The 72,089-nt window shown below is 44.2% G+C and overlaps 1 protein-coding gene across 1 annotated transcript; it reads left to right on the forward strand.

Annotated features, from left to right (window-relative positions):
- Positions 1 to 14,769: 14,769 nt before the first annotated feature.
- On the forward strand, positions 14,770 to 54,103 carry APOB (apolipoprotein B). Its single transcript, XM_080684673.1, has 29 exons — positions 14,770 to 14,958; positions 15,332 to 15,370; positions 16,336 to 16,451; positions 17,883 to 18,028; positions 20,050 to 20,203; positions 21,269 to 21,424; positions 23,156 to 23,280; positions 23,952 to 24,037; positions 25,251 to 25,470; positions 26,228 to 26,455; positions 26,674 to 26,791; positions 26,896 to 27,042; positions 27,752 to 27,963; positions 28,232 to 28,469; positions 28,992 to 29,168; positions 30,562 to 30,753; positions 31,594 to 31,761; positions 32,212 to 32,426; positions 33,442 to 33,609; positions 34,947 to 35,077; positions 37,196 to 37,406; positions 37,986 to 38,161; positions 38,285 to 38,472; positions 38,947 to 39,080; positions 41,540 to 41,913; positions 42,644 to 50,200; positions 50,881 to 50,995; positions 51,097 to 51,277; positions 52,138 to 54,103. The coding sequence occupies exons 1-29, from the start codon at positions 14,892 to 14,894 to the stop codon at positions 53,788 to 53,790; spliced, it is 13,692 nt and encodes a 4,563-aa protein (XP_080540799.1). The 5' UTR covers positions 14,770 to 14,891; the 3' UTR covers positions 53,791 to 54,103.
- The last annotated feature ends 17,986 nt before the right edge of the window (positions 54,104 to 72,089 follow it).

Raw genomic sequence — 72,089 nt, forward strand, 5'->3', positions numbered from 1 at the left:
ATGGATTTCAGGGGCTTCACGACCTGAAGAGTGAAGTTCTGTGCAGAATTATTTGCTGGACATTTGTAGATTTTTATAGTAAGAGGATACTAGCTTTTATCAGATCATCAAAGGGCAGGGCTCTGTGGTCCCAACATTTCAGAAATGATGAGTTTTCTCAACTGTGATTTTTATATATTCTCATATTAAGAAGAGGAATAGCCCTATAATCCTGGATTTAAAAAAAAAAATGAGGGGAAGGCCTTTTAAGTAACAGAAGCTGGCTTCTCTCTGGTTGACTGCCCAGCATCTACTCAATAAGTGGTCAGTTAGCAAATTCTAGTGACCAGAGTATCATCTCCTCAGTGGGAATATGCTTCCTGTGTAGAGGGTCAATCAGAAGTGCTTTAACCAAAGCTAAGGGCTGACCCTCATTTCCTGAAAATATAGTCACTGCACTCTATAACACTTGTGCAAGTATTCCAGAGTCTGCCCTATTTAGTAACATGTTCACATCCAGTAACTCAATGGTAGTCAACTTGTGAAATGCAGCCATTCCCACTGTTTCTGTCACCAGGATGAGGAACAGGAATTGCCCCATGGTGGGTTCTGTCACCATGATTACTGTTGTCGACAATTTAGAGAGAAAGGACTGGGGTGGTTATAATATATCCAGTTGGGCCAGGATGTTTCTTTTTGAGTTGGCATAATGAAATTCAGAGTCCCAGTTAGCTAATTGTTATTTGATTGCATTGTGTGTATACATTCTGATTTCTAAAAATTAAATCTAAGCAAATCTAAAATGGGTAATTTCAAATGGGGTAATTTTTCTTTGCTATTGTTGTGGAAGAGATATTTTTTTTCTTTTTTAATATATATTGATTTATTTCAGAAAAGAAGGGAGAGGGAGAGAGAGAGAGAAACATCAATGATGAGAAAGAATCATTGATAAGCTGCCTCCTGCACACCCCCTACGGGGGACGGAGCCCACAACCTGGGCATGTGCTCTTGACTGGAATCAAAACAGGGACCCTTCAGTCCACAGGCCGATGCTCTATCCACTGAACCAAACCATCTAGGGCTCTTTTTTTCTTTATTGCTGAGGATCTGGGGGGAAAGTTTACCTGCAGAAATTGTCCTTTAAATTACTAAATAACTTTTACATAATTGTGTAATCTAAATTCGGGTGTTTTTATCAAAAGATTAACTGTGACCTAATTTCACAGCTTGTAGCTTTCCTTAGTTTAAAGAACATTCATTTCCCATGCTGTACGCCTGAAACTAATACAAAATAATGTTAAATGCAAACCATAAATGAAAAAAGTAAAAAATAAAACCATGATGAGATATCACCTCCTAATTAAAGAAAGACAAGAGATAAGTGCTAGCAAAGAGATGAAGAAAAGAGAACTGTTGAGTACTGTTGGTGGGAAAGCCACTGTGGAAAATAGTATGAAGTATTTCTTTCCTCAAGAAGTTAAAAATAGAACTCCCATATAATCCAGAAATTCCACTTCTGGGTACATATCCAAAGGAAATAAAATCAGTATCTCAAAGAGATACCTGCACTCCAGTGGCCATTGCAGCATCATTCACAATAACCAAGGAATGGAAACGACCTATGTGTCCATCAATGGAAAAATAGGTAAAGATGTGGCATACATATAATAAAATATCATTCAGCCTTAAATGGAAAGAAGTCCTGTCCCTTATGACAACATGGTTGAACTTGGATGGCATTGTATACTAAGTGAAATAAGCCAGACAAATTCTTCATAGGATCCCTTGTATGTGAAATATTTTCTTTAAAAAATTTTGAACTCATAGAAACAGACAGTAGAAAAGTAATTTCCATGGGATGGGGGATGAAGGAAGAGGTTAGTAAAGGGGAATAAACTTTCAGTTATAAGATGAATTATTTCTGAGGATCTAATGTATAACATGACTATAGTTGATGACGCTGTATTGTAATTTGCTAAGAACAGAGAATGTAAATGTGCTGACAAAAAAGAAAGGAAAACATATGAGGTGATGGGTATGTTAGTTAAATGCATACATATAGCAAATTTTCACATTGTACACTTTCAATATCTTAAATTTTATTTGTCAAGTATACCTCAATAAAGCTGAGGTGGAAAGGTTTATTCCAAACTTAAATTGAGATTGCTTCTTTCTCTTTGCATGAAAATACCTAATTTTTTAGAATAATAAGTTTCTTACAGAGACTTAATACTAGCAAAATTAATTCACTCACTCTTAAAAGCAGCAGTCTGACAACAAGTGAAAACGTTCTGATGCAGAAAATGTAGGTTATCCTCTATTCATTCTGTCCAATATTCTAAATCACAGCTGCGTAATTATTTTGATGAAATACTAAAGGGTAGGGAAAGTTCATAGTTAACCATACCATGTAACTTTAGTTATGTAATGTTGATTTTGGAGAGCTACATAGAATAAATTGTAAAGAATAACCTCTGGTTGGCTGCTAAGATAATAGAAAATAATATCAGAGAACTTTATGACCAGTAAAAATTTAATACAACAATTTAAAAATATCCATTTAGATTATGAGGCTGCATTTCAAATACATATTTAAGTGATAATGGGAAAGATTATTAGAATTGGCCCAGTAACATTTTTCAGGTAGTTGAGTTACAAGAAATATATTCTTCCCTTCATAGCTTTATGTTTCATTGGCATGAATTGATAGGTTCTTTGCTAAGGATGTGAGCTGGTGGTCCATGTACCAGAACATTTATACTTCCCAATTCTAAACTATTTTTCTAAATCCCAAAGAACTTGCCCTAGCTGGTTTGGCTCAGTGGATAGAGTGTTGACCTGTAGACTAAAAGGTCCTGAGTTCAATTCTGGTCAAGGGCTTGCAGGTTCAATCCCTGGCCCTGGGCCCTGATCTGGGCATGTGCAGGAGGCAACCAATCCATGTGTCTCTCTCACATCAATATTTCTCTCTGTCTCTCCCCATGCCTTCTACTCTCTCTAAAAACCAATGGGAAAATATCTTCAGGTGAGGAGTAACCAAGAAACAAACAATCATAGAAAGCCCAAAGAATTGTACCAGAGTGAAAAGCATATCTTATTACTGAATCATAAAAAGCAATTGAAACGACCCTGTGCTATTGCTCAGAGCAGAACAATGTCTTATGAAGTGGAGAGTCAAAAGGAATTTCTTATGACACAAAGGCCAGACAGACCATAGAAATCACTAATACACAGGCTACGTTAGCAGTCACTGTGGCATATTCCACATGGGTCTGAATCATGGCTCATAACTTAATTTAAAAATAAATCATTTCAATTTGGTACCAGAATGGTGGAGATGATAAAGAAAATGTGAAGGAAGAGAAGAATAGTATAGACAACCTTAACAGAGGAAGTGGAGATTAGGGCTGAGATTTGGTAACAAGAGCGAGAGTGAGGGGGAGAGAAGTGGTGGGAGAGACTGGGAGATGAAGAAAGTCCCACACACAATTCTGGAAGAATTTTAGGAAGGGAAGAATTTCCAGAGGGATGAACGAGGAGCAGCTGCTCTCTGCCCTAAAGACAGGGATCCACTCATCAGTGGGATGGGCGGAAGCTGCTGGAGTTATCTGAGTCTCCCACCGCTCCACCTCCCTCCTCTTGGGGAGGGTCTAGCTAGCTGCTCTGAGCACTGAGGGAGAATATAGCTTATCTGCCCTCTAACAAGGAGACACAGCTCTGTTATCAATGAAGTGAGAACCAGTAATTCTCTGGGCAATTCAAACATCCATCACCATTTTCAACTAACATGGTTAGGTAAAAAAGGTCTAAGAGTCAAGAAGAATAGATGGATCTAAATTAATTGCCTCAATTTACCATTTTATACTGGAGTTGTCCAAATTAAGTCACATAAATGGCCTTTAGCTGTGCATGGGGGTCAGCAGTGATGGAGAACGCTGCCGGCGAGTGTTCTGCCAAGGACTCTAGTCCCAAGACCTGGTCTGGAATGAGGGGACAGACATCATTTCACACTGACTCACTCCTGGAGGTATTTTCTGGGAGTGAGGCAGTGTGTCAATCCAGTAGGATTACCCATGCCAAGATCATGCTGTGCAGGATAAGAATGGAAAAATAACTGAGGTGTCTGAGCCAGCTTCTTGTTTACCTACTTGAAGAAAATGCATGCAGGCATTTGGAAGGGGAAAATAACAATGAACAGCATTTATGTTAAGACCTCATCCAAAGAGCAGCAAGCACAGGTGTCTCGGCACATCTGTGCTTTTTCCCTAATCACATTTCCTCAGAAGTCTGGATGTTAACAAAGGCATACCTCACCAAATGCCACTTAGCCACTAACCCCCTCCTCTGGCGGCAGTATTTCTATGGTATTTTCATTTTGTCTCTCTTAGTATCCTCTCTGAGAGCCAGCTCAGGCTCAGAACCCCAGGCCTTTTTTCTATAAAAAAAAAAAAAATGGGAAAAATAAGCCAGATTTAGAGATCTGGATTTCCTAATGCTCTCATTGAGATTCAGGTTGGTGGAGTATAAACCACGGAATGGCTGAGAATGAGCTCTAGCTCAGTTAGTTATGATGCCAGGTGATCCTGAAAGCCACTTAACTCCAGGAAGCCTCTGGTGTCTCACCTGTGATATATACCTTAAACTCACGGTATTATTAAAAGGATTAAAAGAAATAATGAATACCCAAGCCCTACCAAACCTTACAACAATGTGCAATGGCAGCTCTTGTTAATATAACACTGACTTATTTCCCCAGGTAGAGGGTAACCAGTGTGTGGATGCTCAGAATCACTGAGATGCAACCTGACGCGGTTTATTTGATCCTCTGACACACCCATAATCATCTTTTCTAGCTGCCTGTACTTGCATAATGAAGACATTAGAACTGGGTGAGTAATGCAGAATGCAGCCCTGGCTTCCTTATTGGTAGGAAATGGGCTTAAAATATCTATTTTGTAGGTTTTGTCTTTTGAATAGTAAATGAGACCATCTATGAAATTTAGTTATCACAATGATTGGTACATTTTTGGTGCTTAATAAAAAATGGGTTTTTAACAAATATTTGCAACGACATGACTGAGCAGAGGGATGACTGCTCACCCTCCCCAGCACCTGTCACACAGTTACCATGTGAAGTGTGAAGGCCCTATCTCATTTTGTTGTTGTTGTTTGTTTGTTTATCCCCCACCCTGACTCCACATCACTACTCCCAACTCCTGTTCTCCACTTCACCCCAAAGCAACCATTCTAAGATGTTTGATGTCACTTTATTTAATTATTACTAGTTTTGTATATATTTGCTTGTAAAACATAGTGAGCTGTTTTGGGTGCAGGGGAGCTTCATGTCTCAACCACTGCATACTCTCCAAAGGAAAAAAAAAGAATGGTCATCAGAGGACAATGCACTCCAAAAAGCAGACTCAGAGACCGAGAACACCCTTTTTGTCCTTCTGAAAAGACAAGGGCTCAGGGCCTGGCCCCTCAGTGACTGTGGCTCTCAGCTCTATGTGACTGGTCACTGGCTGGAAAGCACCCAGGAGGTGCAGTGCCCTGATAAGGGACTGACCCTGCTCATTGAGCAAGAGGACTGATGTCATCCTCACATGGGAAGAGGTCACACCCTGTTAGCAGGGAGGCAGAAGAGGTTACTTGTGGCTATGCGCAGGCTCATGGAACCTGGAAATGTCTAAAAACAAGGCTCAAAAGGAATCTTCCATTCACAAAAATTAATAGAGCATAGACATAAACATAAGGTCTAAAACTATAAACCTCCTGGAAGAAAATCTATATTAATAAAAGGGTAATATGCTAATTATACCGGATAGACCGGACATCTTCCGGTTGTCCGGTCCTTCTTCCGGACAAAGCCACAGTGGCCGGGGGTCAAGGCAGAGGTGGTTAGGGGTGATCAGGCCAGCAGGGGAGGGCTGTTAGGGGTGATCGGGCAGGCAGCAGAGGGATTAGGGGAGATCAGGCAGGCAGGCAGAGGTGGTTATAGGCAATCAGGCAGGCAGGCAGAGGGGTTAGGGACGATCAGGCAGGCAGGTGAGCAGTTAGGAGCCAGCAGTGCCAGATTGTGAGAAGGATGTCTGACTGCTGGTTTAGGGGTGATCAGGCCAGCAGGAGAGGGCAGTTAGGGGCAATCAGGGCAGTTAGGGGTGCAGGGATTGGGCCTAAACCAGCAGTCGAACATCCCCCAAGGGGTCCCAGATTGGAGAGGGTGCAGGCCGGGCTGAGGGACACCCCCCCCCCCGTGCACGAATTTCGTGCACCAAGCCTCTAGTATAGGAATAAATGTTCTTGACCTTGTTTTAGGCAATACGTTTAGATATGACATCAAAGAACAAGTAACAAAAGAAAATATAAGTAAAGTGGACTTCATCAAAATTAAAAACTTTTGTTCTTCAAAGAACACCATCAAGAAAGTGAAAAGAGCCAGGCTAGTGTGGCTCAGTGGTTGAGCATTGACCTATGAACCAGGAGGTCACAGTTTGATTCCCAGTCAGGCCTGGGTTGCGGGCTCAATCCCCCGTGGGGGCGCGTACAGAAGGCTGCTGATCAATGATTCTCTCTCATCATTGATGTTTCTATCTCTCCCTCTCCCTTCTCTCTGAAATCAATAAAAATATTTTTAAGTGAAAAGACAACACACAGAATGAAAGAAAATACTTGAAAATTATATATCTGATAAGAAACATATGTAGAATATATAAAGAACTCTTACAACTTAATAAAAAGTAAAAACAACTCAATTAAAAAGTTCAAAACTCAAAGGATTTGAATAGACATTTCCCCAAAAGAGATATACAAATTGCCAATAAGAACACAAAAAGATGCCCAACATCATTAGCCATCATGAGATATCACTTCACACCCACTAGGAAGACTATAATGAAAAAGACAAATAATAACAAGTGTTAGCAAGGATATGAAGAGATTGAAACCTTTAAACACTGGTGGTGAGAGTGTAAAATGGTACAGTCATTTTGGAAAACAGTCTGGCAGTTGCTCAAATAATTATACATAGAATTACCATATTACCTAGCAATTTCACTCTTAGGCATATAACCACAAGAAATGAAAACACATATCCATGCAAAAAACTGTACACAAATGTTCACAACAGCATCATTCAAAATAGCTATGAAATGGAAGCAACACAAATACCATCATTTATGAATAGATTACACTGTGCTATATCTATTCTATGGAATATTGATTGGCATTAAAGAGGAATGAAATGCTACAATATGGATGACTCTGGAAAACATTACGCTAAGTGAAAAAAGCCTATCACAAAAGGCTACACACTGTGTGATCCCATTTGTATAAAAGGTCTAGCATAGACAACTCTATAGAGACAGAGTGTATATCCGTGCTTTGATTTGGGGGAATGAGGGAGTTTAGGAAGTGATGTCTAATTGGTACAAGATTTCTTTTTGAGGTGATAAAAATGTTCCAAAATTAATTGTGATAATGGTTGTACAATCCTGTGAATATACTAAAAACCATTACATTTTTCACTTTAAAGGGGTACATTTTATGATATTAATTTTTTCTCAATAAAACTATTTTTAAAAGAAGTCCCTTTCCAGGGTTGACCATAGAACAACTAAAGGTGGCCATTATTTTTTAATGACTTTATTAAAAGCTAAATGTTGCCATTAAAAAAGAAAGAGAAGGAGCCCCTGGAACTAATTGGTACATGTTTCTACCCCCACTTCTGCTTTAGTAACCAAAGCTGACTGAGTTCTGGGGGTGGCCTGACTCCTTCCTCCTCCCCATGCTAATAACTTCTATTCCAAAGTAGATACCTTTCCCAGCTCTTCCTATAATGGATGGTCTGTGACCTGGATGGGGGACAGAAATAGAAGGAACCTGAGATATGACCACAAAGCATTGCTATTTATATACAAGACCCATCTGGCCATCTATATATTGATAAGCAAGTGAAGTTTCCCTTTTAGGAACTCTTAATTGCTATGCTCACTAGAGCATTACCTAATTTCACAAAATTCTACCAGTTAGGTAGCCTGCTAATGGGTGGCCAGGTACTCTCAGATTGATGGAACCCTTATATTGGGAGATGAGTTGGATTCAATGACATTAATGGCCCTTTGAGGCCCTGAGAATCTGTGATTCTACATAACCAGTTACATAGCAATATTTATTCTGAATACAAACCCACACAAAATCAATTAAGTTTTTCACTTTTAATGACTAGTAAATTACAAGGTGAGTCTGTGTCAAGGATTCATCATCTTCAGAAAGCAATCTCCAAGGAATTTTATGTCGTCAACGTAGATTTAGTGCTATTAAGGTAGAATGAATATTCTATATTTTAAACTAGAAGACCCAAGTTCTTGCCCTACCTCCATTTATTTTCATGGGGGGAAACCCGCAGGCTGTCAAGACCTCCATTTCTCTAATATCTAGAGTCAGTCTCTCAGGTCCTCTCCATGTCTGACACTGTCCCTCCTCCATTTCCCTTCACAGCTCTGGACCAAGAGGTTCAGCCCAATACCCATGGCCTTCTATACAATCTAGAGTTTTCATGCCATATGTGCTAAATATTATGCTGAATATATAAGATGCAGTTTATACAGTAACCCATAGTTAAACAAAGATGGAATTAGCCAAAAAGTCCTTTCCACAGCCCAGGCACAGTGAAGTATGCTCTCTCCCAGTCCTCATCCGAGTTTTCTTCACCTTCTCCATGTCCACGGACTCAGCTGACTGGCTGGGCTACAGGCTGTCAAACATGTCAAACACAGTCTCAGCTTCCCGCCATTGCTCTTCAGTGGTGCCACCCAACCCAATTTCGCAAATCCTGCCCATCAACCAAGATCCTGCTCACGTCTCACCTCCTCCAGAGCCCCTATGAGCACTTTAGACCAATGCGGTCTAGCTGTGTAGACCCCCCCCTTGGGTGCTTTATGGGCACTCATTCCTAGCTGAGATGCGTATTCATGCCCCTTTACTTTTTGGTAAGCTCTCAGAGGACAGAAGGCTCAGGGGCTCCTTAAATCCTTAAAGAGAATCAGTGGTCCTAGGAATGGCAAGGCTTGTTTATCCAGCCAGCCAGCCATTTATCATGAGCACTGGTCTCAGTCTTTTGAGGGTAGTTCTTTCTGGTTCTTCATCCTATGATAATATAAAGAAAACTAAAAACAAACAAACAAAACAACAACACACAAACAAACTAAAAAAAATACATACACACATACAAATGGATAAAGAGTAATTGACTACCCTGACCAGTGTTGCTCAGTGGTTAGAGTGTTCTATTTCTCAGGCAGTATGTCTTTGTAGAGGTGGATCACCTCCTGGAAAACCCATCCTGCTTAATGGTTCTGAATTCTCAGCCCCTAACTGCCCTGAGGCTTGAACCCCATATAATTTATGCCTTTTTTAAAATTACCACGTCCTCATAGAATCAAAGTAGTCAGTGTTACAATGGGTGTAAGAGGTCATCTAGTCCTGTCCACTCATCATACAGATGGAACCAACACTCAGAGTCTTAGAGTTTATGATCCTAGTTTATAAATGTTGCCCCCTCTCATACTGATTCAAATTCACCATACATCCTACATTAAGCTATAAACGTGTAAAGCAAACCTATCTCACAAGGACCATCCCACATTATAATTACAGGGTTTACTCCTTAGCTACTATCTGCCTAGCCTGGAAGAGGTGTTGGTGAGGGAGAGGGGAGAAGGATACAAAGGTGAAAACTGCATACCATTCTTGCTCTCCAAGCTTATCTCTCTGGTTGTCAAAGTACTATGTAAACAGGTGAAAAATTAAGTCATATTACTGGAGAAAAATGTAAGTTCAGGGCAACAATAGACAGTTTGTCTAAAGGCCCTCTGGGGTCCGTTGCCCTATATAGAAACTGATAGGAGATCAGGGTCAGAGGCCCGGAGGTCTAACTGGGCTGGACGAGTGAAAGGCTCCTCACAGTAGGTGGGGCTGGGTGGATGCGCTCTGCATCGTCAAGGAAGTGATACTTCATCCCACAGGAGTGCACATGGACAGTGCTGACTTCGGGCCTCTTTCCCCCAGAAGGAACTGCTGCTCAACATTCTGACCTTGGCTCTTGGATAGCAGAATGGCGGAGTAGGAAGGTTTCTTTTCCCCTCCTCACAGGAAGTACATCATCCATTTGGTTGACACTGGCCCATTCCACCATCTCTCACCTGTGCCATTCACATGAATGCCCTGTTTTTTCTTGACAGTTCTGGTGTGTGTGTGTGTGTGTGTGTGTGTGTGTGTGTGTGTGTGTGTGTGTGTGTGAGTGATTGGCATGTACAGGCCACACTGGGCATAGTTCCATCTACAATTCTTGAAGTAGATGAGATTTCCAGCTCCTGGGCATCATTTGCAATTACAATGCCATCATAAGCAGAAAAGAGATAGACTAATTAATCGTTGTCAATATTCGTCCCTATTTGCCAAATGAGTGTTCTGAGCAGCATAGCTGGAGGTACTTTGTATCAAATCGGTTACCCTTGTTTTATTTAGCATCATGGTCACTGTACATAAGTATCCTGGTAGCCATGGGGTATGTGAAAGGCATCAATTCATTGATTTGTATTCACCAAACTATGTACCAAGCACTTATTTCAGTATGAGAACAACACTGAACTCAGAAAGTGGGCTTCTGAGGGGCCTTTCATATAGCATCCACAGTTTCCTAGACTTGGCCAGGACCCTTCTGGTCATCTTCAGATAAACAGAATGCATAGTCTCCCTTCCAGAAGCCATCACTGCTTTAGTCCGCATTATCCAATTCCTTGAAATTCCACTGGCCAGGCTGCTTTCTAATGGGTACCCAGAGCTCTGTAATTACTCAGACTGATGGTTCACCCCATGGGACTTTGCATTCATGAGCTGATAAGCCATAGCCACTCACTGAGATTAGCTTTGTGACAGCAGAGTGTGTCTCTGCCGGAGTCACTAGTCTGTCTGCTAGAGCAAGACTTCCTTTCCCCACAAGAAAACAGTGATTTCAAATACCCAGAAATGTTAGGCATCAGCAGAGACAAATGGTGTCTCAAGTACAGCAGCAGCCACAGCTATCCATGGCCCTCCTGAATGCCCTATTTTGCTTCTGATCCCTTCCTTCAGCACTAATTTCCTATTTTTGTCCTATTAGCCTGTGTTCATATAAGTTGTGGTTAACTAGCTCCAATTGGTACCCTGAAATGCACTTCCTCTCTAACACACACATAATAAGAGGTAGCAGTTACCATTTATTGAGGATCTTTTATTTGCCAGGCATCATGCTACCAACGCAACTATTTACATAATTGTTTCATTTCATTCTCACAAAAAAATCCTATGGGGAAGGTAGATCTTTTTAATTCTGTTTTAGGGATGATGAAAAAGAGACCCAGGCTGGTGAAGTCACTTGCCCAAGGTTTTAGACCTCACAAGAAACCCAGCCAGGATTCAATTCCAGGTCTTCTTGACACTGGTTTCCTTTACATAAAGCTGACCTCTATGAACTAGTATTCTCTCTGTTCAATGAGTAACTTATACTGGAAGATTTTCTGACTCTTCATTCAATGTGAGGTCTCCATGAAAACTGGTCTATAGTCTTGAAACTTAAAACATTATTAGGAGAGGGAATTGAGAAATGTTCTACTTAAAGGGAAAGGATGAAGGGTGATATCTGTGGTCCCAAATAAAACTAAATTTTCAAATCGCTTTTGAAAAAGGATCCAGGTGGATTTTGTAATTTAAGAAAAATCTATGCACTAAGCCTTACCGTGTTTTTGTGAGTCTGCTCAAGTTCAACTCAACAATTCAACATGTGCTGTGGTGCCGGTGTACTTGAGAATGAGCATAGAGGCCCGGCACAGGGTGACTTCCAGAGGAAATCGGAGAAAGAAAGGGATCACCCCAGTCTCCAGGCTTTCTCCTTTAGAGATGACAGTCAACTCAGGGAGAGCCAGACATCCCACAAGTTTTCCCTGCACCCAAGTTACCAGATTCATTTTTTATTCCCAAATCATAAAAACCACGTTTGTCTGTTGATGCTGACTCTAGGACAGCGACTCCATCTGTTCCCAACAGAGAAAGCCTGGATTGTGCTGGTAAATTGGAGTTAGCCATCTCCATCTGGTTTCTCTGTGACGCACCCGTTCTCCTTAAAGAGACATTTCCTAAAATATAGCAGCTCCTTCTTTGGCAAGTCAGCCCACTTAAGTGTGTGGGGTGTTTTAATGCTCAGAGAATTCACCTGAGACTAATACAAAATAATATTGAGTGTAAGCTGTAAGTAAAAAGAAAAATTTTATTTAAAAAAATTTTTTTAATGCTCGGAGAAATGGCATTTTGGAGTGATTGGTTTCTCCAGCACCTTCACAGTTCAGTGGCGTAGGCCCTGCTCACAGCCTACCTCCATGGCTCACCAGCAGTTTCCTGTTTGCCCACCTTGTCTCCCCAACCAGATTGGAGGTGCCTTGTGGACACGGCCAGTCCTCAGCAATCTGTACTGAGCCTGATTCTCTGCAGCTAGAGAGAGGAGGGGCGCCTTGGGAAAGTCTCCTGTGGGAAAGGTCCTGCGGACAAGGTTCCCGGATGTTGGGGAGGAACATGGCATGTCCCGTCCACTACTTTGCTTCTCCTTTCCAATTTTCATATTGTAAAAGGGGGATATTGCTTGGGTTGAGACCTTCGTAATATCCCCCTTTCACAATATGGATATACCATGGATGCAAAGCAACTGACCATTGAAGGGAGCGTAGCTGCCCACAGGGGTTTGTGTTAAACACAACAATACGGTACATGAATGAGGAGAAGAGAGGAGCCCTGAGGCTGGGAATAAGGCCCACATCGTGGTCTTTGTACACTATTACTGTTTCAGAATATGACTCTTCTGGAATCATCGGTCCTGCCACCGGAAGATTTAAACAGCTTCACAATTACTGGTTACATCCGGATATGGCACAGAAACAACACATTTTAGCAAGTAGTGACTCTGTGATAGGTGCTTTGGGTATTCCTTAGTCCACACTCTCTCTTCATGGCCCCTCCACGCCCGCTCTGCCAGCAGGCATACCCACACCATTCTGCCCTGCTCACAGCCTACCTCCATGGCTCACCAGCAGTTTCCTGTTTACCCATCTTGTCTCCCCAACCACATTGGAGGTGCCTTGTGGACACGGCCAGTCCTCAGCAATCTGTACTGAGCCTGATTCTCTGCAGCTAGGGAGAGGAGGGGCGCCTTGGGAAAGTCTCCTGTGGGAAAGGTCCTGCGGACAAGGTTCCCGGATGTTGGGGAGGAACATGGCATGTCCCGTCCACTACTTTGCTTCTCCTTTCCAATTTTCATATTGTAAAAGGGGGATATTGCTTGGGTTGAGACCTTCGTAATATCCCCCTTTCACAATATGGATATACCATGGATGCAAAGCAACTGACCATTGAAGGGAGCGTAGCTGCCCACAGGGGTTTGTGTTAAACACAACAATACGGTACATGAATGAGGAGAAGAGAGGAGCCCTGAGGCTGGGAATAAGGCCCACATCGTGGTCTTTGTACACTATTACTGTTTCAGAATATGACTCTTCTGGAATCATCGGTCCTGCCACCGGAAGATTTAAACAGCTTCACAATTACTGGTTACATCCGGATATGGCACAGAAACAACACATTTTAGCAAGTAGTGACTCTGTGATAGGTGCTTTGGGTATTCCTTAGTCCACACTCTCTCTTCATGGCCCCTCCACGCCCGCTCTGCCAGCAGGCATACCCGCACCATTCTGCCCTGCTCACAGCCTACCTCCATGGCTCACCAGCAGTTTCCTGTTTACCCACCTTGTCTCCCCAACCACATTGGAGGTGCCTTGTGGACACGGCCAGTCCTCAGCAATCTGTACTGAGCCTGATGCTCTACAGCTAGGGAGAGGAGGGGCGCCTTGGGAAAGTCTCCTGTGGGAAAGGTCCTGCGGACAAGGTTCCCGGATGTTTGGGAGGAACATGGCATGTCCCGTCCACTACTCTACTTCTCCTTTCCAGACTCCCCATCTCTGGAAGAAACCCAGGCTCCTCCCCTCAATTTGCCCAGAAGACTCTGCCCAAGGGGTGGGCTCTGGAGGGTGTGGAATGGGGAGTGGGGAGACCCCCCCACACACTTCACGAGGGGTTCTGGACGATTTGGGCACCTGGCTCCTGCTGTGACTATGACTTCCTTGGTCCTCAGGGTGACTTCAGGCCCCTCAGGGTAACTTTGGGTCAGTTACTCGCCAGACCTCCCTCCTTCCCCTTTCTCTCTGCTGCCTTCCCATGATCTGAATCCTGAGCAGATAACCACAGCCACGGGTCCCTATCGGGATTAGGGGTGCCCTATCAACCCAAAATCCACCCCAATGGGAAAGAATGGAGAGGAAAATGTCTCCACCAAGAGGCGGTGAAGGGCTGCCTCCCCAGTGGGCTACAAAGTGGGACCAGGGAGCTGGGGTGGGCTGGCCCCAGGGCCTGGTCATCTGAAGGCCCTGCTGGGCCGGGAAGGCTTCTCAGATGCCAGCCCACTGTCCCCACGGCCTCACCCTCTGAGACCCCCCGGGGAGAGGACCAGCCCGCCGGAGGAAAGGCCGGTGTGGCTCTGTCTGGGTCCCAGCTGAGCCCCCTCGCCACAGGCCCCTCCTCAGGTTCTGAGAGGAGCCCTGGAAAAGCAAACAGGCCTGGAGGCTGCCCTTTGGACCTTTTGTAGTTCTCTGGGCGTTCCAAAAGCTGGGCGGGCGGCCTCATATAAATAGGGTGCCGACTCAGGGAGCGCATTCTCACCTGTTCACCTCAGCACGGAGATCTGCCTGCGTGGACCCCTGCGTGTGGAACCAGCGAGCGTCCTGAGGCCAGGCCCAGCCTGCGAGGTGCCGGGAGGTAGCAGGCCCAGGTCGGCCATGGGCCCATCAGGCCCCGCGCTGCTGGCGCTGCTGCTGCTGATGATCACAGCAGGTGCCCGGGCAGGTGAGTGCCGCGACCTCCAACCCACCCACCCTGCTGGGGCACAGCATCCAGGGTGTCCAAGAACCCAGCCAGAGGGGCAAAAAGCCACTGGCGGGAGGGGTGACTCAGACCTGCTGGAGCAGCTCAGACCTGGGTCAGATGGAGGGCAGTCACGTCCAGAGCCAGGGGGCCAGGGCCTGGTGGGTGGCTCCCCAGCCTCAGGATGGGGGGAGGCCTGGGGGCAGGGGACGGAGGGGCTGGGGAGATGGTTCTCCAGAACCTGCTTCCCCCTAAAAGAGAAAGGCGCTGTGCGTGCCGAGGTCCTCCCTATAAGACCCCAGGGCCCATCGGAAGACAGGAAAAACCCACAGTTGTCCTTCTCCATTTCTTACAGAAGATGAAGTGCTGGAAAATGTCAACCCGAGCTGTTCAAGTAAGGCACTTCCCCACTGGGCACGGAAGAGTACCCCCAAACCCATACCCACCTGCACATCACGATGCTGGGATGCTGGGATTAAAGTGCACTGCACTGAGCCCAAGGAGCCATTCCTTGGGCCTCTGCCCACCCCAAGGGGTCTCAGCTCCCTTCTACCTGATCTGTCTATCCATGGCCAGGGGTAGGGTGGGGAAAGGAATGTCATTCTGTTGGCCCCTGGACATTTTGAGACATCACCATCCTGTTTGTCAATGGCTAATCATTGATTCCAAGCACATGACTGTGAACAAATGCTGACTTTAACCTTTGTGCGGAGACCCAGACCCCCACCCCTTTGTATTTATCTGACCCCTAAGGGTCAAGGGAGCTGGCCTTGCAGTGGTAACCTGTGTTCTTCTGAGAGCAGGAGGCTGGCCTCTGATGGGGAAGCACTGCCATCTGGTGGGCATCTGCCATCACTGCGGCTGGGTGCCGGTCTCAAATGTCCTTTTTCTCAAATTGTTCAGAAAATTCCTCTCAAGCTCAGTGGCAACATTCAGATGTTTCTCCAATCAGCCAGACGCCCCTAATGCTTAATGAGCGTTGCCTCGGGTATTTAGGAGAACCAAGAAAGAGCCACAGGATTGTGCTATTTTCCAGCTCACAAGGCATTAGAGATCTCTGCTTTAGGTTGTCCTCTCAATTTTCCAGTCTCTCCTATAGATTTTCTGAGCCCCACCACTTGAAAATCACCTCCTTGTATCTCAAATGACATATTCAAGGAAATCTAGCTAATTGATACGTTAGTCTCAGCAAAACATGGTGCAGACATTAAATTGATAAAGGAAAATTCAGCATAATACAAAGTCAATTTAAAATAATTACCTTTTTTTATTATCTATGCCACTGCCCCTCTCTGCCCAGCACTGACTCTCAGGAGAGTTATTTCTGCTACGTGGCTGACTGATCTCTCCTCATTTTAGAAGGTACAACTCGATTCAAGCACCTCAGGAAGTACGTATACAACTATGAAGCAGAGAGTTCCAGTGGAGCCCCCACGTCTACTGATTCAAGGAGTGTCACCAAGATCAACTGCAAGGTAGGAAGGGGGGGGCACTGGAGGACCCGGAGCCCACAGCTGAGCAAACCCAGCTCACGCCAAGACGTTTGTGTTCTCAAAGGGCTGGGAGCTGGCCTTCAGTGTGAAAGCCACTTTGCTGAGAAGTTGTCTGCACACCCCCCCCAAAAAAAAATGCCAACCGGATTTATCTTCCCATCAGCTTCTAAGATGTCATTGTAATTGAACATGATGAGAGAAGTCCGGGGGGTGAGCAAGGGGAGTGGGCATCTCAGGAGAGCATTCTGAAAGGCAGTGTTTATCATCTCAAATAGCATCTTTCACTAAAAACAAATGAAGAAGGGGAAAAATGGAAGCATGCAGTTTGTTCTCAAGTCAGACTTTTCGTATTGAGGCTGGACACACTCATGCGTGTTCATATGGGACAAAGCTAAGAGCCACTATGGGGGTTCACGTGGGGAAACCAGGCCAAGAGCTGCCCTCTTCTTTCTAAGGCCCCATTGTCTGTGTGGTCACATAAGGTACCATTAGCCACGTGTGACTATTTCAATGGAATAAAAGTAAAACTTCTGTTTCTTAGTCCCACCAGCCACATTTCAAGGGCCCAAAAGCCATGCCCAGCTGGTGGCTCCCATGTTAGATAGTGCAAATAGGGATCCCTTCCACCATATGGCACATTTCTGAACAGTTCTGGGTAACAAGTAGGGAGCTGTTTAAACGCCAGCTATATGTGAAGGCTTGAATGGTTCCTAAGAGATATGAACGGGTTTGATTTTTCTGATTTTTTTTTTTTTTTTTTTTTTTTGGTGTGTGTGTGACTTAAGGACACCTTTGCTATTAAAACTAATGGTAGCCCTCCTCCCACTTCCTGTTTTTCTTTTTAACTCCCACTCCTAAGGCTGCATGTCTTCTAACCAGTCGTACCTCTTTATAACTGAAGTGAGCACATCGAGAACCAGTAAAAGACATCCTCCTTGACATGCATGAGGGCAAACTTAGAGACTTGGTACCCCAGAACAAAAGATCAAAAATAGGGCCTGGCAGGTATGGCTCAGTGGTTGAGCATCGACCTATAACCAGGAGGTCACAGTTCAATTCCTGGTCAGGGTACATGCCCGGGTTGCAGGCTCTATCTCCTGTAGCAGGTATATAGGAGGCAGCCGATCAATGACTCTGTCTCATCATTGATGTTTCCATCCCTCTCGCCCTCTCCCTTCCCCTCTGAAATGAATAAAAGCATATATTTAAAAGTAGGACTATGTCTAGGTTGATTCAGGAGAGCTCCTGAGGCCTGTTAAGGACACCTGCGGTGTTGGGGAGCAGATGCCGTGTTCCCCAACAACATTCCCCTTGGTGTCTGATTAGAGAGGAAGCCCTGGGCCGCGGGGGTGGGGCTGGGGGATCTCACATTCTTGATGGAGGGTCTTAATGTGCCGCTCCCCCGTCTTCTAGGTGGAGCTGGAGGTCCCCCAACTCTGCAGCTTCATCCTGAAGACAAGCCAGTGCACCCTGAGAGAGGTGTATGGCTTCAGCCCTGAGGGCCAGGCCTTGCTGAAGAAGTCCAAGAACTCTGAGGAGTTTTCGGCGGCCATGGCCAAGTAAGCGCGGGCCTGTGCATTCCAGCTCCTGAGCTTCCGGTGTTGTGTTGCGGGCTGTGTTGTGAGCGAGGGTGTGTGTGTGTGTGTGTGTGTGTGTGTGTGTGTGTCCACTGAGGTATGAATGTGTGTGTTCACAGTAGGCACATATATGAATGTATTTGTATTCGATTTCACCATGGATCAGGGAATTGCTGAGAGTTCACAACAATCTAATAGAGGAAAGCATTGTTTACCCTCCCCTAATGATGGTCCCCTAATTGTTATTTGAATGTGTTTCTAAAAGATCTCATGCTTAAACTCCTCGAGATAATAAAGCTGAGATGGTTTGTTCAAACACAGAGATTCTTGTTTAAGGAATTAAGCAAGAGTGGATGCATGGCGGTCTCCAGGGAGGGTCCCAGCAGGATGAGGTGCTGTGGCCTCGCCATGGCAGGGCAGGGGCTAGTCCTTGGGGGTCCGAGCCTGGCCTCAGGGAGTCCAGGGGGAGCGTAGGCCTGAGCCGCTGCCAAGGCACCCCACCGGTTCAGTCCTGTGGTCCACCACTGGCACCTCTTCTGACTGATCGTGGCCACTTGGTACCCGTTGCTAAATACTTTGAACGTCGCCCCTCCTCATCTTCCAGTCGCTATTTGTAAATTCCTACGAGTGTGGGAATACAGGCAGTCATAGATTCGTGGCTTTGGTAGCACTGGAAACTCCCTGCCCATCTTCCGGTCGGCAGAGAAGGCCTTGACGCTGCTGTCTCTCATCAATGCACCTTGTGTGATCTGAGACTTAGCTGCAGATGAGGGAGCAGGTACAGTGATGGAAGGGAGTGAGCAGTAGTTACGTGTTGGTCCTTACCCTCCTCCAAACAAAAGGGACTCCTACTCTTGACCACTTCAAGGCTTCGCAAGCCTGCCTTGCAGTGTCTGGAACTTTCTGCGGGCGTGAGAGCTGGGGAAGACGTGCCTGTGCTCCTTCTCCTCCTGACTGAACTAGAGCGGGTGTGGCAGGTGCTTTGAAATCCCCAAGAGAAAGCTCCCAAAGGGAAGTCCCTGAGAGTGAAGGCCTCAGACATGGCCTGAGACCATGTCAAAGAGTGACTGTCCAACAAGTGCATGAATAGGAGCTCAAATGGCCTAGCAGTCAGGAAATGCAACTGACGTCCTAGGATCTGTATCCCCTTATACCCACAAGATGACAGAAATGTGAAGCAGCTGTAGCACCTGTTGCTGGTAGGTCTGTGAGGAAAAGTGTACTTTCGTGCATTATTGATGGAATGAGAACCATAACTCAATATCTATTATAATTAAAAATACTATAGCCTTTGGCACAGCAGTTTTGCACTGCAGGACTCCAGTCCGTGAAAAGAAAAGCAGTAATGTGTGAAGATATAGACATAAGGGTGTTCATTTCAGTGTTGTTCATGTAGAAAAAAAAAATCCAGAAAGGGAGAAAGTGAATGCCATTAAATAGGTGAATGTCTGAATACTAATAATAATAATAATAATAATAATAATAACAACTCTATATAAGCATAGAATTCGGTGTTTTGCAGTTTCTTAGAAAGAATCTGTTAGGGCTCTACCAACCGACTCAGAAGGATTTTCATGGAGGAGAACTGAAGAAAGGGAGGTCGAGAAGAATGTGCAGAGTGCGATGCCATTTGCACAAAACAAACACTGAGGAACTTTCTGTGCAGATGTTTACACCCGCACGTCTATGTGGGACTGAGTGGGGAGGGATGGCAGCAGAGATGAGGGTGGAGCAGAGAGGGGACAGGTGATCCAGCATTAAAGGAAAAGAAATAAAAGAATGCCAATCACATACACATAGTTGTATATCTTTTTTAAAAAGGTAGGGATATATTTCTAAAGAAAAGATGTAAAAAGAAAAACAATAAGTAAAAAAATGTTAAAAAGGCTGCAAAGCCACCCAGCTTATGTCTGACAGGCTCCTGCTGGAGAAAGGACACTTCTGTGACCTCTCTCTCTCTCTCTCTCTCTCTCTCTCTCTCTCTCTCTCTCTCTCTCGGACAGGTTCGAGCTCAGGCTGGCCATTCCTGAAGGGAAACAGGTTTTACTTTACCCAGACAAGGAGGAGCCCAAACACATCCTGAACATCAAGAGAGGCATCATTTCCGCCCTCCTGGTTCCCCCAGAAACGGAAGAGGACAAGGAAGTGTTGTTCCTGGTGAGAATTTAGAAAGCTGATAAGAATGGCGCTTTCACCTCATCTCCCCATGTCTGAGCTGGGTCCCGCTGTCTACATGAAGTGGAGTGTTGACTTAGCTAGCTGCACAGGGGGCCCTACGTCCGTGTGGAACACCAGTACCCACGGCTTTCCTGTCCTCCAGGCTCACTGTCAGATGCTCCCGAGCAGATCCAATTTCACAGCAGTTCCTAGGGAGCCCTGGCCACCCTACTCCTTTGTTGGGTTATGTTCTAGTCCAGGCATCCTCAAACTACGGCCCGCGGGCCACATGCGGCCCGCCGAGGACATTTATCCGGCCCGCCGGGTGCCGCTGCCTGTCCTGCTTAGCAGCCGACGCGTCCCGGGCCCGCAGTGTGCATAGGAATTTGTTCATAGTTGTTTTTTTAAAAACTATAGTCCAGTCCTCCAACGGTCTGAGGGACAGTGAACTGGCCCCCTGTTTAAAAAGTTTGAGGACCCCTGTTAGTCCCACCAGGGGCAGCACGGTGAGGCCTATGTGTGTTGCCGACACGGGAAAATGATTGAACCGGTTGCCAGACTCGTTTAAGAATGCAAGGTTTCGATCTGAGAGAATTCCATTTCCTTCAGTCGCACGACCATTTCTGAGCCCTGGCTGGGTTCTGGGTTCTAGACTGCACCACGGTTGGAGAAATCAGAGCTGCATCCTGCGGAGACCTTTCCTCGAGGCCTTCCTGGGGCCCGGGGGGAGAACCAGAACAGTACAACCCAAGGCAGATTGGAACACATGTGGTTAATGAGCAGAGGAGAAAATGCCCTGGGAGCACAGAGCATCAAGTCGGAGTCGGCTGGGTCCTAGGCGGCCAGGCCACCGTGCCTGGAATCAAAACCCCCTTCCCCGTGTCCTCACCGCACCTCTGGCTGGCCAGGCGCCTGCCATGCCCACGCTCTGCCTGGGAGGGGGAAGGTCCCTCCAAATCCATGTCGCTCTTACCTTTTCTTCCGGCTCCTTTCCCAGCCCTTTCCAAAGCACCTAAGGATATTTTCCCACGTTGAATTTGCCTGTTGTATCTTCTGCTCCCATAGGATACCGTGTATGGAAACTGTTCCAGTGACTTTACCGTGAAAACGAGGAAGGGAAATGTGGCAACAGAAATATCCATCGAAAGAAACCTGGAGAAGTGTGACCACTTCAAGCCCGTTCGCACAGGAGTGAGCCCACTGGCTTTGATCAAAGGCATGGTAAGTCTCACATCACCATTGCTCCTCACACGATGCTCTTTGTTAGTAAACTTCGGGAATGTAGAGCTCGTAGGGGTCTCAGAGAAGGACCTGCCCAGCCTCCCTTTCTCACAGACTGCAGTGGGAAACTGAGAACCACCTCCGGGAAGGGCTGCCCAAGGCCACACGGCCTGTTATGAGTTGATCCAGCACTAGAATCAGGTGTCTGACTTACAGTCCTGAACTCTGTCCTTTTTGCTATCATTCTGTCATTGGCACCAAATCTTCTGCCATCACTTGAGAATAATGGCTGGCCAGCTCTGAGAAGGCTCCAAGACCCAGTGTAGGCGAGCAGGCTGCATACTGTTCCTTCCTGTGCAAGGGCTGGATGTCCGCAGCTCTAAGCCTCTAGCCCCCAAGAAAGTCCCAAGACCTGGGGTCTGCTCTTCTCTCCCCCTAACTCCCATGGAGTGGCATGGCTGAGAGCACTCCAGGGTCCTGTCTTTCCATTCCATGTATAGCCCCTCTGTCTCCTGCCTGGGACACGCCCTCGGTACTAACCTCTGATTATTCTTAACAAAGGTCATGTATCACCTCATTACCTGAGCTTACATAATGCTTATAATATCTCCTGGACATGAATCACAGCTTAACTCAGTAAACACGAAGGACTTGAGCAATCACGCCATGCCTGGCAATGCTTCTGGTCACTGTCCTTGGGGCAGAAAACAGGCATTCTGGTGACCACAGGGCCACAGCCAAAAAAGGCCAGTGCACTGGTGTCTGTTGTTTTTCCTAAGCAGCTACTGTGTGCTCAGCCCCACTCTGGGCAGCACAGAGGGAGGGTCAGTGGCAGGTGAATGTGGACCTTGTCCTCAAGGTGTTTTCAGTCTAATGTAGAAATATGGTTCATGCCCTAACTGGTTTGGCTCAATGGATAGAGCGTCAGCCTGCGGACTGAGGGGTCCCAGGTTCGATTCCGGCCAAGGGTACATGCCCGGGTTGTGGGCTCGATCCCCAGTAGGGGGCGTGCAGGAGGCAGCCAATCAATGATTCTCTCTCATCATTGATGTTTCTATCTCTCTCTCTCCCTCTCCTTTCCTCTCTAAAATCAATAAAATATATTTTAAAAAAATAATAATATGGTTCATACACATGTCAACAAAGGACAAAGATGATACAGTGATGAACTGAACAGGTCGGACAAGCAGTCCTAGGCCTGACCACAAAGGGGAGCACTAGTCACCTAGCTCTTTGGGCAAAGCAGCTGGTAAAACCAGTTAGGAGAAGTGATGGGTGAACATCTAGCACAGTTTCTCAGAGGATGTGGAGCATGAGACTAAAAGATACAAAGGATGTATCAATGGGAGAGAGACACAAGGATGGGCTTCCAGGCAAAGGAAACACGGGGAGCAGTAGTGTGTGAAGTACTAATGTGTGGTGGGGCAGGCATGTGTAGGATGCCAGGCTGTATATCCTTTGTGTAGGATGAGATGTCCAATGGGGCAGAATAAGAAGAGTCTGTAGCTTGACTCAGCTTTGGAAACTGTTCCAGTATGCCACGTTATTCATCCCCTTGTCTAAATGTCAAGTACCAAGTTCTCTTCTTCAACCAAGTGTGTCTAAGGGTACAGAATTCCCACTCTCTCTCCACCCGACCCCTTCTTCCTTGAAGGTAAATGCCTGTGGCAAAAGACTCAGGTTCAAGCCCCAGGGACTGATCAAAATGGTTTTTCCTCATCTCATTCACAGACCCAACCCTTGTCAACTCAGATCAGCAGCAGCCAGTCCTGCCAGTACACCCTGGACCCCAAGAAGAAGCATGTGTCAGAAGCCATCTGTCAGGAACAACACCTGTTCCTGCCTTTATCCCACAAGTAGGTCACCTGCTGCACCCCTGGTTTATCAGTGATGGGGTCAGTGTGAGCTGAGTGCTTCTCAGCTTCCCTTTTCCAGGCTAGGCTGTGAAGAGGTACAGAGCAGAGCCCATCCCTGACCCCTTTTCAAGCTAACAGATGATTTGTTAGGAAAAATCTTAGACATTTTGCAAAACAATTTGAGACCAACAAAGGATACCTGAGACCCAGACTTTAAGGGTTATAGGTCAGGAAAATCCAGGATCATTGCAGGCTGCCGTGGTTAGAAAGACTTTGTGGAAGATTTGGAATTTACACTGGAGACCTATGTATCCAACTCCATTTTGAAAATTGATCAATCAACTAATGTTTATTGAATAACACATTCTTGGCACTGTGTGGTGGGAGATACCAAAGAATTTTTGAGGCACAGACTTAGTCCTTTACTCTCCAGACACTCCAAACTGGTTGAAGGTATAAGATGCATATGTCCTTCGATAGAAGGATAGCTAGTGTGACCAGGAGGAGGTGGTGCTGTTTATTAGGAAGGTCAGGATGTTTGAATTTAACTATGGGCTTGAAAGGTGGGCAGGACTTAGGTAGAAGTGGAGACAGGGGTAACATTCAACATGAAAAGTTGCTCTGGGGAGCAAGTCATCCCTTGTTACCTGCTGTCCTTCCTTTATTTCCAGGAACAAGTATGGGATGATGGCACTGGTTACACAGACTTTGAAACTTGAAGACACACCTAAGATCAACAGCCGCTTCTTTGATGAAGGTAAGATTTTATACCCCCATGTTTGCTGGGGCTGGGGAATCTTCCCAACATGGTCCACATGTCATAGCTTAGCTCTTTGCTGGGGCCCAGGAAACTTCTGCTGACTAAAGAGTTAAGTGGGTTCTGGTTTTCTAGCTGGGGGCTACTCTAGTGAGAAAGCATGTTCATCTGAGAACGTCAGAGTGACAATGACATTCAGGAAAGGGAGAAGTTTCCCAAAGCTACCTAGGTTTTTGTAAGTAGGCAACTGGCCTCCTAAGTCTAACGTTCGTAGATCTGACAACCTCATACACCCTGTGATAAGGTCTTGAACCTGAGGCAAGTGGCAGAGGGCCTTTGAAATCAGGAATCAGTCTTTGGAGCTGGTAGGGACTTCGGAAATCTCGAACCCAACTCTAGCCCTGCATTTGTCTTGTATTTAAATCTGTCTTATACATTACTTCATTGTTCTCGGCAACCTGTGATGTCAGGTGGTAACAACATGTGCTTTTACACTCCTTCTGCAGAAGGGAAAATGGCACATAGAGGGGTTAGTGATGTATTCGAGGTCATAGAATATTAGAGGGGGGTACAAAATGAGCTCCTATGTTTAATCTAAGCCAGGACTCTTTCCAATATACATTTCCATGCTGAATTAACCCCCACACACACATACACACACACACACACACACACACACACACACACACACACACACATCCTCCCTAGCAGGTCAGAGCAGGATACTGGAAGGGACACAAAAGGGTCCTCCCCTCCCTAACAAGACGCTGTTAGATTCAACTGGAAGAAATGATGGGTGAGCCTCAGCTCTCGCCTTAGCTGTAGCCATATTAGCAGCAGCACCTACTCAGGGGTTCTTGTGGGCAGAGAGGTCATCTGATACCACATTCAAATAATCCTGGATTCAATTTCAGCTTTGCCTTTTATACCCAGAGAGGGCTTGGACAAGGCAAGACACTCCAATATGGATCTTAGTTCCCTTATCTTTACGTTGAGGAGTAATACTCACTCACAGGGATAGTGTGATGACTCAGTGAAAACCTTGAAGTCACATGCCTAGCACAGAGCCAGATACATAGTAGGCACCGATACAGGATAGTTTTCTTTTCTTCTCCCCTTTGCTGAAACCCCACTGATTCCATTTCCAGTAGACCTAGACAGGATTGAGCTGTAGAGGTAAGCAAGGGTTCCTTTGACACTTTCCTCCTTCCAGGTACCGAGGAGGTGGGTCTTACCTTTGAGACCACCAAGTCTACATCACCACCAAAGCAGGCCGAAGCCATTGTCAAGACCCTCCAGGACCTTCAAAAACTGCACGTCTCTGAGCAGAACGCCCAGAGAGCTAACCTCTTCAGTAAACTGGTCACTGAGTTGCGAGGCCTCAACAACGAGGCAGTCGCATCCCTCTTGCCAAAGCTGGTCGAGGTGTCCAGGTATTTCTTCAATGGTGGCAGCTCAGTCTTTCATACACCTTATACACCTATGGCAGTGCTGAACCTTGGCCAAACAGAGAATCTCAGGGACCATTGAAATATTGACCCAGCTAGTCAATTAGTCGATCAGTTCATGTTTGCTGGATAGAAAAATAGCAGCTAAGCTGCCTAGAGTTCCATGAGGAACACACACATACACATGTTGCATCTAAGATATGTGTGTGTGTTTAAATAAGAAGGAAATATTTCCCACGTTTTGATGGGTATCTTCTCATTCCTTGTTCTGTTACCCTGGAAGGTTTCAGAGACAAAGAAGTCTGGCCTTTTTGAAGCCTCTTAGTGGGGAGAGAACTCAGGCAAACAAAATAATACTGTGGTTTCTGTATACTTCAAGGCACTGGCTCTTAGTGCTGTGAAGGTCAGAGAAGAAAGTGAGGGCTGAGATGAGACCATGCCGATATTTTCTTGACATGTTCTGTGTCCTGGCCAAAGGACAGTAGTAACAGTGCTCTTTGAGTTATAAGACCAGAGGTCCTTCTTCAGACGTGGTGCACGATGCCTTTTCTATGGATAATGCTCAGAGGGAAGACTTCCTGATCCTTGGGATAATGGTTCTTGGGTCTGAGTTGGATTTTGAGCTAGGTTGGATTTGGACAGTGAATAAGGGAAATAAGGGCAGAAGGAATACCATGGGCCAAGGAGATTTTAGCTGCCTTGAAGGTGATCTATGTAACTTTCTCTGTCCTTTCCTCCTCAGCCCCATCACTTTGCAAGCCCTGATTCAGTGCGGACAGCCCCAGTGTTACACTCACATCCTCCAGTGGCTGAGAAATGAGAAAGTCAACCCACTTCTGATAGATGTTGTGACCTATTTGGTGGCCCTGATCCCAGGGCCCTCAGTCCAGAGGCTGCAGGAGATCTTTAACACAGCGAAGGAGCAGCAGAACCGGGCTACTTTCTATGCTCTGAGTCATGTGATCCACAAGTGAGTTTTCCCCTGGTTCTCCTCGTAAGAGCTGAGGAACACCCACATCTCTATATTAAGAGTATACCCCTTCTTCTACTTTTAGACTCTGATGCTCACTCTTGTTTTTCTCCTGGTCTTTTTGAGAGTAATAACTTGAAATAAGAAATCAGCAAACACAGTTTGGATTTTAAGATAAACCTAGTCATGCTTACTGAGTCCTAACTCTTATTCTGCAGCTATCATAAGACACACCCTACAGCGACTCAAGAGCTGCTGGACATTGCTGATTACCTGTTGGAGCAGATTCAAGATGACTGCACTGGGAACGAAGATCACACCTACTTGAGTCTGAGGGTACTTTTATCTTTTGTATAATATGCATCATTTCAGAAGCACTTTTCATGGGCACCTCTTCCTTCTCCTGCATCCTTATTCCTTCTGATTGCTTTTCAATGTAGGTCATTGGAAACGTTGGCGGAATCCTCCAGAAGCTCACCCCAAGACTCACATCTTCAGTCTTGAAATGTATCAAAAGTACAGCGCCATCCCTGCTGATTCAGAAGGCTGCTATCCAAGCCCTGCGGAAAATGGAAAATAAAGATGAGGTAAGGTCCACAGAGGAGGTCTTAAATTGAACATTATTCAGACTGACAAGGATTTGGAATGCAAACCTAAGTCTCACCATTCTACGGACTTAATTCTACTGCTTTCTAATTGTAAATTTTCAACAAGCCTATTGACTTGACTGCCTGGCAGTATGTGAACATATGAGAAAAATTTGACCTTGCTGCTGCTCCAGAATGCAGAGTTTGAAATGTTCACTACATGCTATCCTCCTACCAGATCAAACTCTTATCTTAGGAAAATAGACCTGATTTTTCCCAATCTAGGATAGGCAACTTACACCCATCTTAGGTGGCAATGGCTCCATATCTTTGGATTCTACCTTGTTTATTAGCCCCAACTCTCACTATCCCTTTCTACCTTTACCCTCATATTGAAATAATTTATGTTAAAAACAACTTTATTTTCAGTTAGTGGCAAGTCTCCCACAAGTCATAACTTGGCCATAACTTGCATATTTTAATGAAATGAATTTGACATGCATTTAACAGGAGTCTTCTGAGAACCACTCCTTGAGCTGGTTGCTCTGGGAAACACTAGCAAGAAGATTCAGTACCAGCATTAGAAGAGTTATTAGAGAGAAATTTGACTTATACATAATAAATTGCTTACAAACCATGCCAAGTGTTTGCCAGGCTTGTTCTGTGTCAATCAAAGGACAGTGGTAACAATCTCCTCTTTTGGCTCCAGGTCCGGGAAGTCCTCCTTCAGACTTTCCTGGATGATGCCGCTCCAGGGGATAAGCGACTGGCTGCCTACCTCATGCTGATGAGGGACCCTTCTCAGTCAGATATTAGCAAAATCACCCAACTTCTCCCAGAGGAACAGAATGAACAAGTGAAGAACTTTGTGGCCTCCCACATCGCCAACATCTTAAACTCAGATGAATTGTATGTCCAGAGGTAAGTAAGAATAGTTTTCCCCCAACTGTTACAAAGGGCTGAAATTCGAAACCTAAATTTGGATTTAGCCACTGACTATTCTTTCTAAAGCATTCTTTCTTCTGGGAAAAAAACACTTGTTCAAAAGTACAGCAGACCTGAGTCAAACTCTTGGGGCAAACTCATGAATTTGGTAACAATTGGAAATCCATCTTTACTTGGGGTGAGAGAGACAATGCATAAGTTACATGATATGTCAGCTCAAAATATACTCCTTCTTTTCATCTAGTTTGAAAGAGTTAGTGAAAGAAGCTCTGAAAGACTCTCAACTTCCAACTGTCATGGACTTCAGAAAATTTTCCCGGAACTACCACTTTTCCAAATCTGTTTCTCTTCCATCCCTTACTCCATTCTCAGCCAAAATTGAAGGTAATCTTATATTTGATCCAAATAATTACCTGCCTAAAGAAAGTATGCTGAAAACGACCCTCGCTGTCTTTGGATATGAATCCGCTGACCTCTTCGAGGTAAGTGTGAGACTGAGAAGAGTCATGTTTTCTAGCCCATTGTGTTCTACACCATAAATAGAAAGTCAAGAGATCATGAGCCAATAGGAGAAGAACAAGAATGATCACTTTGAGGCCTTTTTTCCCCACCTCCCTGCCTCTCTGCTTGGGGTCATCTGAATCATGACTTCTTATTGTGAATGGAAATGCAGATGTCCCAGAAAAGACCTTAGACCCAAAATCCAAGGGAGTACATGAGATGTGATGTCACACAGACCTCCCAACTCTGAACCTTTGATTTAATTATTTGTTCGCTCTAAACCTTAGCTGCCTCTTCTGGAAAAGGGCACTGTAGTGAGTTCCGTCTTTCAAGGTTCTACTAAGATTTAAATAATTCAACTCCCAAGGTGTGCTAAGTTCAGTTCCTATCTTACAGTATTCACCAAATACTTGTTTAATTGGATGGACCTAAAGAGGGAAATGGGAGGTGGAAATGCAACAAGGAAGCCTGATAGCATTTTCTTCCCTGGTTTTCTTTCTCAGCTTGGTTTGGAAGGAAAAGGGTTTGAGCCAACCCTGGAAGCTTTCTTTGGGAAGCAAGGATTTTTCCCAGACAGTGTCAACAAGGCTCTGTATTGGGTTGATGGTAAAGTTCCAGATCGTGTCTCTAAGGTCCTGGTGGACCACTTTGGCTACACCAAAGATGATAAACGTGAGCAGGTATGTGTTTGTCAAGAATCCTCTTAAGGAAAGCTTTGGGTCTCAGTGCAAAAACATTCTTTTTCTAAGCCTGGAAGCAACCAAGGAACTATTTAACTGAAGTGACAACTATGACTTTTATTAGTCAGTCCTCTGAAAGTAAGAACCAGTATCTTCTGCCGTTATGGGCCTCCTGGCGATGTAGAGTGCCCAGGAACCAGACTTTTTAGAGGCATGGAAGCCTATTGACTAAGAGTGTGAACTCTGGGGCATGGGTTTGAATTCTTACCTCACTGTCTTCAAGCTATGCAACCCTTGGCATGCTTCTTGATATTATGTCTGTCTGTTTCTGCATCTCCAGTGCTAATAATAACCCATACCTCACAAGGTTATTTAAAGACTAAATGCGATAAAGTATATAGAACATTAAGCAGAGCCAGGGCTCTGATACTGCTTATTCAATAAGCAGCTACTATGAATAATTTTTAAATTCATATTTTCATTATTATTCCCTTCTTTCTTTGGCTCTCACTCACATCAGTGCAGTAGCTTAATGAAAGCAAAATTCACACTGAAGCTAGCAAAAGCCCCCACTGACAGAGTAGAAAATAGATTGTATAATCTGGAGTTTCTTAGTCTTTAACTTTTTGCTACCCAGAGTGTGGTCCAGTCACTGGTATCAAATCAAAGTTTGTTAGAAATGCAGGTTCCCAAGCCCCACTGGGATCTACTGAATCTGAGTCTGCAGTTTAATAGGATCCCCAGGTAACTTGCACACACATTTCCATTTGAGAAGCAGGGAAGTCATTTACTCCTAGGTGCTCACAGATAGCCCTGCCTCCATCTTCTACTCACCTCCACTTGAGGCTGAGGGTCCTTGATCTATTTTGAGTCTGTCAATCACTCTTTTCTCTCTATGCCTAAGCATCAGTCTATGGAATTCTCATCGCTAAGAAAAACTTGTCAGGTATCAGGTGTTTTTCAAGCTTTTGGTCAATTTATTTGGCAGCTCATTTTCCCAAGAAGCCCCTACCTACTATTCTTCCGTAGACAAAGGAGAGAGGACATAAGCAGGGGAGGGGGTGGGGAATAGAGGATCTGCTCATCGTGGGGAGCCATAGGGATCCTAGCATCCTGGAGAGTAGAGATCCCTCTTACTATGCATTCAATATTCAAGGTAAGAACAGTGGGGAAGCACCACTGTCCCAGACAAGACCTCAGATTTTTCATATCAATTTGGAGAAGCTCTTTATCCTTCAAATAAGAGGCGAGAGCCTGATTCCATTGTCTGCCCTGTACTCAACCCTGACTGTTTGTAGGTCCTTCGTGGTCAGCAGACAGGTCCCATGTCAGAAACCTAAAGGTGTTTGACAGCTCTGACATCTCACTAGATATGTTGTTGTTAAAATCCTAGGACATGGTCAAAGGAATTATGTTTAATATTGAGAAGCTGTTCAAGGACTTGAAATCCAAAGAATTCCCAGAAGCTAGAGCCTACCTCCGCATCTTAGGAGAGGAGCTTGGCTTTGTCAGGCTCGACGACCTCCGGCTCCTGGGAAGGCAGCTCCTGAATGGTGTCCGTATTCTGAAGCAGATCCCCCACATGGTAAGTGGGTCAGGCCCCATCATGGGTGATGAGATTAGCCTCTGCTCTTGAAGATTCTAGCCAGCAAAAGTGCGTGAGCTTCCTTCAAAGGTTTGCCTTGATGTTCAGTGAAGAATATTCTTGGATCACAGGGAATTGGTAACATTTAGAAATTAAACTATTAGATGTATCTCTTAAGACCATTCATTCGTTCATCTGGAAAACAATGCTACAGGCTTATTTTAATATTGAAATGATGAAAGAATATATTTGGCAAACTGTCATCTATTATCTAAATGTGAGCTATAGTTTTTATTAATTTATTAAGAAGGAGAAAATATGGACATTCACTCCCTAGGATTTAATAAATAGTTTGCTTTAAGAAAACATCTCAAGTTATTTTCTAGCTACGTCTTAAAAAACAAAAGCCAATGCATACTAATACGTACGTCATCTCAATGACTCAGTTTCAAAAAGTTAGTGGTTTTTAAATTCATTTTATCATAACATATTGTACTTTGAGTAAATCTTCATTTACACTTAGACTCCAAAAAAACAGAATGAAGCTGTGCCAGACAGTGAGACTTCAATCCCAAAAGCTCTGAGGCCCAGCAAAGTCTTAAATGCCTTCGGAATCACCAATTGAAAATGATATGGATATCTATCCAGGGCAATATTTTATATCCCAATGTGTTGAAATCAATAATCATTCATGCTTACTTATTATACTATTCAGCTAATCTATGCTAGATCCTTCCTTTCTGGTGAAGAAGAGAATTATTGTCTAATGGGAGGGAGCATTTCACAAAGCCCACTTCGAGGAGGCTGACGTTTCGTGGTTCTCCCCTATTGGGTCTACAGGTCGCAGAGGCCCTAAAGAAAGGTTCAAAGAATGACTTGTTTCTTCACTACATCTTCATGGACAATGCCTTTGAACTCCCCACTGGACTTGGGTTGCCACTGCAAGTGTCCTCCTCTGGAGTCCTCGCTCCTGGAATCCAGGCTGGGGTGAAACTGGAAGTAAAGGATGTAAGAGTCTGTTCACCTTCTGATTCCTCCGGTTGTTCTTTTTCTTCTGGGTGGTGCCCTTGTGCAACTTTCAAATGTGTTTCCAGTTCAAGGTGAAGTGCCTCGTCAGTGTAATCACCACATTCATGTTTATGAAAAACTTTAGGGTTCCACCTCGCTAGCTGCCATGGGGCATGATGGTCACATGAGAATTCAGCTATTCTCTCAATACATGAGGATTCCTGTGATCTTTTTATCTAATGCTTAAAGTTAACTTGGGCACTTTCTCATCCTGGGTATCAGTGTTGTCTGGATAATAGAGAATGGAGAACTTGGCTTTTCTTCCTTCAAACAAATCACAGTAATGTTTGCTGGGGTGTGATCTATCCAGACATGTTTGCCCAGGGATGGGGAGGAGGCTTGATCTGACTGCATGGGACTAAGCTGAACAGGTTATTTTCTGACTTACAGAAGATGCAGATGGAACTGGTGACAAAGCCCTCGGTGTCTGTGGAGTTTGTGACAAATATGGGCATCGTCATTCCAGACTTTGCTAGGAATGGGGTCCAAATGAACACGAAGTTCTTCCATGAGACGGGCTTGGAGGCCCGAGTTGGCCTAAACCTTGGGCATCTGAAGTTCAGCATTCCAACCCCAAAGAGGCCAGTCAAGCTGTTCAGTGTCAGGTAATTCTTTCCGTTAATTCTGACTAGCCAGTTTGAAAGAGAATCGAGTCTGTACCTGCAGGACTTGGCCAGGCCAGACAGTTAATTGAGATAATTCTGGCCCCAGTGGATCTGCAGTGACAGAGGGAGAGAAGATACTGGATTACCTATTTTTAACCTAGCCTAGACTCACTAAATAATTACAATATCCCCAACCTCCCACATTTTACTAAATAGAGACTAAAGACCTACTGATTAACTAGTTCTTATTAGGTTGTGATTTTTTGTTATTTATTTGTTTGTTTTGAGAATGAAAAAACACTAGCTCTAGAGCCGTGGTCGGCAAACTGCGGCTCGCGAGCCACATGCGGCTCTTTGGCCCCTTGAGTGTGGCTCTTACACAAAATACCACAGCCTGGGCGAGTCTATTTTGAAGAAGTGGCGTTAGAAGAAGTTTAAGTTTAAAAAATTTGGCTCTCAAAATAAATTTTAATCGTTGTACTGTTGATATTTGGCTCTGTTGACTAATGAGTTTGCCGACCACTGCTCTAGAGAAATCATCCTTGGGAGTGTGTGTGTGTGTGTGTGTGTGTGTGTGTGTGTGTGTAATGCAGATGGAAAAAAGCCAGTAGAGACTGAGGTTTCAGATGAAAGAGACACAGGGCACTTCTTACCCTGCATCACAAGAAGGAAGGGACACACCTGAGGTCAGGTCCCAGCGATGGTTATTTAACACCTCTGAGCCTCTGTTTTCGGTGTAAAATTAGGGTCCTCATGCCTGCTGTTGTGGGGATTACAGATAACAAGTGTAAAGAACCTAATGCAGTGTCTGAAACATAGAGCCACACTGATTGTTAGCCTGGTTGATGTTCTTCTTACTATGATTTGTTTCAGAGTAAATCAAAGAATTTGAGGTGGGTTTAGACAGGGGGGGATATAAAGGACAAGATAAGGGGGCATTTGCGCTTTGAGAATCAGCGATGTTCATTTCGATTCATGACTTGGAGATAACTCAGAATTTCTCTTTCTTCACTAGTAACACAATGCATTTGGTCTCTACCACCAAAACGGAATTGACTCCACCTCTAAGGGAGAACAGGAATTCCTGGTCAACTTGCAAGCCTTTCTTTACTGGCCTGAACTATTGCACCACGGGCACTTACTCCAACACCAGTTCTTACTCTCCTCTGATCGGAGATACCAGGTCAGCCATGCTCAATGTCCCGCCCAGCATCTGCTTACCTTCTACATTATGGCCACCTAGCAGGGCAATGGAAAAAATGCTGTGTATTGTAGGCCTGTTTCACAAGCCTCGGGGATTTGCACCATCTATTAATTATTTAAAACAGTGGTCCTCTACCCAGAACACCTGAAGGATACACAAATTCCTGCCTAAACTTTGAGTCTAGGACTGGGTTCTTCCATAGGAGGGAAGGGAGTGGCAGTATTGGAAGGTGAGGAGTCATGACCACTGAGGGAAGTCTTAGCTCAAAAAATAAATAGCCAAGTTGACTTTCTCATACTCCCATGAGGGACCTACACCCATTGCCATTGGGAAACACTCCTTTAAAAGCATCTCTTTGGAACTGGCTGATGTGGTCAGTAGTTGGAACATCGGCCTGCAAACCGGAGGATGGTGGGTTCAATTCCCAGTCAATGCACAAGTGGAAGGCCACCAATGGATATGTCTCTATCATATTGATGTTCTCTCTCTCTCTCTCTCTCTCTCTCTCTCTCTCTCTCTCTCTCCCCCCTTCCACTCTACCTAAAAAAAAATCAATAGAAAAAATATCCTCACTCCTTGGGTGAGGATTAAATAAATAAATTTCTTTTTTTATTTTTTTAATATATTTATTGATATTTTACAGAGAGGAAGGGAGAGGGATAGAGAGTTAGAAACATCGATGAGAGAGAGACATCGATCAGCTGCCTCCTGCACACCTCCCATTGGGGATGTGCCCGCAACCAAGGTACATGCCCTTGACCGGAATCGAACCTGGGACCCTTCAGTCCGCAGGCCAACGCTCTATCCACTGAGCCAAACCGGTTTCGGCAAATAAATAAATTTATAAATAAGTAGTAAAAGCATCTCTTTGTGGAAGGTGCCCCCTCTTTCTCCTTATGCATTAGATGAGGGGATCACAGCACAGATTCCGATTTGCTTCTAACTCTGTGTTTCTGAGCCTCCAGATACATTGGGGTGGCCTTTCCTGGAGCCCACTGTTGTCCAAAGCCCTTGCCTTGCTTAAAAGCAACTTGTCTTCAAACCCCTACCCCACTTCCACTGCTTGGTCTCAGCTTTGCTGACACAACCAGCAACTCCTACTGTTCTACTTGTCCAGAAACCCTGGGAATCCTGGGCTTTGTCCTTGCCTTGGGCTCTTGGAGGGACGGAAAGGGACCATAAAGCTCATCACTAGTGAAGGAGAAGAGTCAATATTAAAAAAAAGGACCATGTTTTTGTTGCTATTGAGGCTAAGTTGCTTTGTTGATGTTCTCATCATCATGGAAAGCTCTAACACCATTCTCTATGCATTGTAGCATCTTTAGATATGAACTGGAACTGCAGCCTACGGGAGAAGTGGAGCAGTATTCTGCCAGTGCAATCTACAATCTCCAGAAAGAGGGCGAGGCCCAGGTGGACACACTGGAGTTTGTAGCTCAGGCAGAAGGTAAGTATCTAGAAAAGGGCTCTTCTATCTCTGCCCTCAGTCTCAGGTCCAGAACTCACAAGGAGGACATCTTCAAGTTAATGTGTATAACAAATAGGTACTGAGTGCCTGATATGTATTGGGCCTATTCTTAGAACTGAGGCTAGAACAGTAAGCAGAGATGGTCTCTGCCCTCATGGAGTTTATAGTAAACTAGAGGCCCGGTGCACAAAAAGTCATGCACTCGGTGGTGGGGGGGGGAGGGTTGTCCCTCAGCCCGGCCTGTGCCCTCTCGCAGTCCGGGAGCCCTTAGGGGATGTCCGACTGATGGCTTAGGCCCACTCCCTGCAGGAAGCAGCCTAAGCTGCAGTTGGACATCCTTAGCACTGCCGCGGAGGCAGGAGAGGCTCCCGCCACCACCACTGTGCTCACAGCTGTAGCCAGCTTATGACTGAGCGGAGCTCCCCCTGTGGGAGTGCACTGATCACCAGGGGACAGCTCCTGCATTGATCGTCTGCCTCCTGGTGGTCAGCGCATGTCACAGCGACCAGTCGTTCCAGTCATTCTGCCGTTAGGGTCAATTTGCATATTACCCTTTTATTATATAGGATAACCAAACAAGTAAATATTGAGAATGTCAGATTGGTGCTGAGGAGAAAAATAGGACCTAGAGGAGTCCAGAGAATGTTGGGAGTAGGAAGAGACGGGAAGGCAGTGCCATTTCAAATGATACAGTCTTACCACTAGAGGGAGCATAGAAGAGAGACTTGAAGGAAGTAATGGGGTAAGCCATATGGAAAGCTTTACAAGCTGAGGAGCAGGTACAAAGGCCCTGAGGCAGGTGTATGGGTATGCTTGAGGAAAAGTAAGGAAGCTAGTATGACTGAAGCAGAGAGATTAGTGGTAGGAGATGAGGTCAGAATGAAAGGGGAGTTGGGGAAAGAATACCATTGTAGGTTTCAATAAGGACATTGGCTTTTACTAAGGGAAATAAGAAGCCACAGGAGAGTTTTCATGATTTGATTTATGTTTATGTTGAGGAAAGACTCTAGGGGCACAAAGGCAGAGAAATTAGTACGCAGGCAATGGCAGTAATCCAAGCCAAAGGTGGTGGGGCTTTGGATTAGAGCAGTGGCCTAGGAGATCTGAGATGTGATTGGATTCTGGCCATATTTTGAAGACTAGGCTGACAAGACTTGCTGATATAGTGGGTGTTGAGTGTAAGGAAAAAAGGGATCTGACGACTGTAAGTTTTTTTTGTCTTATGCAACTGAATAATGGAGATGCCATTTACTGAGATGGGAAAGGTCACTAGAGAAGCATTTTAGGGAATGGAGCAAATTTAGATGTTCACTTCCAAAGATTTTTTTAGGTAGGAATAGTGTGTTCCAAAATTAAACTAGAAAGACAAATTCACAGGGTGCCTGCTATAAAAATATGTAACAGTTTGACAAAAAGATATAAAATGGGTAAACCTCTGAATTGAAGGAAATATGAAACCTTGTTACAAAGAAAGAAGTAGTCAGGGAGGAAAATGGTGAGAAAGGGACAAGGAACTAGGGAGGGTGTCATCATTGGAGAGTCATATAGAGTTGTCACATCTGCCTGACACAGAAGGACCTCGAGCCCTTACTGATCCCTGAACATGCTGAGTGTTTCCCACAGCAGGTCCTTTGTGGGATGCTCTCCCCCCAGAATGTACCATGGCTCCACCGTTCTCTTCATTCAATTCTCTGCCCAAATATCCCCTTATCAGGGAGAACTTCCCTGACCACCACACATGAAATAGCACCTCTTGTATCCCTTTCTAACTTTATTATCATATCCAGTTACAGTTTCTTTATAAAATTATTTACCATCTGACATAAATAACTACTTGTTTATTATCTGTATTCCCACACCAGGATGTGAGCTCCATGAAGGCAAGGACCCCCCGACCCCGCAGTGCCTAGCACATGATAAATATTTGCAGATTGAACAAGTACATGAGCACCACTGAGTTAAAAAATTTAGGGTAAAATCCTGCAGTGTTTCCTCATTTAAGCCCATAGTACTTGGTGTTTCTCTACCCTTTCCTGTCTTTCCTTCCCAAACAAAGCTTCTGAATACACATTTTAATCATCTTTTGCAATCTTTCAGGTGTAAAGCAGACCGAGGCCACGATGACAATCAAATATAACCGGCAGACTAGGACTTTGACCAGTGAAACACAAATTCCAGATTTTGACATTGACCTTGGGACAGTCCTCAGAGTTAGTGATGAATCTGCTGAGGAAAAAACATCTTACAAACTCACCATCGACATTCAGAACAAGAAAATCACTGAGGTCGCCTTCACAGGCCACATAAGGTAAGGAAGGCTTGGGGTGATCTGATGGGAGCTGCTGGCCCTCGTGGCTCTTTCCTGTCTTCCTTTGCTGCTCTAAAGCTGACCAAACCAATCATTCCCGGTCTACAGTCCAAGGGGCAGAGCCCTCAACATTCTGACCCTCTGCACATGTCCAGTTAGATCTTTTTGACATTTACTGGGCACTTAACTATTCATCAGGCAATGTGCTGGGTGTTTTAAAGAAATCATCTCAGTTCTTATAATAAACTCCAAAGTAGGTACAAGTTTCCCTGTTTCATATATAAGGAGACAGTAGCTCAGAGGGGTAACGCGTACTTTGGCCAAGGCAATAGAGCTAGTAAATGTTAGAGCAGCATGCAAACATTTTATGAAAACCTTCTCTTTCTCCCATATCTCCCTGGAAAGTCTTGAATTTGTGCTGAAGTTGACTGTAGAAGTTAATGAGTTTGATCTCTGGACATTTCTCTGAGCCATCCATGTATTTCATTTTTATCACCACAAGTCGAACTTCTGTTTAATTTTGTGTATCTTCCTGGAATGGACAAAGTCATTGATGTCAACTGATTTTCTTCCCAATAGTTATGACAAGAAGGAAGAAGGCAAAATCAAAGGTGTTCTTTCCATACCCCGTTTGCAAGCAGAAGCCAGAAGTGAAGCCCTTGCCCAGTGGACTCCCACAAAACTGCTCCTCCAGATGGACTCATCTGCCACAGCATATGGCTCAACCATTTCCAAGAAGTTGGCATGGCGTTATGGTGAGTACCTCTTCCCCATAGGAGCGCTTCTGAGAGCGCTCTGGACTTGAGTGCAGGGTTGAGAGCCATTGGTTAGAAGCTGACCTGATACCATTGACCACTATTTCACATGTGTGCTTTCAGACGAAGAGAAGACTGAATTTGAATGGAACACGGGCACCAATGTAGATACCAAAAAAGCAGCTTCCAGTTTCTCCATGGATCTCTCTGATTATTCTAAAAGGTTGCATGTGTATGCCAACAGTCTCTTGGATCACAGAGTTCCTAAAACAGACATGACTTTCCGGCACATGGGTTCCAAATTAATGGTTGTAAGTACAAATCAGTCAATAAATACATGGTTATAAGCGCTAATTACATGCTCAACCCTGAGTTAGGTGAAGGAGGGGATCCAAAGATGGATAAGGCATGCTTCCTGCCCCCAGGGAATTTTCTGGGGAGAAAAGAAGCATGCATGCATGGTTAGCCGGTTACCCAAGGCTGTAGGTGATAAGTGCCAAACAAATATACTAATAAGCAGAAGAGTTTGCCAAGACAAAGATATCAAAGGAAGCGTCAGGACACTGGCTAGGAGTCTGACTATGTTATATGTTCCTTTAATAAAATACTGGAAGTGATCCATGACTGACAAACAAAAATTTATAATTTTATATAATTTATTTTTAACTTTCAGTGCATCATCCTGCTTAGTGATTGATCTGTCAAATATGGATTATCACCTAACGTTAATTGCACTTTGAGGCCTTTCTATGCCCACTGCTCTGAAAATGTCTATTATTTTGTAGGCAACAAACACGTGGTTTCAGAAGGCATCCGTGCATCTTCCTTATGCCCAGAATTTGCAAGATTACCTAAAACAGTTGAAACAGAAGATGGCACTGCCAGAGTTCCACATTCCAGAGAACCTCTTCTTGAACAGGTATAAAAAGAAACCAGAAAATTTTCTTTTTTTCTATTTTCTTAAATTATTTTTTTCTTTTTTTAAATATATTTTTATTGATTTCAGAGAGAAAGGGAGAAGGAGAGAGATACATAAACATCAACGATGAGAGAGAATCATTGATCAGCTGCCTCCTGCACGTCCCCTACCAGGGACCGAGCCCACAACCTGGGCATGTGCCCTTGACCAGAATCAAACCTGGGACCCTTCAGTCCACAGGCTGATGCTCTATCCACTCAGCCAAACCAGCTAGGGCCATTTTTTATTATTGACAGTACTACAGATGTCTCCCTTTATCCCCTCTTGGCCCCTCCTCGCCCCCCACCCCCCTGCTCCTGTCCTACCCTAGGCCTTTACCACACTATTGTCTGTGTCTATAAGTTATGCATGTATGCATACAAGTTCTTTGGTTAATCTCTTCCCATCCCCCTCCCCCTCTGAGATCTGTCAGTTTGTTCCATGCTTCTATACCTCTGGACTTATTTTGTTCCTCCGTTTATTTTGTTCATTCAATTCCACATATAAGTGAGATCATGTGATACTTGTCTTTCTCTGACTGGCTTATTTCACTTAGCATAATACTCTCCAGGTCCCACCATGCTGTCCCAAAGGTTAAAAGATCCTTCTTGTTTTTTATATATAGCCACATAGTATTACACTGTGTACATGTATCACAGATTTTTTTATCCACTCATCTATTGATGGGCACTTGGGCTGTTTCCAGATCTTAGCTATTTATTGTAAATAGAAAAATTTCTTGAACCACACAAAGTAAATGGAAGATTTTACTTAGCATGATTTAGACTCTAATTCACATTTTTAAGGGAAATAATTTAAGCACTTTAAGGAGATTTATAACTGAAGCATCAACACTGTGGCATTTTTGCATTATTAAACATGAGGTCAGGATGTGAATGCCAATCCAGTTAGAAAGAAGCTAAGAAATAGACGAGGATTCTAGTACTTACACGCTAATATGTTTTATTCACTACAACCTGAACTTGAAAGCCATTCAGTTTTCCTCCATTATAAGTAAAGTCCCCTTTTGTTCAGGATCAGAATATACTCATAATTGTTTGACTGTGAAGAATTCAAGAGTGTCCAGCAGAATTGCTGACTACAAGTTTGCCATTGAGCTCGGAAGGGTAGGAGCAGTCCCTGAACACTGAAGAGAGGCAGCATTCTGAGAGAGTATTTCACTTTAGCAATATAGCTTCATCCTCATAGTGAAGTCAGATTCCCAAGTGCTCGGGCCACCTTTACACTTATGGAAATGCACGAAATGCTTTGCTTTATTTCATGGAAATAAAATTAAAAATATGAGCATGAGCTGTAAAGGCAATAGTCTTTCCTAGATTGACTCTTCTCTGTATGATCTTCAGGGTTAAGGAAACAAGGGGCTTGTGTCACATGGGCATTTCCATAGTGTATGACTGAGCCGCAGAGTTTACTAGACCAAATAAGTGTGAAAGGGCCAAATTCTGCCAAAACACTCACATGGACACGCCTATTGGAGATAAGCGGGAAAGAGTGGCAGCTTCAGAGAACCCAGGAACCTCTTCCTTCACCACCAGGGCCTCTGACCAGCAGTCTTCTTTGTGCTGTGCTGAAAAGACAGGACCATGGACCTTAGCATCAGTCTTATCAAGCCTCCTCTTAGTGCATGTCAGAATCCTGGATGGGCAGCGTCCAGTCCCTGTTGGAGTAGTGCAATGAACAGTTGATTTACTTACAACATTTAAAAGTCTGCCACCCTACTCTATTCATATAAAATATTATAATAGGCCATGATCTGTGGATAGTATTGAAGAGATTGCAAACTGGTTTGGGTATTTTTCTCATTTGCTATTTACCTCCGTGAGGTCAGCAGAGATCGCTGCACAGATAACATCAGAAAGGTGAATTCAGAAACACTTCCCCCATCAGTGGAAGCTAGCACTCTATTCCACACCTGTGTTCTTTCCACATGTCAACTTGCTTGAATTCAGTTTAGCAGATATGGATTAACCATCCCCTATGTGCAAGATATTACACCAGGTGCAGTGAGAAGAATAACCTAAAACTGTAACCCTTCCTCCCAGGAAGATACCATGTAGACATGGACAAAGTGTGAGCAAATAAGTTCTAATTATATAAGCAGAATTATGACATGCTTTGAGATAGGTATAAGGGACTGTGTCACTATCAGAACAAGAGAAGTTAATTGTGACTTAAATAGGTTGGTACTGACAAGGAAGTGTTTCTTGGGTTTGGAATGGATGTGAGTGTTTGCTAGGTGGACGTACAAGCAGAGGGATTCAGGCATAAGCAGTAGCATGAGGAAAAGTGAGATTGGCTTGGAAATGGGGTGCACACACTATCACTTGGAAGATGAGGTAGCAGAGAATTTTGAGTTCTTGATGTCTGATTATGGACAATGTCTTTGTTCTTTATTTCAGTGATGGCCGGGTCAAGTATACCTTCAACAAGAACAGTGTGAAAATTGAGATTCCTTTGCCTTTGGGTGGCAAATCCTCCAAAGATCTAAAGATGTTGGAGACTGTTCAGAGACTAGTCGTTAGCTTGCCATTTTTGGGATTCTACCAGCCACCTCAAGAATACCAGCTCCCCAATTTTACCATTCCCAAGCTGTATGAACTGCGGGTGCCTCACTTGGGTGTTCTAGATCTCTCCACAAATATCTACAGCAACTTGTACAACTGGTCCGCCTCCTACACTGGTGGCAACACCAGCACAGACCACCTTAGCCTTCAGGCTCGGTACCACATGAAGGCCGACTCTGCGGTTGACCTGCTGTCCTACAGTGTACAAGGTGGGTCCTGCTTGGGTAGAGGGTGCACAGGGCTAATTCATTGCAGGCTCTGATGGGATAGCCTCCTCCAGGGAGAAAAAAGACTTGGGCTTTTTACAAATATTTTTCTTGCTACTTGGATGTCTATTCATTTATTCAACCAATAAAAATATTTATTAAACATATAAAATATACTAAGTAGTCTACTAGGCAGTAACAGAGAAAACAGGTAAACTGGCAATTAAAGTTCACTGTAATAGGGTATCATGTATAAGTATAAGGTACAGAGGAAGCACTTAATAACGAAACCCAGCAACGTCGTTAGTGGTCAGGGAAGTCTTCCTGTAGGAATTCTTTTTTTTTTTTTTTTTTAATGTATTTTATTGATATTTCACAGAGAGGAAGGGAGAGGGATAGAGAGCTAGAAACATCGATGAGAGAGAAACATCGATCAGCTGCCTCCTGCACACCTCCCACTGGGGATGTGCCCGCAACCAAGGTACATGCCCTTGACCGGAATCGAACCCGGAACCTTTCAGTCCGCAGGCCGACGCTCTATCCACTGAGCCAAACCGGTTTCGGCTAGGAACACTTCTTGCTATCAGATTTTATGCTTACGGTAGTGATGGAGGAGACTGTTACACAATTGACCCAGATCAATGGGGTTTTGTTATTGAAAGTCTGACAACATAGAAATTGTTCTGGAAATGTATCGCCTAATTTAACCCGTGTGATTTAATTTTTGTGTTAGGGTCTGGAGAAACAACATACAACCACAGGAATACGTTCACATTAACATGCAGTGGATCTCTACACCACAAACTTCTGGATTCCAATGTCAAATTCAGCCATGTAGAAAAGATGGGAAAGAAGCCAGCCTCCAAGGGTTTGCTGACATTCGATGCATCTAGTGCCTGGGGACCACAGATGTCCGCTTCCGTGCATTTGGACTCCAAACAGAAGGAGCATTTGTACATCAAGGAAGTCAAGATTGATGGGCAGTTCAGAGTCTCTTCATTCTATGCTAACGGTGCATATGGCCTGTCTTATCAAAAGGATCCTACCACTGGCCAGCGAACCGGAGAGTCCAACCTGAGGTTTAACTCCACCTACCTCCAGGGCACTAATCAGATAATAGGAAAATATGAAGATGGAACATTCTCCCTCACCTCCAGCTCAGATCTGCAAGATGGCATCATTAAAAATACTGCTTCCCTGAAATACGAGAACTACGAGCTGACTGTGAAATCTGACACCAACGGGCAATATGAGGACTTTGCCACTTCTAACAAAGTAGATCTGGCCTTCTCCACGCAAAATGCATTGCTGCGTTCTGAGTATCAGGCTGACTACAAGTCACTGAGGTTCTTCACCTTGCTTTCTGGATCCCTGAATTCCCAGGGTCTTGAACTAAATGCTGACATCCTGGGCACTGACAAAATTAATACCGGTGCTCACAAAGCAACACTAAGGATTGCCCGAGATGGAATGTCTACCAGCGCAACGACCAACTTGAAGTATAGTCCCCTGATGTTGGAGAATGAGCTGAATGCAGCCCTTGGGCTCTCCGGGGCATCTGTGAAATTAACAACAAATGGTCGCTTCAGGGAGCACAATGCAAAATTCAGTCTAGATGGAAAAGCTGCCCTCACGGAGGTGTCACTGGGAAGTGCCTATCAGGCCATGATTCTGGGTGTCGACAGCAAAAATATTTTCAACTTCAAAATTAACCAGGAGGGACTTAAGCTTTCAAATGACATGATGGGCTCATATGCTGAAATGAAACTCCACCACACACACAGTCTGAACATTGCAGGGTTATCACTAGACTTCTCTTCAAAACTGGACAACATTTATAGCTCCGACAAGTCGTATAAGCAAACGTTTAATTTACAACTACAGCCCTATTCTCTTGTAACTACTTTAAACAATGACCTGGAATTCAATGATCTGGATCTGACCAACCACGCGAAATTACGGCTAGAACCCCTGAGGCTGAATGTGGGTGGGAACATAAAAGGAGCCTACCGAAATGATGAAATAAAACACATCTACACCCTTTCTTATGCAGACCTGTCGGCAAGCTATAAAGCAGACACGGTAGCTAAAGTGCAGAACACAGAGTTCAGCCATCGGCTCAGCACAAACATCGCCGGGCTAGCTTCCACCATTGACATCAGTACAAGCTACAACTCGGACTCACTGCATTTCAACAACGTTTTCCACTCTGCGATGGCCCCGTTTACAATGACCGTTGATGTACATACAAACAGCAACGGCAAACTGGTTCTCTGGGGAGAACACACTGGGCAACTGTACAGCAAATTCCTCTTGAAAGCAGAACCTCTGTCCCTGACTTTCTCTCATGATTACACAGGATCCACCAGTCACCATCTCAAGTCCAAAAGGCACGTCAGCACTGCTCTTGATCATAAAGTCGGCGCCCTGCTCACTCCAGCTGAACAGACAGCCACCTGGAAACTTAAGACCCAGGTGAACAAAAATGAATATACCCAGGAGTTGGATGCTTACAATACCAAAGACAAAGTTGGTATGGACCTTACTGGGCGCGCCCTGGCTGACCTCACCATGCTAGACTCCCCGATCAAAGTGCCATTTTCAGTCCGTGATCCTGTCAATGTAATCGATGCTTTGGAGATGAGGGATACTATTGACCAGCCCCAGGAATTCACCATGGTTGCTTCTGTAAAATATGACAAGAACCAAGATGTTCACACTATCAACCTCCCATTCTTTAACCTCCTGCCAGAACATTTTGAGAAGAGTCGAATAATTATTATAACTGCATTGGAAGCCATACAGAAAGAATTGAAACATATCGATATTGATCAGTTTGTGATGAAATACAGAACAGCCTTGGACAAACTCTCACAGCAAGTTAATGTCCAGCTGAATGAAGTCAACTGGGAGACACAAGTTTCAAGAGCCAAGGAAAAACTGACTGCTTTCATAAAAAATCATGGAATTACAGAAAAAGATCTAAAAATTGCACTGGACAATGCCCAAATCAACTTTAATGAAAAACTATCTCAACTACAAACATATGTGATACAAGTTGATCAGTATATTAAAGATAATTATGATTTGCATGATTTTAAAGCAGCTATTGCTAAGATTATTGATCAAATCATTGAAAAATTGAAAATTCTTGATGAACATTATCATATCCGTGTAACTTTAGTAAAAGTAATCCACAATTTATATTTATTTATTGAAAAGACTGATTTTAACAAAGTGGGAAGTAATACAGTATCTTGGATTCAAAATGTGACTGATAGGTATCAAATCAGAATCTGGGTACAAGAAAAACTGCAACAGCTCAAGACACAAATTCAGAATATTGACATGCAGCACCTTGCAGAAAAGTTAAAACAGCAGATTGAAGCTATTGATGTCAGAATGCTTTTAGATCAATTGAGGGCTGCAATTTCATTTAAAAAAATAAAGCAGATGATTGAGTATGTCAAAAACTATGTTAGAAATTTCATTGAAGATTTTGAAGTAACTAAGAAAATCAATGCTTTTAGAAACATGGTTCTCAAGTTAATTAATATGTATAAAATAGAGCAACACATCCAGATTTTAATGGATAAATCAGTACAGTTGGCCCAAAAATATAAGTTGAAGGAAACTGTTCAGAAGTTGGGCAATGTCTTAAAACAAGTCGGGATAAAAGATTACTTTGAGAAATTGGTTGGGTTTATTGATGATGCTGTCACTCAGCTTAAAGCATTGTCTTTTAAAAATTTCATTGAAGAAGTAAACAGATTCCTTGACATGTTGATAAATAAATTAAGATCATTTAATTACCACCAGTTCATAGATGAGACCAATAACAAAATCCGTGAGGTGACTCGGAGAATCAATGGGGAAATCCAGGCTCTGGACCTTCCACAGAAAGCTAAAGCACTAAAACAGTTTGTGGAGGATGTCAAGGCTGCGGTCTCAGTTCATCTGGAAACCCTAAAAAGCACCAAAATAACCTTATTCATTGACTGGTTACAGGAGGCTTTAAGGTCACCATCTTTAAATTACATGAAAGCCAAATTCCAAGAGACCCTAGAAGATATACGAGACCAAATGTATCAGATGGACCTTCAACAGAAAGTTCAGAGATACCTGTTCCTAGTAGGCCAAATTTACAACACAATTGTTACTTATATTTCTGACTTGTGGAGTCTTGCTGTTAAGAACTTCACTGACTTTGCAGAACTGTATTCTATCCAAGGCTGGGCTGAAAATCTGAAAGCATTGGTAGAACAAGGGTTCATTGTTCCTGAAATCCAAACCACCTTTGGGACCATACCTGCCTTTGAAGTCAGTCTCCGGGCCCTTCAGGAAGCTACGTATCAGACTCCTGAGTTCATAGTACCCCTGACAGATCTGAAGGTTCCATCAGTTCAGATAAATTTCAAAAAGTTAAAAGATATAAAAGTCCCATCCAGGTTTTCCACACCAGAATTTACTGTCCTCAACACCTTCCACATTCCTTCCTTCACAATTGACTTGGTAGAAATAAAAGCAAAGATCATCAGAATCATTGACCAGATGCTGAACAGTGAGCTGCAGTGGCCAGTTCCAGAAGTGTACCTGAGGGATCTGATGGACACGGACACCATTCTTGCTAGAATCACTCTGCCAGACTTCCATGTATCAGAAATCACAATTCCAGAATTTGTAATCCCAAAGCTTGACCTTAAAGATTTTCAAGTTCCTGACCTTCACATACCAGAATTCCAGCTTCCCAAAATCTCACAGACAATTGAAATACCTACTTTTGGCAAGCTGCATAGCGTTTTGAAAATCCAATCTCCCCTTTTCACGTTAGATGCCAATGCTGACATTCACAATGTAACAACATCCGTGAACGAGGCAGGGATTACAGCTTCCATCATTGCCAAAGGACACTCCAAATTAGAAGTTCTCAAATTTGATCTTCAAGCAAATGCCCAGCTTTCGTACCCTAAGATGAAACCACTTGTTCTGAAGGAATCTGTGAGTTTCTCCAGCAAGTACCTGAACACGGAGCATAAGAGCGAAGTACTATTTTTTGAAAATGCTATTGAGGGGAAATCAAACACAGTGGCAGGTTTGCAAACAGAAAAAAATACAATGGAGCTTAGTAATGGTGTGCTAATCAAGATAAACAATCAGATTAACCTGGACAGCAACACAAAGTACTTTCACAAATTGAACATCCCCAAATTGGACTTCTCCAGTCAGGCTGACCTGCACAATGAAATCAAGGCCCTGTGGGATGCTCAACAGATAGCATGGACTTCTTCTGGGAGAGCATCATGGAAATTGGCCTTCCCCAAATTCTCAGATGAGGGAACACGTGAATCACAAATTAGCTTCACTGTGAGAGAACGCCTCACTTCCTTTGAATTTTCTAATAAGATCAATAGCAAACATTTGAGAGTAAACCAAACCTTGGCTTATGAATCTGGCTTTCTCGACTATTATCAATTGGAAATCCGGTCACAAGTTGAATCCCAGCATGTGGGTCACAGTATTCTCACTGCTAAAGGCACAGCACAGCTTGGAGAAAGGAAGATAGAGGTAACTGGCAACCATAATGCTCAATTAAATGGAAAAGTTAGTGGAAATGTGAAAAATTCTCTTTTCTTTTTAGCAATTCCATTTGAGATTACTGCATCCACACACAATGAAGGAAATCTGAAAGTTATTTTTCCATTAAAATTGACAGGGAAAATAGACTTCCTGAATAATTATGCACTGTTCCTGAGTCCCAATGCCCAGCAAGCAAGTTGGCAAGCCAGTGCCAGGTTCAATCAGTATAAGTACAATCAAAGTTTCTCTGCTGGAAACAATGAGAACAGCACCGACGCCCATATAGGAATAAATGGAGAAGCCAACCTGGATTTCCTAAACAGTCCTTTAACAATTCCTGAAATGACTCTACCTTATACAGGATTCAAAATTCCCCAGGTGAAAGATTTCTCCTTATGGGAAAAAACAGGCTTGAAGGAATTCTTGAAAACAACAAAGCAATCATTTGATTTAAGTGTAAAGGCTCAGTATAAGAAAAACAAAGACAAACATTCTATCCCAATTCCTTTGGATGTATTTTATGTGTTTATCAATCAGAACATCAAGTCCTTTAACAGGCATTTTGAGAAAGTCAGAGGCAAGGCATTAGATCTTTTTACCAAATCCTATAATGAAGCAAAAATTAAGCTTGATAAGTACACAGTTGAAAAATCTCTGAACAAGGAACCCATGACCCTTAAGATTCCTGGATTCACTATTCCAGTAGTCAACACTGAACTATCTCCATTCACAGTAAAGATGTGGACATTTGGCTTTGAGATCAGCACCCCCAACATCACCACCCCAGACTCTGGCTTCTATGTGCCCTCCTATGCAATAGTCTTGCCATCTCTAGAGCTGCCAGCCCTTAATGTCCCTAGGAATTTTCTCAAGTTTTCTCTTCCAGAATTGAAGGTATTAAGTATCCCAAACATTTTAATTCCAGCCATGGGCAATATTACCTATGATTTTTCCTTTAAATCAAGTGTCATTACACTGAATACGAATGTCGGACTTTACAACCAATCAGATATTGTTGCTCATTTCCTTTCTTCCTCCTCTTCAGTTATTGATGCACTGCAGTACAAATTAGAGGGCACCTCGAGTTTGACAAGGAAAAGAGGGTTGAAGTTAGCCACAGCTTTGTCTCTGAGTAACAAATATGTGGAAGGCAATCACGATAGTACCATTAGCTTAACCAAGAAAAACATGGAAGCTTCAGTGACAACAACAGCAAATGTTCAAATTCCAATTCTGAGGATGAATTTCAAGCAAGAACTGAATGGCAATACCAAGTCAAAACCTACTGTCTCTTCTTCCATTGAATTAAAGTATGATTTCAATTCCACCAAACTGCACTCTACTGCTACAGGGACAGTCGACCACAAATTCAGCTTAGAAAGCCTCACTTCTTACTTTTCCATTGAATTATCTAACAAAGGAGATATCAAGGGTTCGGTCCTTTTACGGGAATATTCAGGAATGATTGCCGGGGAGGTCAGCACTTACTTAAATTCCAAGGGCACTCGGTCTTTAGTGAAGCTACAAGGGGCTTCCAAAGTTGATAGACTCTGGAACCTTGAAATAAAAGAAAGCTTTGCTGGAGAAGCCTCTCTCCGACGCATATATGCCACCTGGGAACACAACACCAAAAACCACTTTCAGCTACTGTACCCCTTAACATCCGGAGAGCATTCAGGCAAAGCCACCCTGGAACTCTCCCCATGGAAAATGTCAGCCCTTGCTCAGGTCCATGCAAGTCAGCTCAGTTTCTTCCTTGATCTCAATCACCTCAGCCAGGAAATGTCCCTGAATGTTAACCCTGAGAACCAGAAGGCTAGCTGGAAAGGTGAGGTCCAGGTTGACTCCTTGTCTCTCCAGAATGATGTACAACTGTCCAATGACCAAGATGAGACACGCCTTGACATTGCAGGTTCCTTAGAAGGGTACCTAAGGTTCCTCGACAGCATTGCCCTGCCTGTTTATGACAAGACCTTATGGGAATTCTTTAAGCTGGATGTAACCACCAGTAAGGATAGGAAACAGTATTTTCATGCTTCAACAGCCCTTATATATACCAAAAACCCCAAGGGCTATACTTTCTCTGTCCCTGTGCAAGAATTGGCTGATAAATTTGTTATTCCTGGACTGAAGCTAAATAATCTGAACTCAGTTCTTCTCACACCTGCATTCCAAGTCCCATTTACAGATCTCCAGGTTCCATCCTACACGCTTGACTTCAGTGAAATAAAGATCTACAAGAAGCTAAGTACTTCACCATTTGCCCTCGATGTACCAGCACTGCCCAAAGTGAAATTCCCCGAGGTTGATGTGTTAACAAAGTATTCTGGACCAGAAGACTCCTCAGTTCCCTTTTTTGAGATAACTGTGCCTGGATTTCAGTTAACTATGCCCCAGTTTACGTATCCAAACAGTATTTCTGTTGGTGCTACTGTTTTGGATCTAAATGAGATGGCCGGCCAGATTGCAGACTTCAGGTTGCCAAACATCACCATTCCTGATCAGACTATTGAGATTCCTTCCATTAAGTTCTCTATACCTGCTGGGATTTACATCCCTTCCTTTGGAGCACTGACGGCACGTTTCGGAGTGGCCTCTCCCCTGTATAATGCTACTTGGAATGCTGGCTTGAAAAACAAAGAAGATCATGTTGAAACATTCCTGGATTCCACCTGCAGTTCAATCATACAGTTCCTGGAATACAACCTTAAAGGTAAGGAAATGTCCTGACTCCTCCTGTATAAGAATTCTATATGTTATATATTTTCAGTGAGAGTCGTGAATCAATAACGATGCATTTAGATATGACTAGAGCAGGGGTGGGCAAACTTTTTGACTCGAGGGCCACAATGGGTTCTTAAACTGGACCGGAGGGCCGGAACAAAAGCATGGATGGAGTGTTTGTGTGAACTAATATAAATTCAAAGTAAAGGAGCGGAGGGGAGAGCAAGAGAACCCTCCGCTCTTTCGGCTCCGCGGGTCGGATAGAACAGCCGAACAGGCCGGATCCGGCCCGCGGGCCGTAGTTTGCCCATGGCTGGACTAGAGGCACAATTACTCTCTATAGCAAATTTAAAAGAAGAGATTCATCTATACCGACATGTAACATCCCGTAGAAACCTACTGACATTTAAGAAGAACACATTCAAAGAAAACAGAATTTTCTGTAATGACTTTAGGACTGATAATGTCTCCTATTTTTTTTTAAATGTGGCTGCATGTTTCAAATATATATATTTATACTGTGTGTGTGTATATATATATATATATATATATATATATATATATACACACACACCATTTCATTTGAGTTAAGATAGATTTCTCCTGTTTTTCAGTGAAAATGTCTGTGTCCTACAGTTATTAACCAAATGAAAAATCCCTCCTTTACAGTTATGGGAACATACAAGATTGAAGATGGCATGTTTGTCTATGAGGGTAAAGGAACATTTACACACCGTGACATCAACGCGGAATATAAAGAAGATGCCAAATTACAAGGATATCCGTATAAAACTTTTATTGAAACTTAGTTCCTTTTCAGATCTTTGTGATTTTTGCCACTTTTGTACCCCTTTCATGATGGCTCATCTGCTTTTCTGCTTGCAGGGACTGGAAAGTAGACTTGCGCCTGGACATCACCAGCCCCGCATTCACTGATGTCCATATACACTGCCGTGCACGTGAAAATGTCTACTACTCGGCAGCCTCTCCAGCCATAGGCACGGTGGTCTTGGACTTGGAATCTGATAATAACACCATAACATACAATTTCTACTACCGCCCTCAGGTGAGTCCCACCCAATGGGAAGTAGAGGTTTGGGGCAGATAAATATAATTCAGTACAAAGTGTTTTCCCAGGGCTTTCCCAGATTAGGTGAAACACAGCAATGAGCAGGTTGAACGATTCTCTGGGAAATATTACAATGAGTCTTCTACTGATTCTAATTATTAGATGTCCCTGTGACATCATTTCACCACTGTTACTTTACTACTATTGGGCAAATAGAGAAAGAGGAGGGTTATGGCTCACCACCTGAGGCATGAGCAAATGGTGTCATATGCTGAGTACATTTCCAGACAGTGGCTTCTGGAGAATTTTCAGATGAGATTATCCCAGATTGGTCTCATTGTTCTTTGCAAGCTCTCCAGGGCCAAATCTAAGATGCCATTCAATTTAGTAGATGAGAAGAAGCTATGAGATTCTATGACTAAAGTTTGTCCTAGGCTTGGAAAAAATGAATGGCTCCTGATGCTGGTATTCTAGATCTCTGCTGGATGGGCTCTGGACATTGGCCTGTTTTGCTACTACTTTTTTTCTCTGAATTAAGTCTTTTCCCATCTCTTTCTCCCCTTTCTCCCCTCCCCCTGCTCCTCCTCTGATCTTCAGTCCTGGGAAGGCCTTAAAGTGAAATGTTTCTGTATATAAATGCCATGCATAATTTTATCCTTTCTGAGGCGCGTGATAAAGAGGAATTAACAACAGTAGACTTGTTTAACCGTAAGACAAACACATGATAAATTCCCTTGAGAATGTGAAAGACCCTCTGATCTTTACTTTTAACTGCTAATGAAGTTTTAGTGTAGTATATTATGTAATCAGGATAATTGAAAACATGTTCTTTTTATCCTTTTTTTTTCTGGTTTTAGTCGTCTCCAGATAAAAACCTCAGCATATTCAAAATTGAGTTTAGGCACCCGTACTCTGAATCTAATGAGAAATTTCAGATGAAAGTTAACTGGGAAAAGGAAGCAGTGTCTCAATTGCTCAGTTCTCTGAAAGACAACGTGCCCAAGGCAACAGGGGCCCTTTATAACTATGTCAACAAGTGCCACCAGGAGTACACAGGACTTACTCTGAGAGAGGTCTCTTTAAAACTGAGAAGAAGTCTGCAGAACAAGGCTGAGGAGACCTACCAAGGAGCGCTGATTCTGATTGACAAGGTGGACAAGACACTCGAATTCAAGAGGGTGGCCAGAGGCGCTGCTAGAACCTACCAGCTGTGGAATGACCAGGCCCAGATTCTATACCAGGATCTGTTGGATCAGGAGGGCAACATCGATCTCCAGAAACTCCAAAATAAGGTGCTTAACATCCTAATAAATATTACTAGGGAATGGGAAACAATAGTCAGGCAGGTGATTGCCTGGTTCATTGATTACCTGAAGCTCACAAGATTCCAGCTCCCTGGAAGAGCCATCACAAACACTGCAGATGAACTCTCTACTTTGGTCATGAGGGGAGTAGGGAAGGTACTGCTGCAGGTACATTCAAATATCCATAATGGGTTAGAAATACTGTTTTCCTATGTCCAAGACCTGATGGAGAAATCCGAATTAATCAAGGACCTAAAGATTAAATTTCCTTTTGATCCAAGAAGTTTTAAACTAACAAATGTAACCTTGGAGTATGGGAAACAGTTGAACTCTTTCTCACAAATGGTCCAAAGGGTATTGAATGCCTTCAAATCAAACAAAACTACCGTAATACTAGGTGATCTTCAGAGATATTTAGAAGGTGTTTTCGAATACATAAGAGAAGAAATTAACCACTTAAAGATGAAGAGACTTACTATTATCATTAAGAATATCAAACACGAGATCAAGATCACCTTCGACAGCTGTATTCAATATGTTTCTCGATTCCTGAAAGAAAACCTAGACCTTGACTTTGGTAAGTTAAATGAACTTGTTCAAAACAAATTTCAAGAAGCGTCTCAAAAGTTAGAGCAGATCCATCAGTACATAAAGGATCTTCGAAAAGAATATCTTGATTCAAGTGTGGTCAGCTGGACCCTGAAATATTATGAATTTGAAGAAAAGATAATCTACCTGGTCAAGAAGTTAGTACATGTCCTTAAGTACTTCCATTCCAAATACATTGTCAATGCTGCTGGCACTGCTTCCCAACTCTCAAGTGAAGGTGAGCAATTAGTGCAGAAAGCAATCCAGAAATATCTTAGCATTCTTGTCGATGCAGATGGAAAAGGGAAAGAGAAGATTGTAGAGCTTTTTACCAGTGCTCAGGAAATAATTAAAAGCTGGACCGCTGCAATGAAGGAAATCATTTCTGATTACCACCAGCAGTTCAAATATATACTACAGAATTTTTCAGACCGACTCTCTGATTACTATGAAAAATTCATTGCTGAGTCCCAAAGATTGATTGACCTGTCCATTCAAACATACCACATGTTTCTGATATATATCATTGGGTTACTAGAAGAGCTGCAATCGACCACAGTCTTTGACATGAGCCGTTATCTAAAGATTGCTCCAGGAGAATTAACTATCACCTTCTAATTTGTGTAAAGCAATTCTCATTTATTCTTCTACTCCAATTAAGTTTCCATAGAGTAGAAAAAAATCAAACTGTATGCATTGACATAATTATATACTGAGCTAGTCCTGGAGCGGGCAGCTGACTGTGAGCAGAAGCACATGGGAACTAGACCTGCACTGAGGCTGGTGGCAGGTCTCTGAAGGTCTCTGAACTCTGGGAAACATTTTTTTTTGGGGGGGGCAAGTTAAAGGAAATCAGTATCCGAATTATTTTGTTAAACTTGGGGGATGGGAGGGAGAACAAATAAATGAATTCTTTATTATGTATCATCTCTCTCATGTGGTTCATTCCTCTTGAAAGCAAAATGAGGGTTTTGACTCATATGTCTGACGTTTCAAAACCCCCAGAAGAACACACTGTATTTAGAGTGACAAAGGGAAAAGGGAGAATTTGTGAGAGGAAATATTTTGCCACTTAAGAAAAAATAGGTAACTGATCTCAGGGATTATATTTGCCAAGTAGAAAGGAAAAACGATTTGCAAAGGTTGTCACATAATTTGATCCCGAGGAACATGTCATTTGTCCTCGTGTACCCACAACCTTGCTCACAACCCTCCGCCTCTGCCAGGCCAGGCTCTCTGCTAGGCTCTGAGATAACCCAACCCCAGAAGTCTCCCAGAAGCCCAGCTAGGATCCATTGAATGCAAAGAAAGTAAGGGTAGAAGAGAAGGCAGGGAGATATGAATTCCTCACATTTCTGGGATCCGCACTTATTTATTCTCTTGAATGTCCTTATTTTTCCAAGTGTAATCTCTAACAATCCCAAGTGTAATTAAGACCCGAGGATTTCCCTTGCCACATCCACTTGCTTCAAACTCTGATTGTAAACATTGGAGAGGTCCCGTCAGAACATCCTAGCTGAGCTAGAGTAAGGGAAAGCAGCAAAGATCCTATGCAACACAACTTTCACTAACATCATTGGGAAAACTAAACATGGCTTTCCTTTCCATGGCACTGAAGAACAAAGGAAGGCTGTGTAACTTTGGGGAAAAGGAAATTAGAGATCACCCCTAAGTCTTACATGAGGCCTGTTTCGAGAAGGCCCTTCTTATCCAAAAATGCCTTCAACCTCCACCATTCTTTCATAAAGCCTTCACATTCTCTTGGTGGAGCACACGTTACCTGGAAAAGAAAACATGTTAGCCCATTGGGAAGTTTACAGGATTCTTCAGCCTGGAACTGAAGAGCCAGAAAGCGCCCTAGGAAGTGAGACCCATGGCAGTGCATGGATCTGGTGCTCAAGAAAAGCCTATTGGGTAATGAATCAATGGATATATTAATAAGTGAATGAATGAATGAGTATATAAGGGGTCAGTTCCAAGTGTGAGAAAAGGGGGGAAATTAGGCCCAGATCCCAGAATTTCCTGATGAGCTATGAGCAGCCAGAATCTACTGAATGTTCAAATTGAAAGTAGGCCTGGAGTTATGACTTAATTTGAAGGGGAAGGAGGAGTCCAAGGTTCCTGGTGCTCATATGATGATATGTGTATCTGGGGCTGAAAGGAAAAACACTGACACAAATTTAAAATGAGCATGTAATTACACAGCACCACCTTCCCAGGTCCCTGACTGATAATCCATTACGAGGTGCTCCTGGCAGGCTTACAATATCTTCATCATTCTCAATAAAATGGGAAGATGCAGGGGTTCTTGGCATGGCTGGGGCTTAATTTGATTTCTTCCTTGGTCTTTGACCGTGTATCAGGATACTCCTCTGAGTTCAATTAATGGCTACATTCTTTACTTGCTTATAGCTTTGGGCAACCTAGTTCCTCTCTGTGAGCCTCAGTTTTTGTGTCTATAAAATGAGAATAATATCTATCCTGCCTGCCTTGAAGGGCTGTTCATGAACATCAGATGTGAAAAGGTTTGTAACTTTTAATGTTGTAGAGAAGCAAAGTGCCATTTTTAGCAGATCTTACTCTCTTTACTAAAAAAAAAAAAAAAAAGAGAGAACATCCAATGAAAGTTTTTGAGTGGGAGGGTGATATGAGTTGTGATTTATGAAAAACTGAAATGGCAACTCATGCAGAGTGAACTATAAATGGATGAATCTTGATGAGACTGTGCCAGGGCCCAAGTAAAAGATGCTGAGCATTTCGTAGATACTGGGAATGATGAGGAGGGTTTGGGTACCAGAAGCATCATGAAGGCACAATCAACAGACTCAGAAGGCTGATGGTTTAGAACAGAAGGGACAGGTTCAAAAGCTGCCAGAAGTAGAGCTGCCTTGGTAAGTCTTTGGAGCCTAGAATGGGAGAGATAAGAAGAGCAAGGCGAATATTGAGTAAAGCAGACTTCAGAGTTATGAAATTTTGAAGCTGCATAACTTGAAGAACTGTGGGCACCAATAGAAACAGGAGGAGTGTGTTAGGGAGAGGGATATTCTTAGTGTAAGACTCTCAGAGCTAGAAAGGGACTGTGAGGTCACATGGTGAGTTTCAAGTTTCAGTGGTATATCCAAGCAGAAATATCTGGCAGACTACTAAATTGGAAAGGTGGGCTAGAGAAACAATATCCAAAGGGATATTTTCACTGCTGGTGGGGATGCAGACTGGTGCAGCCACTGTGGAGTGAACAGTATGGAGTTTCTCAAAACAGTAAAAATGGAACTCCCATTTGATCCAGTGATCCCACTTCTAGGAATATATCCCAAGAAACTAGAAACACCAATCAGAAAGGATATATGCACCCCTATGTTCATAGCAGCACAATTCACCATAGCTAAAATTTGGAAACAGCCTAAGTGCCCATCAGCAGATGAGTAGATTAAAAAACTGTGGTACATCTACGCAATGGAATACTATGCTGCTGTAAAAAAGAAGGAATTCTTACCATTTTCAGCAGCATGGATGGAACTAGAGAGCATTATGCTAAGCAAAATAAGCCAGTCAGAGAAAGATAAATATCACATGATCTCACTCATATATGGAATATAATGAACAACATAAACTGATGAACAAAAACAGATCCAGAGACAGAGAAGCATCGATCAGACCATCAAACCTCAGAGGGAAGAAGAGAGGGAATAATGGCGGCGGAATAGACAGACGCGTTCCGAGCCTTGTCCCGGAGCAGAAAGAAAGAACAGCTGAGGGACGCACAAGGAGTGTTTGTTGGCTGGTTGGGAGACAGCTGAATTCCAGAAGGAGGTGGGGGACTGCTGAACGGGGTTCCCCTGACCTGGCAGCACCAACTGCGGCTGGGTCCCCTCCCGGAGCTGCGGGCTTGGACGCGGAGTCTGCGCCATCTTGATCCGGAAAGTGGAGCTTATCTGAAGCCTGAGAATCCACAACTGCGGCACCCCAGGAACAGCTGCGAGCCCCAGAACAACGCTCCCCAACTGGCGCAAGCACACGGGTTCAGAGGAGCTCTACACTCCACCACGGAAAGGTCAGATTTCGCCTGGGATAAGGTGAGGTCTCTGGTCCCGGCGGGAGAGAGGAACGCGCGTTTTGCGGGAGCTGGAGGACCAGGGAAGTCTGTGCCTAGAAAAATCCGTGGCTGTAGGGGCTGGCGTGATCTGTGATTGTGGAAAGGGGTCCTCAGAGCTGCTAAGAGAAGGGCACTCTAAAAAGCAACCCATTTTGATCTGAAGTGCAGGGACACCCTAAGAATTTCAGGCTGTCCAGACTTACGCGCAGCCCGTGCGCTCCCTGGGTGCCTGGGTTTACTCGCAGTCCTGGAGTTCGCACACTTGGGCTTTTTCCTCTTCAAATCCTTGCTTCTGATTACTAAGCCCAATACATAGGATCACCCAGTTGGGGACACCCTGGGAGACTGCAGGGGAAAGTTGTTTTTCTGGAACCTGGGGATCGGAGCGGGGAGTGACCATCAGAGAGTCAGCTCTGAGGCAGACCACGCCCACAGGCCGGTGGCAGTGCCACAGAGAAAAAAGGCTCTAACACTGCCTAGAGAGGCCATAGATAGACCCGGAAGTCAATCCAGAAACACTGCCACCCAGGGGCTGAATCACAAATTGACTCTTGCGTAATCAAAAATAAAGGAATACGAGAAATTAAGACACACCGCCTGCTTAAAATCAGGACTGGCTTACAACACCGAAGAGCAGTGGATCGCAGGGAACTGCAATACTGTCTGGACTGAGAAACAGGCGTGCCAAACAGAAAAACAGAGGAAGTGAATGACCTTCACTACTTCACATTTTATTTTTACCTTTTATTTTTTTATTTTTTTATTTTTTTTTATTTTCATTTTTTGCATCCTTTAATCAAGAAACTTTTTTTTTCTTTTTTCATCACTTGATTTTACCTTTTTAATGATTACATTTTTATTTTCAATCCGTATTATTACTACTGCTATTTTATCTTTTTTTTTTTAAGTGTCATTTTATTTTCTCTTCATTTTATTTTGGGATTAGGGTTCTACATTCTATTTTTTATCTTTCCTTTAGCATCGTTTTACTCTATCTCAACTCTACCCTTAGGCCATCACTCTCTTCCTAACCTCCCCCTTTTCAGTGTCCTGTTTGTCTTACCCTTTTACTGCTTTAGATTTTCCCTATTCTTTCTGTTTACCCCTTGTTAAAATTTCACCCTACTTACATATCTAATCTCTAATCCCCTGCTCCAAGTCCACATACACCTCTCCCTTCGCTGTCTGAGCTATCCATAAACTTGTTCTTCTCTCTGTCCTTTTGTTGTTGTTTGCTTGAATGTAGATTATATCCAATTTTTATGCTGTTTTTGTGAGATTGTTTTGCTTATTCTTCTTTTGTTTATTTTTTTGTTTGTTTTGTGCTTCAGCTTTCCCTTGCCTCAATCCATATTAGTTGGTGTTGTAGTTTGTATTAATCCCCAGGCACTTGTTGCTGGCATTTGCCGGGATTAGTGATTGTTCTATTGGAGTTTTATCCCCAATATATATAGTCTGTTCCCCTTTCTCTCTTAGTCACTTTCTTGTCTCTCTTACTTTTTTTTTTCTCTTTACTTTCCCTTTTCCCAATTTCATTTTCACACTCCTTTTTTCTTTTTTTCTTTCTTTCTTTCTTTTTTCCTCTTCTTCTTTCTCTCCTATCACCTAATTTGCCTTTCTCTGGTGGTCACCTTTATTGGAGGTTATTAATATCGTGAATACATTTCTGTTCAGTGCCTTGTGAGTTGTACCTGGTAGTGCTGTATTTTGTGCCTTTAAATCAACCCAGGAGAGAGAGAACTACATAACCAGACACCCAGAGAAGAGAGACCATGGGGAGACAAAGAAGCAGCCCGCATATGAAAGAAAAGCAGGCATCACCAGAAAAGGAAGTAAACGAAATGGAGGCAAGCAACCTTCCAGAAAAAGAATTCAGAGAAATGGTCATAAGGTGGCTGAAAAGAATGGAAGACAAATTCGACAATATGAGCAAGAACCAAGAGGAAATGAAGAAGAACCAAGAAGAAATGAAAAATGACATCGCTGCTGTAAAGAACTCAATAGAAAGCATCAAGAGTAGACTAGAAGAAGCAGAGGACCGCATCAGTGAGCTAGAAGACAAGATGGAAAAAAATACCCAAGAAAAGCAACTTCTAGAAAAAAAAATTAAAAGGCAGGAGGAGAGTCTAAGGGAACTTTGGGACAACACGAAACAAAACAACATCCGCATAATAGGGGTTCCAGAAGGAAAGGAAGCTGAGCAAGGAATAGAAAACCTCTTTGAAGAAATAATGACAGAAAATTTCCCAGATATAGGGAAGAAAAAACCCACACAAATCCAAGAAGCTCACAGAGTCCCAAGCAAAATGAACCCCAAAAGACCGACGCCAAGGCACATTATAATTAAATTGGCAAACACCAACGACAAAGTAAGAATCTTAAAAGCAGCAAGAGAGAGACAGAAAGTTACATACAAAGGAACCCCCATCAGACTAGCAACTGATTTCTCAACAGAAACTCATCAGGCCAGAAGGGAATGGAATGAAATATACAAAGTCATGCAAAGGAAGGGGCTGAATCCAAGAATACTGTACCCAGCAAGGCTGTCAATCAAAATTGAAGGTGAAATCAGGAGCTTCACAGACAAAAAAGGACTAAGGGAATTTATTACCACCAAACCAGCAATGCAAGAAATGCTAAAGGGTCTACTGTAAAAAAAAAAGAAAGAAAGAAAGAAACAGGAAGCGAAGAAGTAACACAGGGGTAAAGAATAGGAATGGCGACAAATAAGTACCTATCAATAATAACTTTAAATGTAAATGGATTAAATGCCCCAATCAAAAGACATAGGGTAACAGATTGGATAAGAAAACACGACCCATATATCTGCTGTCTACAAGAAACCCACCTCAGAAAAAAAGACGCACACAGACTGAGGGTGAAGGGATGGAAAAAGGTTTTCCAGGCAAATGGAACTGAAAAAAAAGCTGGGGTAGCAATACTTATTTCTGACAAATTAGATCTCAAACTGAAGGACATAACAAGAGATAAGGAAGGCCATTTCATAATACTAAAGGGAGCAATCCAACAAGAAGAAATAACTCTGGTAAACATATATGCACCCAATACAGGAGCACCCAAATACATAAAAAAACTCCTGGAGGATATTAAGGGAGACATTGACAGCAATACAATCATAGTAGGAGACTTTAATACCCCACTATCACCATTGGACAAATCCTCTAAACAAAACATCAGCAAAGAAACATCAATCCTAAATGACTCACTAGACCAGATGGAATTAATTGACATCTTCAGAACATTTCACCCCAAAGCCACAGAATATACATTCTTCTCAAGTGCACATGGGTCATTTTCAAAGATAGACCATATGTTGGGACATAGGCAAAGTCTCTTCAAATTCAAGAAGATAGAAATCATATCAAGCATCTTCTCAGACCACAGTGGCATAAAACTGGAAATCAACTACAATAAAAACAACCCAAAGAAATCAAACACATGGAGACTAAACAGCATGCTATTAAACCATGACTGGGTTACCAGAGAGATCAAAGAAGAAATAAAAAACATCATGACAACAAATGACAATGAAAACACTACAATCCAAAATCTATGGGACACAGCGAAAGCAGTCTTGAGAGGGAAGTTCATAGCTCTACAAGCCTACTGCAAAAAACAAGAAACAGGGGTAATAAATTACCTAACCCAACAACTCAAAGAGTTAGAAAAAGAGCAACAAGAAAAGCCCAGTGTAAGCAGAAGGAAGGAAATAATAAAGATCAGAGCACAGATAAACGACATAGAGACCAAAGAAACAATACAAAAGATCAACAAAACCAAGAGCTGGTTCTTTGAAAGGATAAACAAGATTGATGAACCTCTAGCCAGGCTCACCAAGAAGCAAAGGGAGAGGACCCAAATAAACAAGATCAGAAATGAAAGAGGTGAAATAACAACAGATCCCGCCGAAATACAAAGGATTGTTAAAAATTACTACGAACAACTCTATTCCAACAAACTGGACAACCTGGAGGAAATGGACATATTCCTAGAAAAATATAACCTTCCAAAACTCAATCAGGAAGAATCTAAACAGCTCAACATGCCAGTAACTATGGAAGAAATTGAAGCAGTCATCAAAGAGCTTCCGGCAAACAAAAGCCCGGGGCCAGACGGCTTCACAGGAGAGTTCTACCAAACATTCAAGGAAGAACTAAAACCTATCCTCCTCAGACTATTCCAAAAAATTCAAGAGGAAGGAACACTTCCCAGCTCCTTCTATGAAGCCAGCATCACCCTAATACAAAAACCAGATAAAGACAACACAATGAAGGAGAATTACAGGCCAATATCTCTCATGAATGTAGATGCCAAAATCCTCAATAAAATTCTAGCAAATAGGATCCAGCAGTACATCAGAAAGATCATACACCATGACCAAGTAGGATTTATCCCAGGAATGCAAGGATGGTTCAATATCCGCAAATCAATAAATGTGATACATCACATAAACAAATTGAGAGATAAAAATCACATAGTCATATCAATTGATGCAGAAAAAGCATTTGACAAAATCCAACACCCTTTCTTGATAAAAACTCTCAACAAGGTGGGAATAGAAGGATCATACCTCAACATCATAAAAGCTATATATGATAAACCCACAGCTAACATCATACTCAATGGGCAAAAACTAAAACCATTTCCCCTAAGAACAGGAACAAGACAGGGATGCCCACTCTCACCACTCCTGTTTGACATAGTACTGGAAGTATTAGCCACTGCAATTAGACAAGAAGAAGAAATAAAAGGCATCCAAATTGGAAAAGAAGAAGTAAAGCTGTCCTTATTTGCAGATGACATGATATTGTACATAAAAAACCCGAAAGACTCCATCAAAAAACTAACAGACTTAATAAATGAATTCGGCAATGTAGCAGGATACAAAATTAACACCAAGAAATCTATGGCATTTCTATACACCAACAATGAACTTACAGAAAGAGAGACTAAAAAAGCAATCCCATTTTCCATCGCACCAAAAAAATTAAGATACTTAGGAATAAACCTAACCAAGGAGGTAAAAGACCTATATGCGGAAAACTACAGGACACTGAAAAAAGAGATAGAGGAAGATGTAAACAGATGGAAGAACATACCATGTTCATGGATTGGTAGAATCAACATCATTAAAATGTCCATACTACCCAAAGCAATCTATAGATTCAATGCACTCCCCATTAAAATACCAACGGCGTATTTCACAGACCTAGAAAGAACTCTCCAAAAATTCATCTGGAATAAAAAAAGACCCCGAATAGCCACAGCAATCCTGAGAAAGAAGAATAAAGTAGGAGGGATCTCAATACCAGATTTCAAGCTGTATTACAAAGCCACTGTCCTCAAAACAGCCTGGTACTGGCACAAGAACAGACATATAGATCAATGGAACAGAATAGAGAATCCAGATATCGACCCAAACCAATATGCGCATTTAATATTTGACAAAGGAGGCATGAGCATACAATGGAGTCAAGACAGTCTCTTTAATAAATGGTGTTGGGAAAATTGGACAGATACATGCAAAAAAATGAAACTAGATCACCAACTTACACCATACACAAAAATAAACTCAAAATGGGTACAGGACTTAAATATAAGACGGGAAACCATAAAAATACTAGAGGAATCCACAGGCAGCAAAATCTCAGACATATGCCAAAAGAACTTTTTCAGTGATACTGCCCCTAGGGTAATGGAAGCCAAACAGAAAATAAACAAATGGGACTACATCAAAATAAAAAGCTTTTGCACAGCAAAAGAAACCATCAACAAAACAACAAGAAACCCCACTGTATGGGAGAACATATTTGCAAATGGTATCACTGATAAAGGTTTAATTTCCAACATCTACAGGCAGCTTATACAACTTAATAAAAGGAAGATAAATGATCCAATAAAAAAATGGGCAACGGACCTAAATAGAAGCTTTTCGAAAGAAGACAGAAGGAAGGCCAAGAGACACATGAAAACATGCTCAAAGTCACTAATTATCCGAGAGATGCAAATCAAAACAACAATGCGATACCATCTCACACCTGTCAGAATGGCTATCATCAACAAATCAACAAACGACAAGTGTTGGCGAGGATGCGGAGAAAAAGGAACCCTGGTGCACTGCTGGTGGGAATGCAGACTGGTGCAGCCACTGTGGAGAACAGTATGGAGTTTCCTCAAAAAACTGAAAATGGAACTCCCATTTGACCCAGTAATCCCACTCCTAGGAATATATCCTAAGAAACCAGAAACACCAATCAGAAAGGATATATGCACCCCTATGTTCATAGCAGCACAATTTACAATAGCTAAGATTTGGAAACAGCCTAAATGCCCATCAGCAGATGACTGGATCAGAAAACTATGGTACATCTACACAATGGAATACTATGCTGCCGTAAAAAAGAAGGAATTACTACCATTTGTAGGCACTTGGATGGAATTAGAGAACATTATGCTAAGTGAAATAAGCCAGTCAATGAAAGAAAAATACCACATGATCCCACTCATTTGGGGATAATGAAAAACATTATAAACTGATGAACAAAAAGATAGTTACAGAGGCAGTAAAGCATCAAACAGACTGTCAAATTACAGTGGTAAGGTTAGGGAGAGGTGGGGGAAATAAGAGATCAACTGAAGGACTTATATGCATGTATATAAGAGTAACCAACGGATGCAAAACATTGGGGGGTGAGGGCATATATGGGAGTGGGGTGGGGGTCGGGGGCAATGATAAGATATGTACACATGTAATACCTTAATAAAAATTTGAAAAAAAAAAAAAAAAACCTCAGAGGGAAGATAGGGGACGGTGTAAGTAAGGGGGAGAGATCAACCAAAGGACTTGTATGCATGCATATAAGACTAACCAATGGACACAGACACCAGGGGGTGAGGGCATGAGTGGGGGGGGGTGGTAGGGGTAATGGGAGGATAAGGACATATATATAATACTTTAATCAATAAAGAAAAAAATGATATTTTGGATATGATGGATTCAATAAAATACATTATTCAAATTTTAAAAAAATAAAGTATCTGTTTTCTTTAAAAAAGTAATATTTTAACCAGTTATTATATTGATTTGAAGTTCTTATAAGTACCTGTACAAACTAAACAAGAAAACAGAGCTTTTCCTCTTGTACAATTATTAATTGGCCAGTTGTCCTGAGAGTCAGCCAACGTGTACATCTCCTAAGAACATACTGTGCGATAACGTGGAAAGTCCTGCTATAAACACAGATATTCCTCCTGTAAAACAAATATCCAAAGTTTAAAACCAAAGGATAAATGAAATAATGGAACCTAGCCCAGGTTCATAGAATTTTGGAAGAACTTTTGAGCTGTGTGCTTTGATTTGACTCCCACATCCTGCCTAGACTAGTCACGCTGTCCCCAGACTATGCCTTGTAATAAATGGGTCAGTTGGGAGTGGGCACCACCAGGTGAATTCAAAACTACCTCCGTTTTCTTTGTTTTTCACTTGAAGTCTGGTCAGCTGAGGAGCCCAACTGCCCTTTTTTTGGTGAGATAAGCAAAGCCCCCTGACTTCATATTCCAGGTCCCTCTTGTGGCTCTAATTTATGACTTAGTCCCCATTCAGTCAGAGAAGGGACTAAGCTGGACCTCAGATGGGGCCTGCAATATGGGAGCCAGAGTGGACAAACAGATGTTCCCTCTAAAAGTGTCTAATAACCAGAGATAAATGTGCAGAAACAGACCCCACCTCTTAGCTCATCTCCTTGTCTTATTGTTTCACAGTAAGAGGTCAGCTACAGCTCCCTTCAGAGAATTCCATTTGCAGGTGGGATGGTTGAGTGGTCAACAACAAATAACATTTCAGGGCCTCGTAAAAGTTGGTGGAGTAGGTACACATGTTCTACGAGGAGAGGGTCCTGCCCTTCTTCTCCTTACAACCATTCTCACACATGCCTCAGGTCTGAGTACTTCAGGTCAGTGATACTGGGTACTAGACACCAAGCTCTGACCCTGGTGTCAATTTTATCCCTTGACGGCACCATGGAGACCTGGTTTTGGGTGAGAAGAATAACTCAAGCCTTGGAGTTGGTCTGGTCTATGAGCTGGTAACCTGTGTCCCATCCTGGTTTTAAAGCTATGGCTAGGGCTACAACTGTACCAAAAGTCATACTGAGCAGAGGCCCCCAGAGTTTAGGCTCTAAACTAGAGTCTGACCTGAGGAAGGACAGCTCAGCAACAGCTCAGCTCCACCAACATTCCTCATGTTGCCCGAGTAGACTCTCCACTCCTTCTCATCCATTATGTGAGACCCAGCCAGGTTGGCATGTAGGTCCCTGTAGAGCAGTGGGCCCAGGATAACTCCAGAAGCCTTAAGGCCCTTGTCCTGGGGCTGGGCTAGCTGGCCCCATGATGCACTGGGAAATTATGGGGGAAAACAGTAGGGAGAGGTTGGAGTACTGCATGCAGCTCTACTGAACTGAGGTCGAGAAGCCTGGGGCAGTCAATATGCCTCTCTTTTCAAAAGAAGGCCTAAACTCTGAGGCCAAATTTAAGTGTCATTATGGGTGAACTATGTAACCTCAGGGAGGTTACCTAACCTTTCTGATCATTAGTGTCATCTTTAAAACGGGGATCATGAAAGAAGGGTAGGTTGAGGCCCTCTGAACAGGAGTAGAAAGTGGTTCCCTCTCGTGTTCCAGGGCTGTAATGAAGATTAAATGAAATCGTGTCTGTCAAGTGCCTGCGCACAGAGTGGATAAATTGATTGTATCATGTTGACAGAAGTTAAAATGAATGAAGGATAATTACCATTACACACACCTGTAGAGAAGAATTTTACCAGTGTGATATGGAGTGAAAAGGTAAGTCCCAGAAAATTAAACACAACACGATACCCTTTTAATAAAGTTAGAATCAACTAAAACCAAATAATTTGTTTTCTAGGATGATAGTTTTAAAGAAGGGGAATGATAAACTTAAAATTCAGGATAAGTTACATCTGATAGAGGGAGGCAGGGGAAAGATGGATGTATTAGTCAGAGTTCTCCAGAAAAAATGGAACTGAAAAGATAGAGATAGAGATAGAGATAGAGATAGAGAGTGAGAGTGAGAGTGAGAGTGAGAGTGAGAGTGAGAGTGAGAGTGAGAGAGAGAAGAGATTTATTATAGGAATTGTCTAGGAAATGGAGGCTGAGGAATCCTACCTGCTATCTGCAACCGGGAGAATCAGGAAAACTGGTGGTGTTTGAACTTGAAAGCCTAAGAATCTGAAAGCCAATGGTGTAAGTCTAGTCCGAAGGCCCAAGAACCAAGAGTACCAATGTCCAAGGGCAGGAGATGGATGTGCAGCTCAAGGAGAGGCCAGTTCTCCCTTCCTCCACCTTTTCTTCTATTCAGGCCTCAGCAGATTGGGCAATGCCCACTTACATTGGTGAGGACCATCTGCTTTACTCAGTCTACTGAGTCAAATACTGCTCTCTTCTGGAAATACCCATTGAATCCTGGGAGACCCCAGTGGAAACCTGGCCTTCCAGGAGTCCTTTGTCTGGTCAGTGGGGCAGCCGGCCATTTCGTAGCCAGGGCCACTACTCAAGAGAGCTCCCCGACAGCAGTCATGAGTCATTGAGCAACATCCCATCCAGCCACTAGACGGGCCTCCCAGAGGCTGTACAAAACGGAGTTTTTATAGAAAGAAAGGTGGGCAAGATATTAGCAAAAGAAAGCAACGGATTATATTTAGGCCAGGACATCTTTTGGAGAAGAGAATGCAAGGTTTTTATCATGCAGATCGCCTCCTCTTCCTATGGAGGGGATGGAGAGGGCCCACCCACTGATGGTTACCTTACTGGCCCTTGACCAGAAAATTGCAGACTAGTTGATTTAAGATTATATTTCTGGGAGAGGTTGAAATTGCAATGAGGTCAGGTATTGTCTAGGTTTGGTATCGTGGACACCATTTGGGGCCCGTGGTTTTCTCTTTGATAGTATATATGATACATTTTCCTCACAGAAGCCCCAGACTGACATGGGGGACAGGAGATGTTTCCTGTCACCTCATTATGGCTGACACATACTTGAGCATGGGGTTTCCTTGGGGAGTCAGCCGATAAAGTTTCCACTCACACCTCCAACGCTGGGTTCCTTCTGCCTCCTTGGCTCCACACCATGCTTTCTCACCCACCTCCAGGTTTCGCTTAACCCCCTTCCCATGTCTGGGACTCCCTCCCCAGACTCTCTAGGGAATATGTGGGGTCCTCTCAAGTCCCACCTCCTCCAGGAAGCCTCCTAAGACTTGCCAGCCCTCTCCTGAGCTCTGTTGGCCATGACCATCTGTCTGCGCACAGTGGACCCCCACTGTTCTCCATCGGGTCTGCTGTTCCCTCCATGCCTGACATGGGCCGGTCACTTCAGCACCCTCAGCCTGGACCATCCAGTCTGCAGGCCCTCTCAGAGAGGGGATGAGGTTCCCTTCTCCACTCAGCCTCCATGAAAGCAGGATTTGGTTGTGTTCCCCCAAGGAAGGTATGCCCAGCCTAGCCCTGGAGGTGGCCCTGCCTCAGACCAGCCAGTAATTACTTTGTGGTGGAAAAGGCAGGTTAGGTTAAGGCGAGACTGGACTTGGGGGCCAGCGGGACTGGGTTCTAATCTCAGTTCTGCCTCAGTCGTACCTGTGACCTCAGTCTAGGAAGTCACATAATGTCCCTAAGCCTATTTCTTCATCAGGTTATCTCTCCCTCACCGGTGCACAGGAGCTCCTGGTGGCTGCTGGAGGCATTGCACACGCAGCCTGGCACACTGCCTGCACACAGCCATGCTCAGAAAGGTATGTTGCCTGGGTAAAGGAGGGTCAGGAGTCCTTCTTTCCTGGAGCCCTGACCCCACCCCACCCGGCTCTACTCAGGGGCCAGCCTGGCCCACCCGCCTGCTTAGCACAGGCTAGCTCTCTGCATAACCTTGATTCTCTGATTGGACAGAATACACATCTCCTGTCAGCTTTTATTTCAGAGGGCTTGCCTGCAAGCAGGGCATTCTGTTCTTGGAATTTCTTGTTAAAATATTTCATTTAATTAAGTTTTTACAGCCAGCTCTGCTTTGTGTCTGCCAGAAGGCAGGGGCCTGGCCAGCCCTCTCCTCAGCTCTCCGGGAGGCCAGGTCATGGGGACTCTGGGGAGAGGCGAGCCCAGGCCGGGGACAGCGCCCCTGGGTCTCAGGCATTCTATGCAGCCATAGGTCTGGGATATCAAAGGGTGGACCACCGCAGGCCCCGCTGGAGACCTCGGTGCCACCATACGGCCGCCTGAGCCCTCTTAGGTGGAAAGGTCTCTCAGCCCAGGCGCCACCCTGTGTCTGAGCCACAAACACCGACAGTCCGGAGCAAATAATGGGTAATTATAGCCACCTCTTAGCACCCCCAAAACTCCAGCCCACACCGTGTCCCCTTCATTCCCAGGACTCGTCCTTAGCCCATTCCTCTGGCCTCTTTGAGCTTTGCTCAATCCCTTCCCCCCCGAGGGCCTCCCCAAGTCAGAGCCGCTTCCCTCCTCCACCCACACCCGCACAGTGACTGTACCTCCTGTGTGACCTGGCCCTTTACCCACCCTCTCACCCTCAACCAGGGCACACCCAGGCCACAGCTGGGGCACCTCTGTCTCCTGCACAGGCCCAGCTCAGGGCCTCGCTGAGATGGCCTTGAGCGGTGCCGAACTCAGCAGCTCATGGCCTTCCTTCTGCCCACGGAGCCACTGCCACGGGACAGGCATCTGTGGTCAGGGATGAGGCAGAACGTGCTGCTTTGAAAGGTTACAGACCATGTGGGCCTAACAGGCAGAGCAGGAGGCCACAGTGGGGAGGGCAGGCGCCCAGGTAAGCAGGTGAGCAGGTGGCTTGTGCCAAGTGTCCCCAGCAGAGATCTGGTTGCACCCAACCCCTGGCATGGAGCCTTGGTGAACTCTCTTTACACAACAACCAAGCCAGTGCTCCCCTGTCCCCCTCCAGGATTCTGTGGCCACACACCCTCCCCCCAAACTGCTGGAAAGCCAGGACCCACGCCGACAGGGTGCCGAGGTGGCTGCTCCTGCGCCCTTCCCAGCTCACCACCTGGCTGAGGACATACCCCGGCCTGTCCCTGGGGAACATGGGGGGCCCCGGTGCTGCTTCTGTGGGCTCCTTCCCCACAACAGGCCTTCCTGACCCGGCCGTACCTGGCCAAGGGAAACCACAGTGGCCCCGGGGTAATTCCGGGCTCCTTCTGCCGTTGCTAAGCGCCCGGCTGCCACCTGTCAGGAATCTGCGGTCAGGGATGTGGCAGAATGCGCTGTTTTCCCACACTCATATTTTAAAAGGTTACAGACCATGTGTGCGTAACAGGCAGAACATTAGGTCACTTGTCTCACTTAGAACAATAATCCGTTTTGCTAGGGGTCAGGTTGACACAAAGAATCTGTCCAGACCAGGTCTCTGGATGGGACTTAGCCCTCCCCTCAAACTAATGAAATTTTCAACTCGTGGGTACTTGAGTTAATAAAGTGTGCCACACATCTGCTCTGGCCGCTGGCAGAAGAAAGCACTGGGGTTCGGTTTTGAGATCCCTGACATAATGTTTGAGTGGCCTCCCGCGGGCGCCCGGCGGGGCACCAAATTAAGGAAAGCCGCACAATGAATGTGTGAGAAAAAACATTAGTGTATAAACACAGGGGCCAAGGTTCCCCGAGGGGAGGGCGCGCGAGGGGAGGCCACGGGATTACAGACAGAGGGTCCCGCGGGGCTCCGCTGGGATTTCACGCCAGTGGCCTACAGGTAATGAATTATTTTAAAGGAAATTGGCACCAACATGATCTTAGGTCAAAACGACACACACACACACACAAAAAGCACATTTTCTGTGGCTGTTGAATTCAGTGCTAACGTATAACGTGATCGGTTCTCAACAAAATACAAAGCTGGAGGTGAGGATATAAAACAGCCCCCAGAGAGATTAGGTTTCAAGCCCATGGACCCCTCAGGATCTGGCCACCTTCCTCCCGTGCCCCCACCAGGCTGGGGCCTGCTCAGGGGCCAGGGAGGAAGGAGCCCATGGCCCTGGGACATAAACTCGCCACCGGCTTTCCCAGCTGCCCACAGATAGAAAATCAAACTTAAAATTCTTCGAGATATGCAACCCCCTGAGACACTCACCCATCCTGGAGAGGAAGGGGGGAGGGGCCTCTTGGGGAAGGGGGAGAAGACCCCTTCATTCCACAGTCTGGCTCCCAGGAAATATATCGCCGTGTCTGCTTTGAGGTCACTTTAAACCAAAGTGAGGCCAGGGTAGCTGAAGAGTGAGGGGCACCTGTCAGGGCAGGCACCCCCTGTGCCACTGCCCTGTATCTCCCCTAGTCCTGCCTGGTGGGAAGGTGTGGGAAGGAGGGTGCTGAGGGCTCCCATGACCGCAGACCAGGCCCCAGAAAGGAACCTGAGACTGTGCGGACTGCAGAGGCACACACCTGGGTGAGGTCAAGGCCACAACTCAGTCCTGAGGCTTGGCCAGCCCTTCTGCTGCAGGTGCTCTGCTGGGGCACCAAGGGCAGGCAGGGAACCTCCTGTTTCCTCATCCTTGATTCTTTTGTCCCTTCAAGAGCCTCCCATGTACTTTGGGGCCTGCCCCATGGGGTCACAGAGGGCCAGGGTGGTGCGAGCACACAGGATGAATAAAGGAGCCTGCACAGGGTCTCTGTAGCCAGCACCTTGAGGTGTGCACACATGAGGAAGGGGTTCATAAAATGGCTTTGCCAGCAGCCCCCAGCCCCACTCTTCCCCTTCCCCAGTGACATGCCCCCTCCCAGAGTCCCCCACCCCTGGGAAGCCTTCTCTGACCCCGTTCCCCTTCCCCCCAGGGACCACGTTCCTCTGAGCCATCAGCCCTCTCCTCCTGGCCCTGTGGCCTGTGCACTCCCCCTGGCAGGCCTGGGCCTCACACATCTCATGCCCTCTGAGCTCATCAGGCCCAGGTCCCTGGCTGGGGCACAGCTGGTCCTAACTACACACCTTCGGGGGTGCCAGAAGCCCACCCTCCAAGGGAAAGCCAGGCTCCCTTTCCGGGTGAGAATTCAGCAAGTGAGAGAGGAGAAGCAGGGCGAGGTGGGGCTGGTCCCCAGGAGGGGCCACACCATGATGAATGATGCTCCCCAGAGGCTTCTAAGCAACTGCGCGTGGCCGCCGTGGAATGCAAGGCGAGCTGCCGCTCCTAGCTGCCCGGCCCCCTGCGAGCCCAGGCTCCCCTCTTTCCGGGAGAAAATGTCCATGCTTACCGTTTCCAGTATTCAGCCCAGATCTCCCCAAAGGGGAAAGAGAGCTCTGTCCCTCAGCCCCATCCTCCAACAGGGGACACAGAAACAGCAGACTCCAGGGCCCAGCCTCCTGGATTGAATCCCAGCTCCCTCATGAGCCAGTGGGTCCCTCAGGCCACAAGGCCAGGGCGACCTGAAGTCAGTCCCATGTCACACATCTTCAGACCCCCGCAGTCCCATCTGTACAGTGAAACAATCTAACCACGTGATTTCTAAAAGCCTCAGGTTCTGCAGCTAGACTGTGGAGGGGTCCCTCCTGTTACCATCATCATCATCATCATCATCATCAGGAATAATAATAATGGGACTCATGCATAGATTACTTCCTGGGTGCAAGGCAGAGTTCATAGTATTAGAGCAAACCCATCTTTATTTTACAGATTGGGAAACTGAGGCTCGGCGAGGTGGAGTCGCTTCCCTTTACAACTTACAAACAGCAAACTGGGCTTAAGCCCAGCTCCATGTGATCTCCAAAACCATGCCTGGAAACATACAGTATG

Source organism: Plecotus auritus (assembly GCF_963455305.1).
Source record: "Plecotus auritus genome assembly, chromosome: 8".
NCBI classification, from domain to species: domain Eukaryota; kingdom Metazoa; phylum Chordata; class Mammalia; order Chiroptera; family Vespertilionidae; genus Plecotus; species Plecotus auritus.

Coding starts and splice junctions, on each gene's coding strand:
- APOB (XM_080684673.1), top strand. CDS start 14,892: ATGGGCCCATCAGGCCCCGCGCTGCTGGCGCTGCTGCTGCTGATGATC. Junction 33,610..34,946: donor CCTCTGATCGGAGATACCAG/GTCAGCCATGCT, acceptor TATGCATTGTAG/CATCTTTAGATATGAACTGG. Junction 39,081..41,539: donor GAGAACCTCTTCTTGAACAG/GTATAAAAAGAA, acceptor TCTTTATTTCAG/TGATGGCCGGGTCAAGTATA.